Genomic DNA, 72,089 nt, shown 5'->3' on the forward strand with positions numbered 1-72,089 from the left:
CGGGTGGTGGCCGTGGGTGGTGATGATGATGGGTGATGATGATGGGTGGTGGTGGTTGATGATGGTGGGTGGTGATGATGGTTATAGATGACGATGGGTGGTGATTATGATGGGTGCTGATGGCTGTTGATGATGATGGTTGATGGGTGATGATGTGTGTTGATGATGGTCGGTGGTGGTGGTGTTGATAGGTGGTTGATGACGATCGGTGGTGATGATTGTGATAGATGGTGATAATGATGGTTGGTGATGATGGTGGGTGTTCATGCTGATAATTGGTGTTAATGATGTAAGGTGGTGATCACGATGGGTGGTGATTATGATGGGTGATGATGCTGATTTGTGGTGAGGATAATGATGGGTGATGGTGATGTTGGGTGGTTGGTGGCAATGATGATGATGGTGGTCCGTGATAATGGGTGGTGGTGATGATTAGTCATGGTGATGATCATGGTTTATGGGTGGTGGTTATGATAGGTAAAAGTGATGATGGGTGGTGCTGATGATTGGTCATGGTGATAATGATGGTTGATTGGTGGTGGTTTTGATAGTTGGAAGTGATGAAGGGTGGTAGTGATGAAGGGTGGTGATCATGATGGGTGGTGATGATGGGTGATGATGATGATTGGTGGTGATTGGTGGTGATTGGAGATTGGTGGTGATTGGAGATTTGTGGTGATTGGAGATTGGTGGTGATTAGTGGTGATTGGTGATTGTTGTGATTGGTGGTGATTGGTGATGATTGGTGATTGGTGGTGATTTGTGATAGGTGGTGATTGGTGATTGGTGGTGAAAGGTGATTGGAGATTGGTGGTTATGGATGGTGTTTGGTGGTGATTGATGGTGATTGGTGATTCATGGTGATTGGTGGTGATTGATGGTGATTGGTGATTCATGATGACTGGTGGTGATTGGTGATTGTTTTTGATTGGTGATTCGTGGTGAATGTTTGTTATTGGTGTTTGGAGATTGGTGTTGTTTGGTGGTGATTGGTGATTAACAGTGATTGGTGGTGATTGGTGTTTGGCGGTTGGTGGTTATTGGTTGTGATTGGTGATTAACGGTGATTGGTAATTTGTGGTATTTAGCGATTAGTGGTGATTGGTGGTTCTTGGGTGGCGGTTGTGGTTGCTTGGGGGTGGTGGTGGGTGGTGGTGGTTGGAGGGTGGTGGTGGGTGGGTGGTTGTGGGTGAGTGGTTGTGGGTGGTGGTGGTGGTTGGTGGTGGTGGTTGGTGATATTGGGTGATTGATCATGATGGGTGGTGGTGATGATGGGTCTGTGGTGGTGGTGATGATAGGTGATGGGTGGTTGTGATGAAGGATGCTGGTCATGATGGGTGGTGATGTGTGACGATGATGTTGGGTGGCGATGATGATGGATGATGATGATGGATGATGATTATGTGATGATGAGGGGAGGTGGTGGTTGTGGTTGGTGGTGGTTGTAGTTGCTGGTGGTTGTGGTTGGATGAGTTGGTCGTTGGTTGTGGATGGTGGTGGTTGGTGGTGATTGGTTGTGGGTGGTGGGTGGCGGTGGGTGGTGGTGGGGATGGGTGGTGGTGGGTGGTGGTGGGTGGTGGTGGTTGGTGGGTGGGGATGGGTGGTGGTGGGTGGTGGTGGTTGGTGGGTGGTGGTGGTGGTAGTGTTTGGTGGGTGGTGGTGGTTGGTGGTAGGTGGTAGTTGGTGGGTGTTTGTGGGTAGTGGTGGTTATGGTGGTTGGTGGGTGGTGGTTTGTGGGTGGTGGTTTGTGGGTGGTGTTGGTGGATGGTAGTAGTTGGTGGGTGGTGGTGGTGGGTGGTGGTGGTTGGTGGTAGGTGGTAGTTGGTGGGTGTTTGTGGGTAGTGGTGGTTATGGTGGTTGGTGGGTGGTGGTTTGTGGGTGGTGGTTTGTGGGTGGTGGTTGGTGGATGGTAGTGGTTGGTGGGTGGTGGTGGTGGTTGGTGGGTGATGGAGGTGGTTGGAGGGTGGTGGTGGTGGTGGTTTGTGGGTGGTGGTTGGTGGATGGTAGTGGTTGGTGGGTGGTTGTGGTGGTTGGTGGGTGGTGGAGGTGGTAGTGGGTGGTGGTGGGTGGTTGGTGGATGTGGGTGGTTGGTGGTTTGGTGGTGGTGGGCGGTGGGTGGTTGGTGGAGATCGGTGGTGGGTGATGGTGGGTGATGGGTGATGGTGGGTGGTGGGTGGTGGGTGGTGATGCATGGTGGTGCGTGGTGCTAGGTGGTGGTGGATGGTGGTGGGTAGTGGTGGGTGGTGGGTGGTCGTGGGTGGTGGTTAGTGGTGGTGGGTGGCGGGTGGTGGTGGAGGTGCGTGGTTGGTAGTGGGTTGTCGTGGCTCGTGGTTGGTGGTGGGTGGTGGTGGGTGGTGGCTAGTGGTTGGTGGGTAGTGGGTGGTGGTGGTGGTTGGTGGTGAGTGGTGGATGGTGGAGGTGAGTGGTGGTGGGTGGTGGTGGGTGGTGGTGGGTGGTTGGTGATGATGATTTATAATTGGTGCTGTTGATGATAATGATGATTGGTGCTGGTGATGATGATTGCTGCTGGTGATGATGATGATTGGTGCTGGTGCTGGTCATAACGCTGATTCGTGCTGGTGATAATGATGATGATTGGTGCTGGTGATGACGACTGATGATTGGTGATGACAATGATGATTATTGGTGATGCTGGTGATGATGATTGGTGCTGGTGATGATGATTGGTAATGAAGATGATGATTGTTGCTGGTGATGATGATTGGTGCTGGTGATGAGCATGATGATGAGTGCTGGTGCTGGTTATGATGATGATGATGATTCGTGCTGGTGAAGATTATCATGATTGGTGCTGGTGATGATGATTATTTGTGCTGGTCATGATGATGATGGTTCGTGCTGGTCATGGTGATGATGATGATTGGTCCTGGTGCTGGGGATGATGATGATGATTGGTGCTGGCCATGATGATGATTATTGGTGCTGGTTATGATGATAATGGTTCGTGCTGGTGCTGGTGATGATTATTGGTGCTGGTGATGATGATTGGTGCTGATGATGATTATTATTATTGGTGCTGGTGATAATGAAAGGTTGGGTTCATAATTGCCCGGTAGAATGAGTATATAATGGCCAGGTAGGGTGGGGTCACTCACCAACTCATCCACTCATCTTGTGTGTGGTGATCCACCAACCCCCGCCTAGATTTCAGGCACCTTCCCAAAACCGCAATTCAATCACTCACGCACCCACTCCTTTACTCACCCACCCCCTCATTCACTCACCCACGCACTCATTCACTCGCCCATGCACTCATCAACGTACACACCCACTCATTCACTCACCCATACACTCATCAACTTACAGACCCACTCATTCACTCGCCCACGAACTCATTCACTCACTCACCCACTCATTAACTCACCCACCCACTCATTCACTCACCCACCCACTCACTCATTCACTCACCCATACACTCATCAACTTATCCACCTACTATTTCACTCACCCACTACTCATCCACTCACTCACCAACTCGTTGACTCACCCATTAATCATTAACTCACCCACCCACTCATTCACCCCCCCCCCCCCCACTCATTCGCTCACCCACCCACCCACACATTCACTCACCCAACTATTCATTCACTCACCTACCCACTCATTCACTAACTCAACCACTCACCCACCCACTCATTCACTCACCCACCCACTCACTTATTCACCAACCCATCCACTCATTCACACAACTGCCCTTCTGTTCACTAACCCACCCTATCCACTCATTCACTCACCCACCCATTCACTCACCCACCCTTTCACTCACACACCCATCTACTCATTCACCATCACATCTACTCATTAACTCAACCACCCACCCATTCACTCACCCAACCACTCATCCACTCACTCATTCACCCACCCACTCATTCCTCGACATCAGGAGGAAACAAGGAGGTGGAAAGGTGCTGATGCAGGCCGTTTTAAAAGTCTTTGACGACCGCTTTTGTTGCAATCGAAACGTCGTAGTTTTTTGTTATTTTTTGCTACTTTCTCTGAACCTATCTACGTGGTGACTTTACCGAAAGACCCAAGAATACAAATACAACTTATTGGGTAGTCAGAATTCATCAGCACCAACCTGTATGTTGAACCTCTTTCGCACCGTACGTAGCCAACCGTGCAAATCTGTAGGTCTCTCTGGGTGTCTATAATGAGTGACCCATTGTTACTTAAAACAATTTTGGCAATGAAGTGATACGTGATATAATTGAATAGATTTTAAGCACTACAATTTTGAAAAAAAAAATATTGAATAAATTAAAAATAAAGAATAAAAGTAAGTACATGGTAATAAAAGCAACAGTTAAAATGTGTTGGATTTAGTAATAGCATGCCAAATGATGAGTTATTTAGCCTGAAAAATAGTGCAAATACAAATAGATTTTACAAGGAAAAGTGATTTATATTTACTAAATGTCTGAGCAATGGTAATTTAGATTTACTAAATATTTGGAGGAATCTGATTAATATTTATTAATGATCTGGCTGAAATTGATTTACATGTACTAATTGCCTGGGTGAAATTGATATAAGCTTACTAAATATCTGGTTCAATGATTTGGATTTACTAAATAAAATACTTATATTGAATGTCTGTTGCCATAACATTTATATTTCTAATCCACCCAATAGCATGCCTTCATGGTGCCACAATTCACTTACGTTAAGTCAACCGAGCACCATCAAAAAGATAAGAACTATGAAAAGGAACAGCAGATTGACATGTATTTGTGCAATTTTGTCTCAACATGTTTATCCAACATATTACAAGTACAAAAGAAAGAGGGGCTATGAAAAAACAAAGACAGAAACCATGTATCTGTACAATAGGGATACAATACCTGAAGTCTATTAATAATTTGTGGGCATTACAGGCACAGATTCCTTTTTTGGATGTGATTCAAGGTTTTAGTCTTGTTAGTGCATTTAAATTACGACAATTAAAAAAAAATATGTAAAGATACTTTCATAATATTTCTTTCTTATGTGCGCAAATTGAAATCCTAAGGGCCAATATGTTTATAAAACAGCTAAAAGAGATTAAAACATCACGTGAATTGATCCACAATCCAGGTGGACCTATCTTTTTTAACATGCACAATTACAAGCATGGCTTCCTAACAAGTAAACTAGCACAGCCTTCAGATGTTCCATGCATCTTACATCTATTCCTTTCGAAACGTCGTGAGAATTTTTATTGTTTTATATATATTTATTATTTTATTGTTTCCCTTCAACGTGACTTTACCGAAAGAGCTAAGAATATGAATTACTGCAGTCACGAAAGCTTTAAATGAAAATTTTACCGCCTCTACGGGGAGAGTTTCCACGTCACTTTAAGATCCTTCAACAAACTCCGGGATAAGAAGGCTCAGCTGATCGAGTCTCTCACCTTTCTGAAGAGATGCCGCGACTCTGGGGTAATTCCAATCGCATTTACACTGACCTCTGCTGCTGTAACTTCTTCTAATGCGAAACGAATTCTTTTCAAAACTAGCTTAGCTCTTATCTCAGAGAAAATCAGACTTATACGCACCGAACTAGATCAGTTAGACAAGACACTCTACAAATCACACTTATCATTGACGGCAACAATGTCCAGGTGACCGTCCCTCCCGCCTCTACATGGTGTGTGCGTGCATTCGTGCGAGGGGGGCGCCGCGTCGGCGCCGTCACTCCCAAGTGGCGGCGTCACGGCGGTGGGCACGGCCCCGACGGAGCGGCTCCGCTGCGGCAGCACCACAACTGTGTAGAGGCTAAACAGCGGACGTCTGCGAGAGCACCGGCCTCGGGAGAGTGGCGGGAAATCCGAGGCACCGGTGGCGGCGTCACGGCGGTGGGTATGGCCCCGACGGAGTGGCTCAGCTGTGGCAGCACCACACAGCCCCCCGAGGTGTCAGTCCTCGTCCCGGGTTGACTGGAGCACCTCGCCTGGGTTGCCCCTACAAGGTAGCGCCGCGGGGTCCGCGGGACTCGTCCGGCTCTCGTGGCTGGCCTTGGCGGTGGTGGCTCCACCTCTCGGGGTTCCGGCGGCGGTCTCCTCCTCCACTCCAGTGGTTCTCACCGGTCCTGGGTACGTGCGAGCTGGAAGACAAACTCGGTAGCGGTAGGGTGCAGGGGCCATCGTACCCGTCTCTCCTGGCTCGGGTCGGGACCCCCTGGGGCCCGGGGCTCCGTGGGGCCCATACACTGTGCAAGGCCCCCGGGTATGGGGGGGGGGGGGGGTGTGGGGACCCCGGGGTATCGGGGTCCTCGAACGGCGGGGTTCTCCCTCGCTGGGGCCGCCCTCCATGGTTTTATTCGCCGGACATTGACCACCATCTCCCGGCCTCTCTCCCCCCCTTGAATCAGTACCGTCCAGGGGGAGATCTGTCGCCCCACGGTCCAGGGTCCCCGCCAGTAGGTGGTTAGCTTCCCCATCTGTCCGGCCCCGACGCGAGGGGTGTGCAGCCACACCTTGGAGCCCGCCGAGTAGAAGGGGGCTCCATCCGGGGTCGGGCGCCCTGCTCCTGCCGCTGGTGTGCGGCCTCGCCTTGCAGGTAGGCCCGGACCCTAGCTCCGCATAGGGTCGAACTCACTACCCTGGTCAGTAATGACTCGTTCGGGGATCCCGTGCTTAAGTACGTAGTGTTCCACGAATGTTCGGGCCACTATGAGGGTTGTCTTATCGGGGATGGCCACCGCTATGGGATAGCGTGTGAAGTACAACACCGCTACAAGAATATATCGGTTGCCCCGGTGGGATCGCGGGAATGGCCCCTGCAGGTCGATCCCAACCAGCTGATTCGTCCGACTGACGCGGAACGGTCTCAGGGGGACCTGGTATCGCGCTGGTTTGGGCCCGCATTACTGACACGCGCGGCAGCCCTGCACCCAGGCGGCCACGTCTTGTGCTAACTTGGGCCAGAGATATTGGCGATGCAGGGTCTCCCCGTCGTGGCCCCCGAGCAGGTGGTCATGCACTAGTCTTAGCAGCTGGGGTCGCACCTGGGCGGGAACACAGATGCACCCAGGCTGGCCGGCTTCGGTGAGCTCCCGTACCACCCCGTTCTGCATGCACAACCGGGCGTACAAACCACGCCAGGGTCCTGGTAGGGTGTCCCTCTTCTCCCGTAGGGCCGCTTCCACCGCCGCCAGATCTGGATCCTCGCAGCTGGGTCCGTCTCAGCTACTCGTCGTCCAGGCCTGGGAAGGCGCAGCCGATGTTCTCCTGGATCCGATTGGGTGGGGTTAAGCGACCCGTTGGGCCCCGGGGCGTGGGCTCCGCGTCCGCCGGGTGGTCCCCCGGTTCCCTGGTTCCCCCTGCCGGGGTTTCTGTGGCACATATTGCACTCTCCCCCGCGAGGGGGGGTTTTAGTTTCGGCGCGCCCTCGGTGGTCCGCTGTTTGCTGGCAGCGTCCCCCCCGTGAAGCACGGGCAGACTTCCTCCGCCCTTGTCTCGGCGCACACCGCGGGTCGCCTCGACAAGGCGTCCGCGTTTGCATGTGTACGCCCAGCTCTGTACTCGATTTGCAATTTGTACTCATGCAACTCCGCTAACCATCGGGCCATCTGCCCCCGTGGTTCCTTGAACGTAAGGAGGAAATGCAGGGCATGATGGTCGGTGCGCACCCGACATTTCCTGCCATACATATACGGTCGGAACTGTTTACACGCGAAGATCACGGCATACAGTTCTTGACGGGTCACGCAATAATTCAGCTCGGCCCCACTCAGGGTCCGACTGGCATATGCGATGACCCGCTCCGTCCCACCCTGCACCTGCGACAGCACCGCGCTCAGCCCACTGCTGCAGGCATCGGTGTCTAAAATAAAATTAGTGGTGAAATTGGGGAAAGCTAGAGTGGGGGTTTGGGCGAGGTGGTCTTTGAGGGTGGTGAAGGCCGTCTGGCAGGCCTCCGTCCACTGATAGGGGTTCTTAGGGGAGGTGAGTTGGGTGAGGGGGCATGCAATCTCGCTGAATCCCTTTACAGATCGACGATAATAGGTGGCGAGCCCCAAGAATGATCTCCGTCAGGTTCCTTGGCCGTGGCCATTCCACTACGGCGCGTACCTTCTCCGGATCGGTGCACACCCCGCCTCGTTGACTCGGTGTCCGAGGTATGCCACCTCGCACTGCGCAATGTAGCACTTACGCAGCTTGAGCTTGAGATGGGCTGCTCGCAATCGCTGGAACACCTCTCGCAGCCTGGACCAGTGTTCCGACAGATCTACTGAACACTGTCACCTCGTCCAGGTAAATCAGGCACTGTTCCCACTGCAAGCCCGGCATCACCAACTCCATCAATCGCTGGAACGTTGCGGGCGCGTTAGTGAGTCCGAACGGAAGCACTCGAAACTCGAACAGTCCAATTGGGGTGGTGAATGCGGTTTTTGGCCGATCCTCCTCTGCCATCTCCACCTGCCGGTACCCGGACCCCAGATCGCGGGTGGAAAAATACTGTGCTATTGCGAGGCTGTCAGAGGTGTCGTCGATGCACGGTATGGGGAAGGCGTCGCCGAGGGTGACTGCGTTCAACTTTCGGTAATCAACACAGAATCGGGTCGACCCATACTTTTTCGTCACTAGCACTACCGGGGAAGACCAGGGGCTCGCCGAGGGCTGGATTATGTTATCACGTAGCATATCCGCGACTGCCTCTTTGATCTGGGTCCGATCAGGCGCGCCCACTCGGTATGCGGGGAGTTTGATGGGTCGGGCTGCACCTGTGTTAATTTGGTGCTTAACAAGGTCTGTCCGGCCCATATCTGAATCGTGCTCACTAAACACGTTGGCGTGCTCCTGCAACAATCCGCACAGTTGATCGGCCTCCCCCTTAGGTAAATCTGCCCAAGGCACATGTAACGCATCATGCAAGGGAACGATCTCGGCTCGGGGGGTCGGGCCGACTCGCCAGGCCAGATCCTGGTTGTCCTCGGGGCAGCCAGGGTCTTCCGCCCAGAGTGCAAACACCGAGTCGTTAGAATGGCGCGCGTGCAGGGGGTGTATGGTGGCTACCGTGGTGCGTCGTCGTAGAATTTCCGGGGTACTGTGTGGGTTAAACACCCGCATAAACAGTCGGCCCTCATCTGCGTTTACCAGTGTGGCTGACCCCACAACTCCGTACCGGTCCGCCAGCTCCGGGTGAGGAGTTAGCATTACCTCGCCCGATGGTCGGTGTGTGGGGTCGGCGGAGGGTGTTGCTACGGGCACCAGCATCTCGGCAAGCGGGCCGATGGTGACGGCCGACACCAGGGTGGCGGCCATGGGTGTGAAGTGAGGGCGATTCCGTTCTTGTCCCAGGAGCGGGATCCTCTCCCCGCTGTCCTCCACGGTGGCGCATCGCTGGCCTGGCTAGTCGTTGAGCCCCAGTTTCTCCAGGAGGTCCGTACCCGCAATACACTCATGGCACAACACACTCGAGACATAGAATTCCTGTGTACACACCTGGTGTCCGAGACGGACCTCGAGGGAGATCCTTCCCAGCAACCCCATCCCGGCTCTGCTCGCTGTGTGCCTGCAGGCGGCTCACGTCAACCCCGAGCACGCTGCAGTGTGTGGCGCTCACGAGTGAAGCCACTGCCCCCGTGTCGAGTAGGATCCAGGTGCGCTGCCCGTTCACCTGTCCTACCAGTGATGTGGCCCCCGTGATCGCCGCCACCAGCTCCCATAGCCAGTCACCTGTCCTCACCGCGTCCTTGGGTGTTGTGGTCGGAATCTGTGCGGGGGTCACTCGCTCACCATTATTACTATCGTTGTTTTGTTTTGGGACCTCGTCGATTGCACCCTTAGGTGGTCCACTCTCTAGGGGGCGTTGGCGTTTAACCCTGGCGCCTGTCTAGTGCGGGCGATTTGAGGACAGTCTCTCACGAGGTGCCCGCGGCGGTCGCACAGGTAACACGCTCGGGGAAGGGCGGTGGCCCCGTAGGAGCTTCCCCGCACGCTCCCTCTTTCCCCTCCCGTACGCCGCTGCCCAGACTCTGCCTCTAGTCGGGCCACCCTCCCGGCTAGCCCCCCTACCGTGGAGCGCATTTCCCCCATTTCCGACTGAATGGTCTCCACTGTGGACTGTAGTTTGGTGATATGGCCACCAACTTGGGTCACCTGGCCGACTATATCACCCATGCCGGTCTGTAGCCCTGCTACCCATCCCGGGGTTGTCTCGCGGGCTACCGGGGGCTCCCTTTCCCGACCCCTTACCGTCGTGGCGAGCTCCTGTTCCTCCTCTTCCTACTCTAACGACAGGCTTGCGATGGTGCGCTCTCTTCCCAGCCCCCGGAGCTGCGCGCGTTCGCTGGAAATTCCTTCACATTTACGCGCGCGCTCGACAAGGGCGTTAAAGGGGAGACGTGTATAGCTCATGTCTGGCTGCCACCACGACGTGCGAGTCAAGTATCGCTGGATCTTCTCAGCGGCAAGCTCCTCAATCATCTCTGTCGTGTATCCCAGGTGTGCGATATTTGTTAGCTCGCGCACATCCTCGGCATAATCACGCAGGTCCTCGCCGGGTTGGCGGTAGCGTGCCTCTAAGGCTGCTTTTGCCTACTCCTCATCACGCGTACCGAAACGCAGATCAAGTCGGCGCATCAGTTCCTCTAGCTGTGTCTGCGCGCTTGTGGGTAGGGCTTCCACAAAATTGGCTGCCCGCCCATCCAGGTTCATAATAAGTTGGCGTAACGCCTGCGCGTCCGTCCACCCATTAATCTCTTTAGCCCCTATGACGTTGCGGGCGAATGCCTTCCACCAAGGAGCCCCCCGGCTGGTAAATATATGCCATATTTTTGCGTGGGGTAACGCGGGGGTTCGTACCGCTTCTGACGCCAAACTGTGGGGGCTGCCGTCCCCCGCCATCACTGAATTGTCGGGGCCGTTGCCCCCTGACTCCCCCATTACATTTGTACTACTACCACCTGGCAGTTCTGTAGGGTTCGGGTTAGCGACCTCCAACTCCTCGCCCCCCGGGGCCCCTGACTTTGTTACCGACCGCGTTGGCATGGCTCAATTAGTGGGCTTGTACGCTTTACTCTTGCGGCGCGCTACGCGGGTTCAGTGGCGGCGTGCTGCGGTGAGCGCGCTCGCGAAGCAAGACTCTGTCCCGTACGTAAAAAAATGGGTACGGCGCACTGATGCGTGACTCACGTACGTAAACAAATGGGTACGGTGCGCCGACGCGTGATTTCAGTACGTAAACAAATGGGTACGGTATGCTGACGCATGACTCCCTCACACACACGCTCTACGCGCCTAGGCAATAACAAACCCAACACCGCTACCTGCCCAGCCCCATACACCAATCACACGCGAGGGAGTTGGGTTCGGGGGTGAGAGGGCAGGGGTGTCTGCCGTGCGCGCGCCGCTTATTGGAGGGAGTCACTCCGCTCTGATTTAAAAGGGCCGTTTAAACAGCCGCGCGTGTACGCGCACACCAGGCGCTTAGCTCTCTGCTTCGCTAGAAACAACCGCGCATGCACGCGACCGCAAGACACTCCCGTAAATAGTCGCCCAGGTATGCGAACGCTAAGCACTCCCGTAAACAGTCGCACAGGTACGCAAGCGCTAAGCACTCCCATAAACAATCGCCCAGGTACGTGAACGCTAAGCGCTCCCGTAAACAGCCGCACGGGCACGCGAATGCTAAGCACTCCCGTAAACAGTCGCCCAGGTACGCGAACGATAAGCACTCCGGTAAACAGTCGCCCAGGTACGCAAACGCTAAGCACTCCCGTAAACAGTCGCCCAGGTACGCGAACGCTAAGCACTCCCGTAAACAGTCGCCCAGGCACGCGAACGCTAAGCACTCCCGTAAACAGTCGCCCAGGTACGCGAACGCTAAGCACTCCCGTAAACAGTCGCCCAGGTACGCGAACGCTAAGCACTCCGGTAAACAGTCGCCCAGGTACGCAAACGCTAAGCACTCCCGTAAACAGTCGCCCAGGTACGCAAACGCTAAGCACTCCGGTAAACAGTCGCCCAGGTACGCAAACGCTAAGCACTCCCGTAAACAGTCGCCCAGGTACGCAAATGCTAAGCACTCCGGTAAACAGCCGCACGGGCACGCGAACGCTAAGCACTCCCGTAAACAGTCGCCCAGGTACGCAAACGCTAAGCACTCCGGTAAACAGCCGCACGGGCACGCGAATGCTAAGCACTCCGCCTTCCTCTTCACACTCACAAAGACCACACGACACAGTTTATCCCCCTACTAGCTATTTTATTCACCGCGAGTAACCCGCTAAACTACTCGTGATTGTGTGGGTCAGCAGACTTTAGCTTATCCCTCGGGGATCCTGGGCTGAACTTATCCTGCCTGCCTCTCCGCTTTCTTCCCTCTGATCAATTAGCCCGCACTCACCTTAGTCCCAATCTGATGCTGCAGAAGCTGTGGAACGGTGATGTTCCCGCACCCCGTGCCCCCCTGTCCAATCAGAGGTCTGGATTTTCCCGCCCTCGGATCACCGCTCTGGTGACGTCACCGCAGTGGTTTATTGGACGTCCGCTTTCCGTTCTTCCCGCTATCCGCCCACTGACTCGTGTTTGTGTGTGTGTGGTTCCACTCGCGGTGGCTAAACAGCCCCTGCCATGACCATGCCATTACAATCCCAGGTCACAGCACCGCGGTGCTCTTCAGCCTCGGGGGTAGGTCGCCCAATTTCCCGGCTGCAGGAAACCATGAAGCTTGATCTCATTAGGGGCTTCTGGATAAAAACCTGTTGGCCAGGTGACCTTCCCTCCCGGCTCTACGTGGGGTGTGTGTGCATTCGTGTGATGGGCGCGCCACGTCGGCGCCGTCACTCCCCGGTGGCTGCGTCACGGCGGTGGGCACGGCCCCGATGGAGCGGCTCCGCTGCCGCGGCACCACAACCTCTGGGTCACTGAGCCGCTTCCAAACACCCCCCATGTCAAATACATAAGCAGGAACCTGTATCGTGAGCAGCAGCATTATTTGAATACTCTGCCAAAACAATTTGAATTGTGGAGTGGTGGCACAATTCCGCAATAGCTTTATCATATCTCTGGTGATAGGAAGAATTTCTACAAGACCGAGTTCTAGAGAACCCCTTTACGCGATGTTTTGGTCTACTCTTCCACACTGGGCGGATGTTTCAGTAGAGGAAGGAGTACCCACAATTTAACGCACCGCATCCACGGCCCCTCTCCTAAGTGGGCGTCCCCAGCCCGAATGCTCGCAGGAAGCCCTCCCAGCCTCCCTGCTCGACGAACCAGGCCCCGCACACGTTCACCAACAAGGCGGCCACCACGTCCGTCACGGCCGACTTCTCCGCGTCGCTCAGACGTACGCAGTCCACCAGCCTCTTCACGAGGGAGGAGCGAGCAGAGCACCACCAGGACCACCACGCGGCCCCAGCTCGCAGAGCCATCGCGGATGACTTCCCAGGCCACGTCCACGAGCAGCCGGCGGTGCCCTCGGTGCTCCACCCACTCCGTGTGAGGAACAGGTCCCCCAGGCAGTTGACCACCTCCTGCACCAGCTGTGCTGGCTAAACCTTCTGCAGCTGCTGGACCTGCAGCTGCTCCTGCACCTGCAGCTACTCCGTCTGTGTCGCTAGGTGAGCCATGTAGCCGATGATCAGATCCGCTGTCAAGACGGTCAGCAGCTGCAGCACCTCCTTTTCCTCCCCCTCATCTTCTTCCTCCTCCTGCCCGTGTCTCATTCCTCCTCCCCGTGTCCCACTCCCTCCCCCTGTCTCCCTCCACCTCCCTGTGTCTCCCTCCTACTGTAATGTTTTGCTTTTGCAAAACACGTACTAATTTGTCAGTTACTCCCGAGATATATGGTATTTTAATTGTTTTAACAATCTTATCGATTTCAGCATTGTTGCTTTGCCATCGTGATTTGGCATTCAATGCTCTGTTAATTTGAGCATTATTGTAGCCATTCTGTCGTAGTGCTTCTTTAACGTGTTTAATCTCTCTCACGAGACTTTCACCATCTGACACTGCTTTAGCCTGATATATCAGCGTCTTGATAAGAGAGGATGTCTGAGCTGGGTGATGATGTGATTCTGCATTCAAATAGCATCAGTGTGTGCATTCGCTTTCTGTAAACGCTGTGTGCTATTTTACCATTTAGGCCATGTCCAAGCAAAATATCTAGGAACGGGAATGTGTTATTCACCTCCATTTCCATGGTGAACTGGATGGCCGGGTTTTGTGCATTGAGATGATTTAGAAAATCATTAAGTGTATCTTTACCATGTGGCCAGGCAACCAAAGTGTCATCCACATATCTAAACCAAAAACATGGTTTCAATGTGCTCGAGACAAGTGCTCTTGTTTCAGAGTTTTCCATGTGCATATTTGCTATAGCCGGAGATAAAGGAGAGCCCATTGCTGCTCCTTCCTTTTGTTTAAAGAAATCACCTCCAAAAGAAGTAAGTGTTATTTAAACAATGATGAGCCAGTTTCAGAATATATTTTGGTAAACCTGTATTCTTTACTAGTGTATCAAGTAATTTAAGTGACTCGTTCACTGGAACCTTAGTGAATAGAGAAATCACATCAAAACTCACCAGAATATCATTAGGGTAAAGTTTAATATCTTTATTCACATTCACAAGATGTTCTGAATTTCTTATGTATGAAGATGTCCTCCAGATGTAGGGATGTAATTGTTTAGTTATATGTTTTGCTAATTTATATGTGGCAGAGCGAATTGTACTGACTATGGGTCGTAATGGGATGCCGATTTCATGAATCTTTGGTAGCCCATACAGTCTAGATGGTTTTGAGGCCCTTGGAATTATTCGGTATTGCTCATTCTTAGGGATTAATGAATTTGCAATTATTGCAGTAGTCTGACGTTCTAAAGTATTAATAGGATCTCGTTTAATTTTAATGTGGGTACTTTTCTCTAGTAAATCTTTAAATTTATTATCATAATTGGCTCGTGGCATCACCACAGTAGTGCGGCCTTCATCAGCTGCCAGGATTTTAAAATCTTTATTTAAATGAATCTCTCTTAAGGCTTTTGCTTCGTTCGAGCTAATATTTATTTTTGGTACTTTGCTATTTTCAATTATTTTGGCAACCTCGTGTCTAGTCATCTCTGCCTCATTATGTGGAAGGAGTCTAACTGCTGATTCTACCTCAGCAATTATCTCATCCACTGGAATTGTGCGTGGGGTAACGGCAAAGTTAAGGCCTTTAGAAAGGACAGAGATCATGTCACTGGTTAAAACAGTGTTAGTCAAGTTCATTACGGGTTTGTTTTTAAATTGTTCGTTTTTAGTGGGTATTTGTTTATTATGAAGTCTAGATAATTTATTCATTTGGCTAGTTTTGGTTAGATTAAACACATTATCAGCCGATTGTTGTGTTATGGTCTCGATTATATTCCAATAATGCATTGATCTACTTGTTTATATCTAAGTGCAACTGCCTTAGAGATTCTGAAATGTAAGATAATTCACTCCTGTTGTGCTGTATTCTCTCTATTAATAATCATTTGCTAGCTTTGTGTAGTATTTGGTTAGCTTTAGCAGACTTTGTGATGTGTTATTTTAACTGCGTTTGGTATTACCTTCGAATCTCTGCACCTTTTGAGGAACGCCAGTGAAGATATCAATTCCATCCGCTTGATGCGGAGCTTCTCCAACTTTCTGGTTTTAAGAAAAGTATCCTCCCCATAGAGGTTAGTCAGTTTAACACGTAGGCTTTCGCGACCAATATTATTCATAATAAACGTGTTTGGGTTAGATCGCGTTATTAATAAATGTGTCGTAACCCTCCACCACCCGACACGGCCAATCAGTAAAAAAGTGTCATGTTGACAAAAGACAAAATAGTTCACTACTTTAGCCCACTGGTGTGTTGAAGAGTGAATCCACAACATTTACAATTTTTTAGTATGACGTTTCGCTGGTAATTACATCCAGCATCATCGGGCAATTCGCCAGAATGGTGAAGCCCTCACTCACTCGCGGTCTTAAATAGAGCAGCAGGGTGACATCATTTAACTCATTCAGGTGCAGTGATTTGAGGCGGAGTGGGGGGTATTTTAATGATATAATAGATTAGTAATCAGTCAAATGTTATGATCAGTAATAAGTTGTAGATTAGTAATTAGGTGTAATGTGTATTATTGTAATTATATACTACGTTAGTAATCAGTTAATTAGTATGTTTCCCCACAACGAGGGTATACAGCTGCTCTGACATGGGACGACCCTGTCGTACACCTCTTCTGAAGCTGACAGGGGCAGTGAGCGTACCGTTGACTTTGATTAGACACTGGACTTCAGTGTAGAGCAGGCGGTTCAGTCCCAGGAAGCTGGTCCCAAAACCAAACGCCCTCGGTGGTCCCATTAGGTACCCGTGGTCAAACGCCTTCTCTTGGTCGAGGGAGAGAAGCGCGAGTGGGAGCCCCCTTTCTCTCGAAGAGGGTGCTGAGGTCTCTGACGAGGAAGACGCCATCATGAATTGTTCTCACTGGGACCGTGTGGGCCTGGTCACTGCCCACCACCTGAGCCAATACAGTCTTCATCTTGGAGAATAGCGCTTTGGCCAGAATTCTTCTCTCCTTATAAACGTCTATGCCTGCCCAAGATGAAATCTGGAGAGACCTACCGCGCAGTCAGGGCCGCAGTCGCGACAGCAGCTCCCTGCGTCCCGGGAGCCGGTGCGGGTTGCCGGACCGCGTCACCGGCGCCGTTCGGAGCGCCGCGGGCGCTGTGTCGGGCGGAGTGGCGCAGCGCGTGCCCGTGGTGCCGTCGCCGGGCATTGCGCGCAAGCAGCATCACGTGTCGTGCAGTCAGGGCGGCATGGGTCGGTGGGTGGGTGTGTGGGTCGGTTTGGGTGGGTGGGTCGGTTTGGGTCGGTGGGTGGGTTTGGGTCAGTGGGTGGATGGGTGGGTCGGTGTGGGTGGGTGGGTCGGTTTGGGTCGGTGGGTGGGTTGGTCGGTGGGTCGGTTGGTGGGTGGGTGGATGGGTGGGTCAGTCGGTGGGTGGGTCGGTGGGTGGGTCGGTGGTTCAGTCGGTTGGTGGGTGGGTGTTTGGGTGAGTCGGTCGGTCGGTCGGTGGGTGGGTCGGTGGGTGGGTGGGTCGGTCGATGGGTGGGTGGCCACTCACATTGATTGACAAACATAGAAGCTGCAACCAATATCGGTGACTCTCATGTGGCCGGCCTGAGAGAGCATCACGTTGTCCTGGACGCACACGGGGAGGCAAGGGGAGGTCACGCTCAGAGGCTGCCCTGTGAGCAGTCAGCCAGCAGTGGATCGACCCACGAACAACGACAATTACAAAGGTCCCCTCGTGTAGCCGCTAGCAGGCTGTAGGGCCAAGTGCTGTTAGAAGTAGCTAGTAGCAGCACTGCCTATGCAAGCTGACAATGTGGCACACACAGAGGGAGTGGGTGGCCAGTACCACGGCCGGCCGCCTTTGTCTCCCCCATTGGGCGATGTTTACTACACACCACCGCTACAACAGGAGCGAGCGCGAGTGCGTCGTGGGGAGCGTGCGCGCCCCCAGAGTGCCCTCCGCTATCACCGGCTTTGATGACCGCGTGGACGATGCCGCGGGACTTGGTCTGGGCCAGGAAGCGGACGATTCCACTGGTGTATGACCTCAACGCGGCGTCGTTGATGCGCCAGATCACCGCTCGCTTGCTCAAGTCGTAGAGGCAATCCCGGCGGCGGCAGCAGCAGCAACGACGACGATAGCGATGATGACGGTAATGAAGATGATGATGACGATGATGATAATGATGACAATGACGATGGTGATAATCACGATGACGATGGTGATGATGACGATAGTGATAATGACGATAATGATGACGATAATAACAATGGTGATGATGCGTACTTCAACAGCTGCAGCACGAGGCAGTTGTGTCCGCGGAAGTGGAACGAGTGCAGGACGCGGATGACGCCGTGCAGCTCAGCACTGCCCTCCCCCTGCAGCTCCGTGATCACCTTCAGCTCCATCCTCTGCATCTCCATCTTGGTAGGGCTGCGTGCACACAGCAAGTCTGTGGGTCTCTGTGGGTCTCTGTGGGTTTCTACGTGTGTCTATGGATCTCTATGGGTGTTTGGGGGTCATAGTAGTTTTACGGAGGTTATTATTATTTTTTACTATTTTACTCATTATTTTGTAACCATGTATTTACTTCCATTATCTATTATTTTCTTCATTTATAATTATTACGACTGCGGCCGCTTTGTTAAGACCACCACCACCCACACCATTTCCAACCACACCAAAACACCACCACCCACCCACACCACCATCCCCATCACCCCTGCAACAACCCACTTGATGGGCAGTGCCAGCATCTTCACAGCCACCAGGAATCCCATCTTGTGGTCCACACACCGCAGCACTACTCCCTGCCCTTCCTCGCCAAATTATTCTCTCGCACCTCGAAGTGGTATTGGAGCTGCTCCTGGGGAATATAAAATGGAGCAGATGAGGCAGCAGCGCCGCCACAAGCCAGTCAGTCACAATCACGATGTGAATGTTTAACGCTTAGTGGTAGGAGCAGCAGTGGTAGTAGTGGTTAGTAGTAGCAGTAGTGTGTGTGTGTCTGTATGTGCGAGTCTCACAGGGATATAGTTGTGGGTCTCTGTGGGTGTCTCTGTGTCTGTGCGTCTCACTGGGATGTAGCTGTGGGTCTCTATTGGTGCCTCTTTGAGTCTCAATGGGTATCTGTAGATCTCTATGGGTGTCTCTGTGAGTCTCACAGGGATGTAGTTGTGGGTCGTTATGGGTGTATCTATGGGTGTCTCAATGGGTGTCTCAATGAGTGTGTCTATGAGTGTCTGTCTTTGTGAGCCTCACAGGGATATATTTGTGTTCTTGGTTGTCGTAGCCATCGTTGTTGATGCAACCGCGGGATTTGCCCTCGTCCATAGAGACAAAACAAACTTGACAGACGTCGGCCAGCTCCTCCTGTCGCTCGGTCAGGCGAGGCAGGAAGAGTGCCAGGATCACTGCACACCTGACAACAACTATGGGTTTTTTTTCTTTACCGACAGAACCAGATTGTTTCTTACACACCAATAAGCCCAGTAAATTGGCACAGTAGGGGGCACAGGTGGTGCATCAGCCACTCGTCTCAGTCGGTCGACCCGTGGCACCTGTTGGGTCTGCCCCGTGACCTCCTGCCAGCGGGAGTTCGACACTTCACTTGGCTTAAAAGTGCACATAGCCTGGCACAAGCGTCGTTATGATGTCGCCGCCACTTAGTGGCGAATGGCGGTTGTTGTGTGTGTGTGTATATTCAATCAGGCCAAGAATGTGTGCACCACAGAGTGAATCTCACTGCGGTACAGTGGACAGGCCATGCCGCGCCGCTGCAACTCGAAGATGCAGCGGCGGCACGTGGCAAGGTGGCCGCCGTCGCCGTGAACCAACGTGCAGCTACGCGGCTCACACTGGCACACCACGCACCCACCCACAACACCACCACTACCCACACCACAACCACCACCCACAACACCACCACCACCCACAACACCACGCACCCACCCACAAGACCACCACCATCAGCCACACCAACACCACCCACACCACCAACACCACCAACCACACTTCCAGCACCACCACCCATGCCACCACCACCTATACCAACACCCGCACCAAAACCACCCACACCACCAGCACCACCCACAACAACACCACCACCCACAACACCACCACCACCCACACCACCACCCACACCAACGCCACCCGCACCACCAACACCACCAACCACACTACCAGCAGCACTACCCAGGCCACAACCACCCATGCCACCACTACCTACATCACCACCACCCACACCACCACCACCAACCACACCACCACCACCACCCACACCACGCACCCACCCACAACACCACCACCCACACCATCACCACCACCCACACCACCACCGCTACCGGCTGGAGTGTAAGAAGGAGAGGCAGTGGTGGAGGTGGTGTTGACGCTGGCACCTGCTCGCCTGTTGTCGGCTGTCACTACGGAGAATATCTTCATGAGCAGCGCTAATACTGAGTGTCTGAGATCTCTGAGTGAGAATCCCTCCACACCAAACACCTCCCCCAGGGGGTCCCCCGCCACACCTCACCAGGTACTGCCTCTCTTCATCGTAAAGTCGCCTCCGCTTGATGTACTGTTCCACGTAGTGGAACACCTGTACCACCGTGAATGTGTCGCCCTAGGCACCGACCGACTGCAGCAGTGGAAGCATCCGAGGCACCGGCTTCAGGAGTGTTCCTCCGAGCTTGTCAGAGACATGGACAATTCCATGCACTGTATGTGTTCTGTATTTGTACGTGGATAGTAACGACAGTGGATGTACATTCACTCCGAGTCTTTACTGTGTCGTTAAACAGCATGGGGTACACAATGACGTGAAACTTCACATCTACCCTACCTCCGTGCTCCATGCCGAAAAGCCACTGCAGTGGTAATAAAACTGCAACGTATTTTATTCATCAACCTGCATTTTCTTATTTTTCCCAAATTTTAACCCGGGTTGGGCTGTCGCCATCCTGCCCTGGAACCAATTATTCATTCGTGTCTCTAGCAGACCATTGCAAGCCTTGTGTTAGAGAATGGCTCACTGAAGCTGATATCACAGAGCTACTTCTGAGTACCCTTCAAGTGCCCTCTGGTCCACAGTAAAGAGCAGCACCCTCCCACCTGTCCTTTAAGTAGGAGTAACGTTGGTCATAACAATGTTCTTTTCGTTGAAATTTATCCAAATTAAGTGCAGAACCACATTGCAGCAATGTGATGGTTTATTTTGTGCTGTCAATGACGACAAGGCTGAGATCATTTACTCGCTAGACTTGAGAACCCGTTTTAATCACTTGCGGGTGCCTGTATTCAAACCCAAGTACTCCGTGGTGCCAGTTCCGTGCTATGACCTCTTGGCCACTGGGCCGCCTCTAAACACCCCCCATGTCAAATACATAAGCAGCAACCTGTACCGTGAGCAGCAGCATTCTTTGAATACTCTGCCAAAATATTTTTTATCGTGGAGTGCTGACACAATTCCTCTCCTCAGTGGGCGTCCCCAGCCCAAATGCTCGCAGGAAGCGCCCCCAGCCTCCCTGCTCGACGAGCCAGTTCCCGCACGCGTTCACCAGCAGGGCGGCCACCGCGCCCGTCACGGCCGACGTCTCCTCCGCGTTGCTCAGACGTACGCATTCCACCAGCCTCTTCGCGAGGGAGGAGCGAGCAGACCACCACCAGGACCACCACGCGGCCCCAGCTCGCGGAGCCATCGCGGAGGACCTCCCAGGCCACGTCCACGAGCAGCCGGCGGGGCCCTCGGTGCTCTACCCGCTCCTCCGTGTAGCTCACCAAGTCCAGAACGGAGTCTCTGAACCGCGCGAGGGACAGGTCTCCCAGGCAGTTGACCACCTCCTGCACCAGCTGCGTTGGCTGAACCTCCTGCAGCTGCTGAACCTTCTGCACCTTCTGCAGCTGCTCCTGCACCTGCAGCCACTCCGTCTGTGTCGCTAGGTGAGCCATGAAGCCGGCGACCAGATTCGCTGGCAAGACGGTCAGCAGCTGCAGCGCCTCCTTCTCTTCCTCCCCCTCGTCTTCCTCCTCCACCTCATCATCTTCCTCCTCCCCCTCCTTAGACTCCTTCTCCTCTGTCTCCCTCTAACTCCCTGTGTGACCCTCCTCCCCCGGTCTCCTTCCTCGTCCCCGTGCGTCCCTCCTCCTTCCCCCGTCTCCCTCTTCCCTGTGTCTCCCTCTTTTTTCTTTTTGCTGATGAAGTTTTTTTTTTATTTCCACAAGGTGTAAACGCCGTATCCCTTATTTTGTAATTGTAATTCTGGGCCAAAGAGGTCCCACAAACGTAAACGTTTTGTATTTAAAATATAACACAACAACAATGAATGGCTTAGTGGGTAAAGTAAGACGCACGCCAAAACGGGTGAGTTAAATAAATCCAATCTCTCCTACCGGATTATAGGACGCAAACCAAACTTTGTTGTAACAAGAACATAAAAAAACTGATTCTCTTAATCAGGTGAATACGGTAAAGGGGCTGAGTCTGTGGTTGCCGGTGTGGTGAGTCTGTGGGTCTCTGTGTGGTGCCGATGTCTATGGGTCTCTGTGGTGATGGCAATGTCGGGTGGTGGCGGGTTTAACCACACAACATTTATATATTCACGCGATCTAACCCAAACAAAACCTGTACTACGGAGTCAACAACAACGACGTGAGGGCTCTCCGACGCGCGTCTCGGTTGGGGTGAGGGTGCTTTCTGTTGTATATGTAGGTTATGAAAATTTGATGTAAATAATAAAAATTAAATGAAATTTGCATAATAATCCGACATTATGCTAATTGATGTAAGTGCATAGACTATGCTAATTCGAGAGATAATCGTATTAATTTATGCTAGTGTATGTGTGATTATGCTACTGCGAGCCGTTATGATAATTAGGCCCCGCCTCGTTGACGAGGGTCGTTTATCAATCGGGATAATGCAATTAATCGTATGCAGTTATGCAGGTACTGTGAGCATGTCACATTAAACTCGGCTGTGTTGTTTAACTTCGTATTATCGATCAGTATAATACAATTATTCTCGCTTTAACATTTACTGAGTATGTGGTAGTGTGTTCAGCCAGGTCTCCAAGTTCAGATCTCAGCACAGAATACAGTTCTTATGCATAAATTTCAGGAAAGAACACACAACACTTCCGTGTTAATCAATTTTAATGACGATAGTGATAATGACGATAATGATGACGATGGTGATAATGATGACGATGGTGATAATGATGACGATAATAACAATGGTGATGATGCGTACTTCAACAGCTCCAGCACGAGACAGTTGTGTCCGCGGAAGTGGAACGAGTGCAGGACGCGGATGACGCCGTGCAGCTCAGCACTGCCCTCCCCCTGCAGCTCCGTGATCACCTTCAGCTCCATCCTCTGCATCTCCATCTTGGTAGGGCTGCGTGCACACAGAAATTCTTTGGGTCAGTTTAACACGTAGGCTTTCGCGACCAATATCATTCATAATAAAGGTTTTTGGGTTAGATCGCGTTTATTTATAAATGTGTCGCAACCCTCCACCACCCGACACGGCCAATCAGCAAAAAAGTGTCACGTTGACAAAAGACAAAATAGTTCACTACTTTAGCCCACTGGTGTGTTGAAGAGTGAATCCACATTTACAGTTTGAGTACGACGTTTCGCTGGTAAATACATCCAGCATCATCAATTGCTTGATGATGGTAAATACATCCAGCATCATCAATTGCTTGATGATGCTGGATGTATTTACCAGCGAAACGTCGTACTCAAACTGTAAATGTGGATTGACTCTTCAACACACCGGTGGGCTGAAGTAGTGAATTGTTTGTCTTTTGTCAACGTGACACTTTTTTGCTGATTGGCCGTGTCGGGTGGTGGAGGGTTGCGACACATTTATAAATAAACGCGATCTAACCCAAACACCTTTATTATGAATTATTTGGGTCTCTGTGGGTCTCTATGAGTGTCTAAGGGTGTCTATGGATCTCTATGGTTGTCTCTAGTTTATAGTAGTCTTAAGAGGGTTATTATTTTAGTGAGATAGTTTCAGTTTATATTTAGAGAGTTTTACGGAGGTTATTATCATTGCTGTTTACTATTATACTCATTATTTTGTAACCATGTTGTATTTACTACCATTTATGATCTATTATTATTTTATTCATGTATAATTATTACGACTGCTCCCACTGTGTTAAGACCACCACCACCCACACCATTTCCAACCACGCCACATCACCACTACCCACCCACCCCCCCACCAACCCCATCACCCCTGCCCCAACCCACTTTCCGTGCAGTACCAGCATCTTGACAGCCACCAGGAATCCCATCTTGTGGTCCACGCACTGCAGCACCACACCCTGCCCTCTCTAGCCAATCTTCTCTTGCACCTCGAAGCCCTATTGGTGCTGATCCTGGGGTATCTAAAAAGCAGCCGAAGTAGCAGCAGCGCCGCCACAGCCAGTCAGAGTCACAATCACGATGGGAATATTTAACGCTTAGTGGTAGGAGCAGCAGTGGTCGTAGTGGTTAGTAGTTAGTAGTAGCAGTAGTGCCTGTGTGTCTGTGTGCCTTTGTGTGTGTGCCTGTGTTTGTGTGTCTGTCTGTGCGAGTCTCACAGGGATATAGTTGTGGGTCTCTGTGGGTATCTCTGTGTCTGTGCATCTCACTGATATATAGCTGTGGGTCTCGATTGGTGCCTCTGTGAGTCTCTATGAGTGTCTCTGTGGATCTCTATGGGTGTCTGAATGGGCTCTGTGGGTGTCTCTGTGAGCCTCACAGGGATGTAGTTGTGGGTCGTTATGGGTGTTATCTATGGGTCTCTATAGGTGTCTCAATGGGTGTATCTATGGATGTCTGGGTCTCTGTGAGCCTCACAGGGATGTATTTGTTTTCTTGGTCGTCGTAGCCATCGTTGTAGATGCCACCGCGGGATTTGCCCTCGTCCATAGAGAAAAACCAAACTTGACAGACGTCGGCCAGCTCCTCCTCCTGGCGCTCGGTCAGGCGAGGCTCGAAGAGAGCCAGGATCGCTGCAGACGTGACAACAACAACTTAAATCATTAACTATGTTTTTTTTCTTTACCGAAACAACCAAAGAGTGTTTTTACACACACCAAAGAGCCCAGCAAGTTGGCGGTTGTTGTGTGTCTGTGTGTGTGTCTGTGTGTGTGTTCTGTAGCGGTTAGCGCGCTGCGCTATGAACCTGGCGACCCGGGTTTGATTCCCGCTCACGGCCAACACCAGTGACGATTTTCTGAACCGGTCCCGGGCTTCCCCTAGGTCGACTCAGCCTCAAATGAGTACCTGGTGCGGTGTGTAAACATTGCCACTGGGGAGACAAAGGCGGTCGGGCGTGGTGCTGGCCACCCACCCCCTCGTGTACCGTTCCGGCCTTCATAGGTGCTCGCTAACAGCACTTGCCCCTACAGTCTGTTAAGGCTATATGGGGGATCTTTATCTTTGTGTTCTGTCAGACCAGAAATGTGTGCACCACAGAGTGAATCTCCCTGCGGCACAGGGGACAGGCCATGCCGCGCCGCTGCAACTCGAAGACGCAGTGGCGGCATGTGGCAAGGTTTTCGCTGTCGCCGTGAACCAACGTGCAGCTACGTGGCTCACACCGGCACACCACGCACCCACCCACAACACCACCACCACCCACAACACCACCCACAACACCACCAGCACCACCACCCATGCCACCACTACCTACACCACCACCAACCACACCACCCACACCATCACCATCCACCACCGCTACCGGCTGGAGTGTAAGAAGGAGAGGCAGTGGTGGAGGTGGTGTTGACGCTGGCACCGGCTCGCCTGTTGTCGGCCGTCACTACGGAGAATAACTTAATGAGCAGCGCTGCCACCGAGTGTCTGAGATCTCTGAGTGAGAATCCCTCCAGACAAAACACCTCCTCCAGGGGGTCCCTGCCACACCTCACCAGGTACTGCCTCTCTTCATCGTAAAGTCGCCTCCGCTTGATGTACTGTTCCACGTAGTGGAACACCTGTACCACCCTGAATGTGTCGCCCTAGGCACCGACCGAATGCAGCAGAGGAATCATCCGAGGCACCGGCTTCAGGAGAATGTTCCTGCGAGCTTGTCAGAGACATGGACAATTCCATGCACTGTATGTGTTCTGTATTTGTACGTGGATAGTAACGAGAGTGGATGTGCATTCACTCCGAGTCTTTACTGTGTCGTTAAACAGCATGGGGTACACAATGACGTGAAACTTTACATCTACCCTACCTCTGTGCTCCATGCCGAAAAGCCACTGCAGTGGTAATAAAACTGCAACGCATTTTATTCATCAACCTGCATTTTCTTATTTTTCCCAAATTTTAACCTGGGTTGGGCTGTCGCCATCCTGCCCTGGAACCAATTATTAATTCGTGTCTCTAGCAGACCATTGCAGGCCTTGTGTTAGAGAATGGCTCACTGAAGCTGATATCACATAGCTACTTCTAATTACCCTTCAAACGCCCTCTGGTCCACAGTAAAGAGCAGCACCCTCCCACCTGTCCTTTAAGTAGGAGTAACGTTGGTCATAACAACGTTCTTTTCGATGAAATTTATCCAAATTAAGTGCAGAACCACATTTCAGCCATGTAATGGTTTATTTTGTGCTGTCAATGACGACTGGGCTGAGATCATTAGCTCGCTAGAATTGAGAACCTGCTTTGATCACAGGCGGTGTGGATTCAAACCCAAGTACTCCGTGGTGCCTGGTCAGTGCTATGACCTCTGGGTCACTTAGCCGCCTCCAAACACCCCCCATGTCAAATACATAAGCAGCAACCTGTATCGTGGGCAGCAGCATTCTTTGAATACTCTGTCAAAAAATGTTTATTGTGGAGTGGTGGCACAATTCCGCAATTGCTTTCTCATACCTCTGGTGACAGGAAGAATTTCTACAAGACGGAGTTCTAGAGAACCCCTTTACTCGATGTTTTGGTCTACTCTTCCACACTGGGCAGATGAAGAGGAAGGAGTACCTACACTTTAACACACCGCATCCGCAGCCCCTCTCCTAAGTGGGCGTCCCCAGCCCGAATGCTCGCAGGAAGCCCTCCTAGCCTCCCTGCTCGACGAGCCAGGCCCCGCACGCGTTCACCAGCAGGGCGTCCACCGCGTCCATCACGGCCGCTGTCTTCTCCGCGTCGCGCAGACGTATGCAGTCGACCAGCCTCTTTGCGAGGGAGGAGCGAGCAGAGCACCACCAGGACCACCACGCGGCTCCGGCTCGCAGAGCCGTCGTGGAGGACTTCCCAGGCCACGTCCACGAGCAGCCGGCGGGGCCCTCGGTGCTCCACCCGCTCCTCCGCGTGGCTCACCAGAACGGAGTTTCTGAACCGCGCGAGGAACAGGTCTGCCAGGCAGTTGACCACCTCCTGCGCCAGCTGTGCTGGCTGAACCTTCTGCAGCTGCTGGAGCTGCAGATGCTCCTGCACCTGCAGCTACTCCTGCACCTACATCTACTCCGTCTGTGTCGCCATGTGAGCCATGTAGCCGGCGATCAGATTCGCTATCAAGACGCTCAACAGCTGCAGCACCTCCTTCTTTTCCTCACCTTCCTCCTCCCCCTCGTTTTCCTCCTCCCCCTCCTCCTCCCCCTCCTCCTCCACTTTCAAAACAAAGAGTGAGGACATAATATCAATAACCCGGGAATTTTATAGTGACCTCTTCTTTCCTGATAAAACGTCTATGCCTGCCCAGAATTTCCTAAAGAGCTCGGTGAAAGTACTGTCCTCCAGCAGGGCGTTGTTGAAGTGCCAGTAGGCCTCACCACTTGGTGTTCCACGCAGCCTGAGGTCCAGCAGGATCAGGCTGTGGTCTGTTAGTGATGCAGCCCCTGATGTCAGCAGTCAGAATGCTCGAGACAAGACTTCTGGAGATGTAGAAACGGTCGATCCTGGACTGTGTAGCTGGTTCATTGCCCCGTGTCCGCGTGAAGGTGAAGCTTCGCCGCCTAGGGTGGTGAAGCCGCCACACGTCCACCAGATCGGAGGCGTTCAGAAGGGCTTGGAGCTCTCCCCGGAGATTGGCGTTGCAGTGCCCCTTCCCTGTGTGGTCGAGAGCATCCAGCGTGCAGTTGTAGTCACCTCCCATGACCACAAACTCGTCCCCTGGAATGCCACCGAGGTGGTTCCGCAGAAGTTGCAGGAACCCGGGTCTCTCACTGTCAGTGGTGGGAGCGTACACGTTGACGAGGTGGATGGCGGTGTTGCCGACCTGCGCCCGGACGTCCAGGACCCTCCCCTTGATCACCTCCACCTGGCTGACGGTGTCAGGAGTGAAGTTTGGTGACAGCACGGTTGCTACTCCTGAGGAGGTGTTGCTGAAGTGGCTGAAAAAAGGCTCCCATTTTCCACTCCGTCCTCCAGGCAACCTCATCGTCCATGGCGAGATGGGTCTCCTGCACGAACAGCACAGAGACATTATGCTGCTTTGCAAGGGACGCTGCGTAGTATCTTCTCAGCGCCTCTCGGCACCCATTCATGTTCAGGGAGGCGATGCGCAGTGTCATTGTGAGCGAGTGGCCCGCCTGTTCCAATCAGTCACCTTGCTGAGAAGGCTCCTTACCCTGGACCTCTCCAGGTCTCTCGATTGTTGTCCTTCCTGCTGGAGCTCCCCTAGGATGCGTCTGAGGGAGACTTCTATGGCGTCTGGCTCGCCATCCTGACAAGGCCTCCATCACCTTGTTTGGTTTCCTGTGGGTCTCTTCGAAGAATCTCCACAGGTCTTCCTGGCAGAAGATGGTGCCCGCGAAGATGACCTCTTTGAGACCTGGCTGGTTTCGCTACCCACACGGAGGTCATAATCCGAGTCCCCCTTCTTGCTTCCATGCCCTGCATGTGGGGGCCAAGAGTCGGGTGCCCATGGTTGGCTCCATGTGGCCTCTGTTGTATATGTGGGTGTGTGAAAATTGATGAAAAATAATTAAAATTAAATGAAATTCGAAATTTGCATAATTAATCCGAAATTATGCTAATTTGTGTACTTATGCGTGTAACTATGCTAATTAGAGAGGTAATCGTATTAATTTATACGAGTGGGTGTGGCTGTGTTAATGATAGCCTTTATGATAATCAGGCCCCGCCTTGTTGACGAGGTTAGGTTATCAATCAGGATAACGCAATCAATCGTGTGCCGTTACGCTAGTGTCAATTCGGCCTCGTTGTCTAACGTCGTATTATTGATCAGCATAATACAATGATTCTCGCTTTAACACTCCCCGAGTGTTCATATTTTAGGTCCCATGTTCACATCGTTCGCATTAGTTTAATGAGTGTGGATTGGTGTGTTTATAGTTTAGGTTCCCGAGTTCATATCTCGTCGCAGGATACAGATCTTATGCAAAAACTTCAGGAAAGAATCACACGACCACTTCTGTATTAATCAATTTATTTTCTAATTAAACCTTAACTATAATATGTATGTGACTCTCAATCTCGGAACTTCAAAACGGTATCCACAAGGTATCAAGACAGTATCATCAACGACTGTACGATTTCACTTTGATAACACATGGACCCCGCATAAAGCGATTGCTGTTAGTGAGAGAGAGAGTCAGAACATGCAAATGCTATGTTACACAAAAGCTTATACATTATAATATGAACGATCATTATGCTTGAAATAGTCAGCACATTATCACAGGCGACTGATTAACATGCAACGGTATTCATATAAAAAAGACAATCAAACAGTTATTATTTCCAAAGGCATGAATGTAACAACAGATCCACCGGACAGACTATAAGATTATCGAAATGGCTTAGTGTGAGGGTATGCGGCGGAATGTGTTATCTCACGGGAGATGAATTAATTAATTCGTGAATAAGAATGTATGATCAGAAAATCGGTTTAGCACGATTCCTCCCCGGGAGCGTAGCTCCGTGGCGAAGGTGCCAAGGGTTAATTCGTATTGATAGATCGGTTGGTAACTTATGCGATTAGAAGTACAGTCCAAAACAAAATATTAAAGAGGGAAATTATGAATATACTTATAAATGACGGACTGTTATCACACGATCGATGCTTCCACAGCCAGATGGTTCACGGACTTGAGTGTTCGCTTCTGGTTAAGGACCTGTGTATGTTTGAGTGATATGAATTGTTTTGAATAGTCAGTGTTTGGAATTAATTATTTGCGTTGCCATATGCTGAAGTTGGCATCGCTTGTAGGAGAAGTAGCCTCGCTCCCTTTAGAGCGGTGAGGTGTGTGGGAGTGCATCATACGAATCGCCGCCCTCCTCCACGCAGCAGCCAGCCTCTGTCCACGGGGGAGAGTTGCTTGATCGCTCTCAGTTCTGCTCAGTGGACACCTCTCTCCACTGCTGGATGAGCTGCGCGATCACGCTCGTGCTGGTTCGCTGACAGCAGTTTCTCTCCGCTGCTGGATGAGCTGCATCGACACGCTCCCTCTCTCTGGGTGGAGAACTCGAACGTGCTCGTTGCTGGTTTGCTGAAAGCAGGTTTTTCTCCGCTGCTGGATGACTCAAGTCGCACGTGCTCTTGCTCTGGTTTGCAGAAGCTCTTGCTTGGTGCGTCGGTCGCTCTGCAGCTGGACTCAATGTAGAATAATCTTTCAGCAATACTCTGTCTTTCAGCTCTTGGAAATCACACTAGGTGACGCCTCACTACCCTGCGAGTCTTGCCAACGTCAGTGGGTAGCGACGGGGCCACTTTGGCCTCTGCTCGCCGCCCCCTGCTCTGCAGCTCGCCGGCTGGCGACCTGTTGCTCTCGTTCCCGATTGGAACTGCTCCTGAGCCGGCCCACTGGTCGAACTCCCCGCGTTCCGACCTCCTCCGATTCGAACTCCCCGAGTTCCGACCCCCCTGGTAGAACTCCCCGAGTTCCGACCCCTCCGAGTCGAACTGTCTCCCGAGAGTCGACCCCCCGGTCGAACTCTGGTGAGCCGACCCCCCCCCCCCCAAGTCGAACTGAGGTTTCAATGCTCAGGATCCTCTTTTTATGCCCAAAAATCCCTTCACTCGGATCCTGCCCACAAGGCGAGGTTTCTTTCGATTTTTGCTGTGTAAGGATTTGTCCGTATGTATCTGCGTCCGTGTGTGTGTGTCCGTACATGTGTCAGTGTGTGTCCTTGTGTAGATCACCCACGGTATATTCCGTTGTCATACTCCTACCATAAAACCCACAAGTAAAACAATCAAATGTTATAAATTGTCTCGAAGGCGCCTTTCTGTCTGGGTGCACAACCTGGAGGGAGGGGTGATATTCCCTCCGACTTTCACCGACGCACAAAGAAATGGTTAAAAAGTTTTAAGTTAACATTTCATTTCATCAGAGTTCCATAGTTATGATTCTGTATTAATCCAAGGTCTGAGTCAGCTTCTCGTTGTGGTGTTTGACTCGTGTTTCCCCAAGCGTATACACACTCCTACCCCGCGCTGCAGGGATACAAAGACGGCCGGGATTTCCCTTTCTCTCCGACCCTGGGTTTAACATCGCCCTTTGCTTACGTTGCAGTTTTGCTGTGCGCTTGCATTTCTTTTCCTCTCTACTCTTACTTTAACCCTGCTTATTATTTGCGTATGGGTGGAGGCTAGAGCATTTATGTTGACTTAGGAAAACCTGATTGTTATAGGCTTCGGGTCAAGTCGTATAGACATTATTAAAATATGGAAATACATTTCATATTAAATTAATAGATGGGTGATGGTTACATTGACGTAGCTTGTGGCAGGGTTCAATTGAAGTGGGTGTGAAGATCAATAACTTTAGCCTACCCTGTCGTTAAATTCCGACTTTAAGTTGCTTTAATAGTAATGCAGCACCAATTAGCTTTTTTGACTTAACTAGATCTAGGCTAACGCAACCTCCCAGTGACCCTGGCTTTGTGTTTACGTCAGCCCCTTTGCAATCCGCTGCGCTCTGCTCTCTATCTGCTCCCTCTGACCCTGGGAGGGCTCTGAACGTCAAAATCGTGTTAGTGGGTCAAGGTAAATATGACCCCCACATGCCATGCTGAGGCCTGGTTTGGTGTTTTTATTCATTATTAAAATTAAAAGAAACAATAGAAATATGTATCTATATGTATTGAAAAATTACTTGTTAATATTAAGATGGAAAAGGGGCCTAGATACAACACCTCCCCCAGGGGCCGTGGCAGGTGGAATGCTACCACACGCCTCTTCCACAGTAGCAGAGCACTCTGCGAGGCTTGCAGTGTGTCCTTATTCTGTCTTTTTAATTCTGGGCCAAAGAGGTCCCATAAACGTAAACGTGTTGTATTTAAAATATAACACAAACATAACAACAATGATGAATGGCTTAGTGGGTAAAGTAAGACGCACCCCAAAACGGGTGAGCTTAATAAATCCGATCTCTCCTATTACCGGATTATAGGATGCAAACCAAACTTTGTTGTATCAGTGTGGTGAGTCTGTGGGTCTTTGTGTGGTGACGATCTCTCTGGGTCTCTGTGTGATGATGGCCGTGTCGGGTGGTGGCGGGTTTAACAACACAACATTATGAGATTCACGAGATCTAACCCAAACAAGACCTGTACTACGGAGTCAACAACAACGACATGAGGGCTCTCCGACGCGCGTCGCGGTTGGGGTGAGGGTGAGGTCGCGCCGTCTCCTCCGTACGGATTGTTTCTTCTTTTCCCAACTGCGACGTTCTCGCTCTCTCCTCTCTTTTTGTCTCCACCGTCGCCAATCGTCGGAGCTCGGCATCCGCGGCCGCTCTCCTAGGTGGGCGACCCCAGCCCGAATTCTCGCCTGAAGCCCTCCCAGCCTCCCTGCTCAACGAGCCAGGCCCCGCACGCGTTCACCAGCAGGGCGGCCACCGCGTCCGTCACGGCCACCGTCTCCTCCGCGTTGCTCAGACGTACGCAGTCCACCAGCCTCTTCGCGAGGGAGGAGCGAGCAGAGCACCACCAGGACCACCACGCGGCCCCAGCTCGCGGAGCCATCGCGGAGGACCTCCCAGGCCACGTCCACGAGCAGCCGGAGGAGCCCTCGGTGCACCACCCGCTCCTCCGTGTGGCTCACCAAGTCCAGAACGGAGTCTCTGAACCGCGCGAGGGACAGGTCTGCCAGGCAGTTGACCACCTCCTGCACCAGCTGTGCTGGCTGAACCTCCTGCAGCTGCTGAACCTTCTGCACCTTCTGCAGCTGCTCCTGCAACTGCAGCCACTCCGTCTGTGTCGCTAGGTGAGCCATGAAACCGGCGATCAGATTCGCTGTCAAGAAGGTCAGCAGCTGCAGCACCTCCTTCTCTTCCTCCCCCTCATTTCCCTCCTCCTCCTCCTCCCCCTGTCTCCCTCCACCTCCCCGTGTTTCCCTCCTTCCCCCGTCTCCCTCCTCCCTGTGTCTCCCTCCTCCTTTTCCTTTTTTGCTGATGAAGTTTTTCTATTTCCACGAGGTGGTAACACCATATCCCTTATTCTGTAATTGTAATTCTGGGCCAAAGAGGTCCCACAAATGTAAACATTTTGTATTTAAAATATAACACAAACATAACAACAATGAATAGCTTAGTGGGTAAAGTAAGACGCACCCCAAAACGGGTGAGTTAAATCAATCCGATCTATCCTACTACCGGATTATAGGACGCAAACCATACTTTGTTGTAACAAGAACATAAAAAAACTGAGTCTCTTAATCAGGTGAATACGGTAAAGGGGCTGAGTCTGTAGTTGACAGTGTGGTGAGTCTGTGGGTCTCTGTGTGGTGAGTCTGTGGTTGACAGTGTGGTGAGTCTGTGGGTCTCTGTGTGGTGACGATGTCTATGGGTCTCTGTGTGGTGATGGCCGTGTCGGGTGGTGGCGAGGTATAACAACACAACATTTATATATTCACGCGATCTAACCCAAACAAAACCTGTACTACGGAGTCAACAACAACGACATGAGGGCTCTCCGACACGCGTCACGGTTGGGGTGAGTTTGCGGTCTGTTGTATATGTAGGTTATGAAAATTTGATGAAAATAATACAAATTAAATCAAATTTGAAATTTGCATAATTATCCGAAAAAATGTTAATTTGCTGTAATTTATGCGCATAAACTATGCGAATGCGAGAGATAATCGTATTAATTTATGCTAGTGTATGTGTGATTATGCTACTGCGAGCCGTTATGATAATTAGGCCCCGCCTCGTTGACGAGGGTCGGTTTTCAATCGGGATAATGCAATTAATCATATGCAGTTATGCAGGTACTTGAGCATGTCAGATTAAACTCGGCTGTGTTGTTTAACTTTGTACTATCGATCAGTATAATACAATTATTCCCGCTTTAACATTTACTGAGTATGTGGTAGTGTGTTCAGCCAGGTCTCCAAGTTCAGATCTCAGCACAGAATACAGTTCTTATGCATAAATGTCACGAAAGAACACAACACTTCTGTGTTAATCAATTTTAATGACGATAGTGATAATGACGATAATGATGACGATGGTGATAATGATGATAATGATGACGATAATAACAATGGTGATGATGCGTACTTCAACAGCTCCAGCACGAGGCAGTTGTGTCCGCGGAAGTGGAACGAGTGCAGGACGCGGATGACGCCGTGCAGCTCAGCACTGCCCTCCCCCTGCAGCTCCGTGATCACCTTCAACTCCATCCTCTGCATCTCCATCTTGGTAGGGCTGTGTGCACACAGCAAGTCTGTGGGTCTCTGTGGGTCTCTAGTTCATAGTAGTTTTACGACGGTTAATTTTTTAGTGAGATAGTTTCAGTTTATAGTTAGAGATAGTTTTGCAGAGGTTATTATCATTGTTGTTTACTATTATACTCATTATTTTGTAACCATGTTGTATTTACTTGCATTTATTATCTATTATTGTATTCATTTATAATTATGACCATGGCCGCTGTGTTAAGACCACCAGCACCCACGCACACCACCACCACCACCAACCCCATCACCCCTGCCCCAACCTACTGGATGGGCAGTGCCAGCATCTTGACAGCCACCAGGAATCCCATCTTGTGGTCCACGCACCGCAGCACCACTCCCTGCCCTCCCTCGCCAATCTTCTCTCGCACCTCGAAGCGGCATTGGAGCTGCTCCTGGGGTATCTAAGAAGCAGCAGCAGCAGCGCCGCCACAAGCCAGTCAGTCACAATCACGATGGGAATGTTTTACGCTTAGTGATAGCAGCAGTGGTAGTACTGAGTAGTAGTTAGTAGCAGTAGTGTCTGTGTGCGCCTGTGTGCCTGTTTGTGTGCGCATCTGCGTGTGTGTGTGTCTGTCTGTGCGAGTTTCACAGGGATATTTCTGCTTGCAAGCTTTGACTTTAACATAGCCATTTCTGTGACCAGACACAAGCTAATCACTCAGCAATTTCAATGCTAAATTATCCTGTTTGATTTGTACTAGGTGCCTCTGTGGATGTGTAGGCTTTGACTTTAACATAGCCATTTCTGTGACCAGTCACAAGCTAATCACTCAGCTCTTTCAATGCTAAATTTTATGCTAATTCGTTTGTCAAGGCGCTCTGTTTCTTCTCACACAGCTTAAAGGTCGCGGTCTGAGCTTGGCTGTGTTCACTCCAGCGCTTTCCTCCAGACAGTCTCGTCCCTTCACCTGATGAAGGCCGCTTGTGTTGTGGCCGAAACGTCGTGAGAATTTTATTGTGTTATTTTATTTGATCAATGTATTATTTTATTCTCATTCTACGCTACTTTACCGAAAGAACCAAAGAAGATGAATCCTTGCAGCCAAGATAGCTTTAAATCGAAATTTAACAGAATGGTATTGAACCTTTTTCTTTACAGGGTGGCCCTGGGGCTTGCCACGTGGCAGGTGTCGTCCATTGTCCATACCAGACCCCTCCAGCTCTCTCACCCTGGGTCAGCTGCCCCTTCCATGTCCTGGAAACCATGGCAAGGTCATCCTATGAGGACTGCCTGGATGAAAACCAGCATGGAAGGGGCCCAGGGTGGGACCGGCTATGCTTTTGGGCTAGTCCCGTTTGTGTGTGGTGTGCGTGGTGTCTTCGTAGCAATCGTTCTCCACTGTAGTCCTGGCATCTGCTGCTCAGCTTCATTCCACAGCTGTGGTTCCAGTGGCGCGGTCTCTCCGGGGACCCATGTGGTGTGTGTGTGGGTGTGACATGTATCACGGGGTGGGTGGATAGTATCGTGATAGTGGTCATGGTAGGCACCGATCCACGACCTCCATCACCCCTACTGAGTGGTGGACATGCCACCACAAAGCAGCATGCGGCGGAGGAGTGAGGTGACCGCTCTCGCCTCACGAGCGAGGCCCTCTCGCTTCCTCTTCATTCCCTGCATCACCACCTCCATCTCCTCCTTTGTCTCATCCTCCTCCACCTCCTCTTAATCCTCCACCACCATCTTCTCCCCCTCTTCTGTTTTCTCCATTCTCTCTTCATGCTCCTCAACCTCCGAGGTGGCGTCGGTGGCATCGGTGGTGGCAGCGGAGGTGCTGGAGGTGATGGCCGTGGTGGCGGTGGCAATGGTGGTGATGGTGGCAGCGGAGGTGGCGGTGGCGGCAGCGGTAATGGCGGTGGCGCCAGCGGTGGTGGGGCGGAGGTGGCAGCGTTGGTGGTGGTGATGGTAGTAGTCCTGGCGAGGCACCGCTCTTCCTCCATGAGGCGCTTCTCCTCCTCGACGCTCTTCACGTTGGCGAGACACTTCTCCTCCACCAGACGCTTCTCTTCCGTGAAGCACTTCACTTTAACGAGGCGCTTCTTGAGGAAATAGTCTCTGAAGCAGTTCTCCTCTGTGCGGCGCTTCACCCTGGCAAGGCGCTGCACCTCAAAGAGGTGCTCCTCTACCATGTGGCGTTTCTCTGTCGCATGGTCCTTCTCCTCCTGGAGATGCTTCACCCCGCTGAGATCCTTCAACTCCCCAATTATCCTCTGTTCAAGCAAAGATAATCACATGAATATACAGACATGCAAGCAGAAATTCATTTAAGTTTTTCAGATTCATTTATTTGGTATAACCCTGTGAGCTATGTTGCTCTTGACTCGGGTGCAACCGCAACAAACAAAAACATGATCAAGGAATATCTTAAAGCGACTACACGCAACAGAAAAATCCAGGAAAAGACAGCAAAGTCTTCCAGAAAAGCACCGTATATCAACACTGTGTGCAAAAATCCCGGTGGGATGCAAGTCGAATAATAACAATCATAAGACAATTTAGATTAAAGTTATCAGGCTAACTCTGTACTACAAAAAACAAACATGGCTAAACCAAAACGTTTTCAAAATCACCAAAATAAAGCTATAAAAACAATGTAACAGTGATCATAGGAACTGTGATTCAAATGTAACAATTAACGATATATACATAACATGTACGACCAAACTTTGCAGCCATAGCTGGCTGTATGAGTCACTCCATAACAGCAGGATTATGAGTCGCAGTATGTAAAAAAATATTCAATACACCTTTAAAGATCAGCACACTATTCAAGTGTACATCTATGGTACAATTTATTGAAAATAAGTTTTGGGAACAGAAACTTATTTCTTTTAAACAACAGACAAATATTAACAAGCACTGTTTATTACATTAACTTTGTTTAACTTTTTTGGTCCCAGTTGAGACATTCAGAACTATGACAAAACAAATAATTGTGCTCTGATCTAATGTGCAATCTGTGGCATATGAATTTGTTAAGGTGATGTTGTCCGGTCCTGTACATATCAAGTACAGTGAGGGAAAAAAATATTTGATCCCCTGCTGATTTTGTACATTTGCCCACTGACAAAGAAATGAACAGAATATAATTTTAATGGTAGGTTTATTTGAACAGTGAGAGGCAGAATAACAACAAAAACATCCAGAAAAACATGTCAAAAATGTTATAATTTGATTTCCATTATCCTCCTAGCGAGGCCACGCTAGGAGGATAAAAGGGGACCCCGGGCAAAGGTTTGGGGCTGTTGCTTGGAGTGGAATCTCGTCGGACTGCTGGAGTCATCGTCACCATCTGCATTTTCTCGGCGGTGTCAGACAGGCAGTCTGTTAGCTCTCTTGACTGAAAGTGTAGTGACCCCTTGTACCCTGTGAAGGCTATAATAAATAGAGTACCTCCTGCTCCTCGTGTCTCTGCGTGTATCGCTAGACGTGGATCATAACGACAGTAGATGTACACTCACTCTGAGTTTTTACTCAATGACGTTAAACTTCACATCTACCCTACCTCCATGCTACATGCCGACAACCCACTGCTTTGGTAACCAAACTGCAACGTATTTTATTAGTAAACCTGCATTTTCTAATTTTACCCAAATCTTAACCTCGGTTGGATGTTGCCATCCTGCCGTGGAAACAACGAATCATTCGTGTCTCGAGCAGAAGATTGCAAGCCTTGTGTTAGAGAATGGCCCACTGAAGCTGTAATCACGGAGCTACTTCTGAGTACATTTCAAGTGCCCTCTCATCCACGTAATAAAGAGCAGGATCCTCCCTCCTGTAACGTTGGTCGTAACAATGTTCTTACTTCTTTGTGCTGTCAAGGACAACCGGGCTCACCTTGGTCTGTCTCACTGTCACACTCACCTCTATTCGTACACTCACTCATCTGGGTCTGTCTCACTGTCATACTCACCTCATCCACACGCACTGACGTAGGTCTGTCTCACTGTCACACTCACATCACTAGTCACACTCACCCACCTGGGTCTGTCTCACTGTTACACTCACCTCTCTACCACACTCACCTGGGTTTGTCTTACTTTAACACCACATTCCACAGACACTTACATTGGTCTGTCTCAATGTCACACTCACCTCTACCCACACACACTCACCAGAGTCTGTTTCACTCTCTCACTCATTTGTCTTCCTACACTCACTCACTTGGGTCTGTCTTACTGTCACACTCACCACTCTACCCACACTAACCTGGGTCTCACTGTCTCACCTCTCTTCAAAAACACTGAATTCCTGCTGAACAACACGCGGTTCAACCCACAAGCACTTGGGAGAGCTACAGGGCTCACATGCCATGTCCTTCACAGTCCTGTAATTCGTTTTATTATTATTGCCATAATTGAGTTTGGCAAAAGCCTGTGCGAGACTTTGAACAATGTACACACAGGACCGTCCATAAGGGTGCTAGGCCAGGGGAAAATCCCAGCATGTGAGCGTCCGACGCGTTCAAATTCCACCGCAAGGATTACATCTGACACCCCCGTGACATTGAAGCGCAGGGCCCCCCCAATGCCCGCGGACCTGGGCGGTCGCTCCGATTCTCCGTATCCAAGGGGCGATTCTATGTGCACAATGCAGACCTTCTTGTAAAAACATGGTTTTACGAGGGCCTCCTCACGCAAATTAAGTAGAGAACCACATTACTGCCATGTGATGGTTTATGTTTCGCAGTCATTGACGACCAGGCTGAGATCATGAACTCGCTAGACTTGACAACCCACTTTGATCACAGGCGGGTGCCTGGATTCAGACCCAGTTACTCCGTGGTCCCACTTCAGTGCTCTGACCTCTCGGTCACTGGGCCGCCTCTAAACACCCCCCATGTTAAATACATAAGTAGCAACCTGTATCGTGAGCAGCAGCATTCTTTGAATACTCTGCCAAAACAATTTGAATTGTGGAGTGTTGACCCAATTTCGCAATTGCTTTATCATACCTCTGGTTGCAGGAATAATTTCTACAAGACCGAGTTCTAGAGAGCCCCTTTACACGATGTTTTGTTCTACTCTTCCACACTGAGCAGATATTTTAGAAGATGGAGTACCCACACTTTAACACACCACATGCACCTTGCTGCTCGATTGTGGCTTACCCATTTCTACTGATTGGTGGACAGAGGCAGGGGGGGTTAAGAAACTCAAACGTTTGTTTCAACTGCTGTTACAGAAGGGGAACAGATGGGCAGTGGAGCAGGGAGGTAGAGGGGCAGTGGAGTAGAAGGGCAGTGGAGCATTGGAGTAGTTGAGCAGTAGGGCAATTGAGCAGATGGGCAGTGGGACAGCGGAGCAGAAGAGCAGTGGGCCAAATGGGTAGTAGGGCAGTGGAGTAGTGGAGCAAAGGGACAGTTGGGCAGAGGGGCAATGGATCAATTGAGCAGTGGGACAGTGGGACAGTGGGGCAGTGGAGCAGTGGATCAGTGGGGCAGTGGAGTAGAGTGGCAGTGTTGTGAAGGAGGCGAATCACCTGAATATCTTTTCCCACCGACATTTGTATGTGCTCTAAAGAAGGACCATCTCTCAAAACGGCGATCATTCTATATTTGTCCTTGTACCTCCACACACAGCTGGAAAACCGCACACCTGAGCCAAGGCACATTTAACCAACTCAGGCAGCACTTGCAAGCAATTCAAATATATTTTTTGTCATCATGGGTTTATTTAAAAGAGTTTATAGTACCAATAAGAACAATGGTATTTAACCGTATTATTTGCAGGGTGGCCCTGGGGCTTGCCATGTGGCAGGTGTCGTCCATTGTCCGATCCAGACCCCTCCAGCTCTCTCACCCTGGCTTTTCTGCCCCTTCCATGTCCTGGAAACCATAGCAAGGTCATCCCATGAGGACTGCCTGGATAAAAACCAGCATGGAAGGGGCCCAGAGTGGGGCCGGCTATGCTTTTGGGCTAGTCCCGTGTGTGTGTGGTGTGCGTGGTGTCTTGGTAGCAATCGTTCTCCACTTCAACAGCTGTGGTCCCAGTGGCAACGTTTCTCTGGGGAACCGTGTGGTAAGTGTGTTTCATGTATCACGGGGTGGGTGGGTGTGGCATGTATCACAGGGTGGGTGGGTAGTATGGTGATAGTGGTCATGGTTGGCACCAATCCACGACCACCACCATCACCCCTACTGAGTGGTTGACATGCTACCACAAAGCAGCACGCGGCGGAGGAGTGAGGTGATCGCTCTTGCAACGCGAGCGAGGCCCCCTCGCTTCCTCTTCTTTCCCTGCATCACCACCTCCACCACCTGCACCTCTTCCATCTCCTGCTCCTTTGTCTCGTCCTCCATTTCATCTTCATCCTCCACCACCATCGTATCCCCCTTCTCTGTTTTCTCAATTCTCTCCTCATCCTCCTCAACCTCCTCGTCCTCGGAGGTGGCAGAAGTGGTGGCAGTGGTGTCGGTGGTGGTGGTGTTGGCTGAGGTGGCAGTGCTGGTGGTGTCAGTGGCGGTGGTGGTGGTGGTGGCGGTAGTGGTGGTGTTGGTTGCGTTGGTAGCGGCAGAGGTGGTGGTTGCCATGGTGGTGGCAGTGGTGGTGGCGTTAGCGGCAGGGCGGTCGGTGGTGATGATGGCGGTGGACGTGGTGGAGTTGGTGGAGGTGGTTGCGGTAGCGTCAAAGGTGTCGGTGGTGGCGGTGGCAGCAGTGGTGGTGGCGCTGGCAGTGGAGTAAGTTGTGGTGGTGGCAGAGGTGGTGGTTGCCGCGGTGGTGGCGGTGACGGTGACGGTGGCGGTGGTGGCAGTCGTGTCAGTGGTGGCAGTGATGGCGGGGGTGGCAGCGGTGGTGGTGGTTGCAGCGTTGCTGGCAGTGGTGGTGATGGCAGCGGTCCTGACGGGGCACTGCTCCTCCTCAAGTTACTTCTCCTCATCCTCCTCCAGACGCTTCTCCTCAAGATGCTTCATCTCACGAAGTCGCTTCTCCTCCGCGAAGCACTGCACTATAACGAGTCGCTTCTTGAGGAGATGGTCTCTGAAGCAATGCTCCTCTGTGCGGCACTTTTCCCTGGCCAGGCGCTGCACCTCAAAGAGGCGCTCCTCTACCAGGAGGCGTTTCAGCGTCCCAAGGTCCTTCTCCTGAAGACGCTTCACCCCGCTGAAGTCTTTTAACTCCCCAATTATCCTCTGTTCAAGCAAAGATCACCACATTAATATTCAGACATGCACATGCAAACAAAAATTAATACCCACATGCATGCAAACATAAACGTGCACATAAACCCAACACAAATGCATACTCACACATCTTTGTACAGATGCAGACATCCACGTTCACTCATTCAAACTCGCTTTTTACACTCGCATGAATATACACAGTCAAGAAAATTTCAAATCAAGATTGAATATATAAAATCACCTGATAACATAACACCTTATCCATCAATACTTTTATCACATTGTACGTGTAGCCCTAACCCTTAATAATCCCAACCCCTACATAATCAAAATACATGTTACATCCTCATATATCCTCACACACCCCATACATGCACTTAAGTCTGTGATCGACTGGGAATATTTCATAGCAATTGTTGGCAACAATCATCACTGGCAATAGTTTCCACAGAATGTTACATTATAAAGATCTCGTAGCCCATAATCTCGACAAATTTCACGCAGTGCCCATAGTGGGCAACTGGAATGGCTACTTCCAATCAACTGAACTAGCAGACGTAATTAATGTGACTGATTTATATCATTTCGTCCTCAATGGTAATAAATGACCAATGCATGAGTGGGATGGTGGAGAGATTGGCTGATGGTGTCTGGAGCTGGTTTTGATATACAGAGAGGTGAAGCAGAGGAATGTTCCAGAGAGATGGTGTCTTGTGATGTTATAGATTCATGATAAGGCTATATGATGGTCTATTTAATTGGTGGTGGTGTGGTGAGAAAGGTAATGTGGAGAGATGGTGTGCCAGTTTTGTAGATAATGTGTATTTGACCCCCACAGACCCCATACACACCTTTGGGGAGCGATGCTTGTAACCTTGGCCTGGGAAAAGGTCCACTTTATCCATAATGTCACCCCAGGTGGTCGACTGGCGCGACGATTCCCGGCCTGCGAAGAGCAGACAGGTAATTCAAAGGACGAGTAATGAATTAGAGAACGAAGAACATGGAGTTTCACAGAACGAATTTTAAGATCCCTGTAATTAGCTCTTTCCACACAACAGGAGCTGCTATTGAGAAATATTCATCACATGGCAGTAAAACTTTACAAGTCGTGTTTTTGTGGGCATGCTGAGACCATTAATTCCATAAGCTTGAGACCCCAGTTTAAACAAAAATGGCTGAAATTCAGATATAAACCCATCGTTTCTGGAACACTCGATCATTACGTCTTCCCATCACAACCAAGCCATGTCTTCTCAAAGTAATTGATAAAGGAGCCTCCTTCTCTGTATATAAGCCACGTGATGCAGGTATCTGGGACTTACCCTCATAGTCATCCACAATCTCAGCCCACTTGATATGGCTATCCATGTTGTTGGGAAAGAGTAGATTCTGCGTGAAGTTGGATGGCCTGTGGAGTTTGGAACAACGCTAAGATTTAGCAACAATTTGAATCACTCATCCTCTAAAATATTACATATTTGGCCACTCACTGTACCAATCCCATCACTTCCATGCCTGTTGCTTTCAAGCCAACGCCCGCACTTGTTTGCCACTCATACGTGCTTCTGATCACTCACTCATCGATCCACACAAACATGTTTATTCCACCAGCCTATTACATTAAACATAATCGCCAAACTTAATGATATTTAATCCACACATGCATGTTAATGTACAGCCCATTTGCATTAATCGAATTCTTGATAAACACCCCCCCCCCCCCTATGCCTTGTAGGTCATGAGGGTCATATGACCTTACTTAAATTATTTGTTATAAACCGAGCATGACGTCGTGGGTCACGTGATGTCAGAGACACCACCCATGTGGCTGTGACATCACAGATTAGAGACAACTATGGCAGCAGCTGGGGTCTGAACAAGAAGGCAGACTCCTCCCCAATGTTGAATAACATTCAATAGATAAAATGTAGGGCACAATTGTGCCAGCAATCAGAAAACAATAATTGTAGACATGTTATTCATACTCTGAGATTTAAACAAGTTAGTTATTAATTTTAAAATGCTGACTCGCTTATGTCTAAACAGTGACAGTAAAAGCAACATATCAGGGCATGCCAAGTAACCTATCTAGCAGTCCTAATTTGATTGCAGAAAATAAAAATACCAACATATCAACAATAATGAGGCTTTAATTTGCGGTCAAAATGTAAAATAAAGATAAACAACACTCATCGTCAACAGGGACGCTCACCTCGTTGAGGATTCGCTCTCCAACGTCGTCTGCAGCTGCTCCCTCGTGCGCATTCCTCTCGACTGGCGGTGGAGGCGTGGCTATGACGTACAAGAAATGACGTCACTTCCGCGAGGCTCCGCCCCCACGCGCACAGCTGCCGCACCACGTGGTGCAGTGCGGGTGGTGGCCGTGGGTGGTGATGATGATGGGTGATGATGATGGGTGGTGGTGGTTGATGATGGTGGGTGGTGATGATGGTTATAGATGACGATGGGTGGTGATTATGATGGGTGCTGATGGCTGTTGATGATGATGGTTGATGGGTGATGATGTGTGTTGATGATGGTCGGTGGTGATGATTGTGATAGATGGTGATAATGATGGTTGGTGATGATGGTGGGTGTTCATGCTGATAATTGGTGTTAATGATGTAAGGTGGTGATCACGATGGGTGGTGATTATGATGGGTGATGATGCTGATTTGTGGTGAGGATAATGATGGGTGATGGTGATGTTGGGTGGTTGGTGGCAATGATGATGATGGTGGTCCGTGATAATGGGTGGTGGTGATGATTAGTCATGGTGATGATCATGGTTTATGGGTGGTGGTTATGATAGGTAAAAGTGATGATGGGTGGTGCTGATGATTGGTCATGGTGATAATGATGGTTGATTGGTGGTGGTTTTGATAGTTGGAAGTGATGAAGGGTGGTAGTGATGAAGGGTGGTGATCATGATGGGTGGTGATGATGGGTGATGATGATGATTGGTGGTGATTGGTGGTCATTGGAGATTGGTGGTGATTGGAGATTGGTGGTGATTGGAGATTGGTGGTGATTAGTGGTGATTGGTGATTGTTGTGATTGGTGGTGATTGGTGATGATTGGTGATTGGTGGTGATTTGTGATTGGTGGTGATTGGTGATTGGTGGTGAAAGGTGATTGGAGATTGGTGGTTATGGATGGTGTTTGGTGGTGATTGATGGTGATTGGTGATTCATGGTGATTGGTGGTGATTGATGGTGATTGGTGATTCATGATGAGTGGTGGTGATTGTTTTTGATTGGTGATTCGTGGTGAATGTTTGTTATTGGTGTTTGGAGATTGGTGTTGTTTGGTGGTGATTGGTGATTAACAGTGATTGGTGGTGATTGGTGTTTGGCGGTTGGTGGTTATTGGTTGTGATTGGTGATTAACGGTGATTGGTAATTTGTGGTATTTAGCGATTAGTGGTGATTGGTGGTTCTTGGGTGGCGGTTGTGGTTGCTTGGGGGTGGTGGTGGGTGGTGGTGGTTGGAGGGTGGTGGTGGGTGGGTGGTTGTGGGTGAGTGGTTGTGGGTGGTGGTGGTGGTTGGTGGTGGTGGTTGGTGATATTGGGTGATTGATCATGATGGGTGGTGGTGATGATGGGTCTGTGGTGGTGGTGATGATAGGTGATGGGTGGTTGTGATGAAGGATGCTGGTCATGATGGGTGGTGATGTGTGACGATGATGTTGGGTGGCGATGATGATGGATGATGATGATGGATGATGATTATGTGATGATGAGGGGAGGTGGTGGTTGTGGTTGGTGGTGGTTGTAGTTGCTGGTGGTTGTGGTTGGATGAGTTGGTCGTTGGTTGTGGATGGTGGTGGTTGGTGGTGATTGGTTGTGGGTGGTGGGTGGGGGTGGGTGGTGGTGGGGATGGGTGGTGGTGGGTGGTGGTGGGTGGTGGTGGTTGGTGGGTGGGGATGGGTGGTGGTGGGTGGTGGTGGTTGGTGGGTGGTGGTGGTGGTAGTGTTTGGTGGGTGGTGGTGGTTGGTGGTAGGTGGTAGTTGGTGGGTGTTTGTGGGTAGTGGTGGTTATGGTGGTTGGTGGGTGGTGGTTTGTGGGTGGTGGTTTGTGGGTGGTGTTGGTGGATGGTAGTGGTTGGTGGGTGGTGGTGGTGGGTGGTGGTGGTTGGTGGTAGGTGGTAGTTGGTGGGTGTTTGTGGGTAGTGGTGGTTATGGTGGTTGGTGGGTGGTGGTTTGTGGGTGGTGGTTTGTGGGTGGTGGTTGGTGGATGGTAGTGGTTGGTGGGTGGTGGTGGTGGTTGGTGGGTGATGGAGGTGGTTGGAGGGTGGTGGTGGTGGTTTGTGGGTGGTGGTCGGTGGATGGTAGTGGTTGGTGGGTGGTTGCGGTGGTTGGTGGGTGGTGGAGGTGGTAGTGGGTGGTGGTGGGTGGTTGGTGGATGTGGTTGGTTGGTGGTTTGGTGGTGGTGGGCGGTGATGCGTGGTGGTGGGTGGTGCTGGGTGGTGCGTGGTGCTAGGTGGTGGTGGATGGTGGTGGGTAGTGGTGGGTGGTGGGTGGTCGTGGGTGGTGGTTAGTGGTGGTGGGTGGTGGGTGGCGGGTGGTGGTGGAGGTGCGTGGTTGGTAGTGGGTTGTCGTGGCTCGTGGTTGGTGGTGGGTGGTGGTGGGTGGTGGCTAGTGGTTGGTGGGTAGTGGGTGGTGGTGGTGGTTGGTGGTGAGTGGTGGATGGTGGAGGTGAGTGGTGGTGGGTGGTGTTGGGTGGTGGTGGGTGGTTGGTGATGATGATTTATAATTGGTAAGTACATGGTAATAAAAGCAACAGTTAAAATGTGTTGGATTTAGTAATAGCATGCCAAATGATGAGTTATTTAGCCTGAAAAATAGTGCAAATACAAACAGATTTTACAAGGAATAGTGATTTATATTTACTAAATGTCTGAGCAATGGTAATTTAGATTTACTAAATATTTGGAGGAATCTGATTAATATTTATTAATGATCTGGCTGAAATTGATTTACATGTACTAATTGCCTGGGTGAAATTGATATAAGTTTACTAAATATCTGGTTCAATGATTTGGATTTACTAAATAAAATACTTATATTGAATGTCTGTTGCCATAACATTTATATTTCTAATCCACCCAATAGCATGCCTTCATGGTGCCACAATTCACTTACGTTAAGTCAACCGAGCACCATCAAAAAGATAAGAACTATGAAAAGGAACAGCAGATTGACATGTATTTGTGCAATTTTGTCTCAACATGTTTATCCAACATATTACAAGTACAAAAGAAAGAGGGGCTATGAAAAAACAAAGACAGAAACCATGTATCTGTACAATAGAGATACAATACCTGAAGTCTATTAATAATTTGTGGGCATTACAGGCACAGATTCCTTTTTTGGATGTGATTCAAGGTTTTAGTCTTGTTAGTGCATTTAAATTACGACAATTAAAAAAAAATATGTAAAGATACTTTCATAATATTTCTTTCTTATGTGCGCAAATTGAAATCCTAAGGGCCAATATGTTTATAAAACAGCTAAAAGAGATTAAAACATCACGTGAATTGATCCACAATCCAGGTGGACCTATCTTTTTTAACATGCACAATTACAAGCATGGCTTCCTAACAAGTAAACTAGCACAGCCTTCAGATGTTCCATGCATCTTACATCTATTCCTTTCGAAACGTCGTGAGAATTTTTATTGTTTTATATATATTTATTATTTTATTGTTTCCCTTCAACGTGACTTTACCGAAAGAGCTAAGAATATGAATTACTGCAGTCACGAAAGCTTTAAATGAAAATTTTACCGCCTCTACGGGGAGAGTTTCCACGTCACTTTAAGATCCTTCAACAAACTCCGGGATAAGAAGGCTCAGCTGATCGAGTCTCTCACCTTTTTGAAGAGATGCCGCGACTCTGGGGTAATTCCAATCGCATTTACACTGACCTCTGCTGCTGTAACTTCTTCTAATGCGAAACGAATTCTTTTCAAAACTAGCTTAGCTCTTATCTCAGAGAAAATCACACTTATACGCACCGAACTAGATCAGTTAGACAAGACACTCTACAAATCACACTTATCATTGACGGCAACAATGTCCAGGTGACCGTCCCTCCCGCCTCTACATGGTGTGTGTGTGCATTCGTGCGAGGGGGGCGCCGCGTCGGCGCCGTCACTCCCAAGTGGCGGCGTCACGGCGGTGGGCACGGCCCCGACGGAGAGGCTCCGCTGCGGCAGCACCACAACTGTGTAGAGGCTAAACAGCGGACGTCTGCGAGAGCACCGGCCTCGGGAGAGTGGCGGGAAATCCGAGGCACCGGTGGCGGCGTCACGGCGGTGGGTATGGCCCCGACGGAGTGGCTCAGCTGTGGCAGCACCACACAGCCCCCCGAGGTGTCAGTCCTCGTCCCGGGTTGACTGGAGCACCTCGCCTGGGTTGCCCCTACAAGGTAGCGCCGCGGGGTCCGCGGGACTCGTCCGGCTCTCGTGGCTGGCCTTGGCGGTGGTGGCTCCACCTCTCGGGGTTCCGGCGGCGGTCTCCTCCTCCACTCCAGTGGTTCTCACCGGTCCTGGGTACGTGCGAGCTGGAAGACAAACTCGGTAGCGGTAGGGTGCAGGGGCCATCGTACCCGTCTCTCCTGGCTCGGGTCGGGACCCCCTGGGGCCCGGGGCTCCGTGGGGCCCATACACTGTGCAAGGCCCCCGAGTATGGGGGGGGGGGGTGTGGGGACCCCGGGGTATCGGGGTCCTCGAACGGTGGGGTTCTCCCTCGCTGGGGCCGCCCTCCATGGTTTTATTCGCCGGACATTGACCACCATCTCCCGGCCTCTCTCCCCCCCTTGAATCAGTACCGTCCAGGGGGAGATCTGTCGCCCCACGGTCCAGGGTCCCCGCCAGTAGGTGGTTAGCTTCCCCATCTGTCCGGCCCCGACGCGAGGGGTGTGCAGCCACACCTTGGAGCCCGCCGAGTAGAAGGGGGCTCCATCCGGGGTCGGGCGCCCTGCTCCTGCCGCTGGTGTGCGGCCTCGCCTTGCAGGTAGGCCCGGACCCTAGCTCCGCATAGGGTCGAACTCACTACCCTGGTCAGTAATGACTCATTCGGGGATCCCGTGCTTAAGTACGTAGTGTTCCACGAATGTTCGGGCCACTATGAGGGTTGTCTTATCGGGGATGGCCACCGCTATGGGATAGCGTGTGAAGTACAACACCGCTACAAGAATATATCGGTTGCCCCGGTGGGATCGCGGGAATGGCCCCTGCAGGTCGATCCCAACCAGCTGATTCGTCTGACTGACGCGGAACGGTCTCAGGGGGACCTGGTATCGCGCTGGTTTGGGCCCGCATTACTGACACGCGCGGCAGCTCTGCACCCAGGCGGCCACGTCTTGTGCTAACTTGGGCCAGAGATATTGGCGATGCAGGGTCTCCCCGTCGTGGCCCCCGAGCAGGTGGTCATGCACTAGTCTTAGCAGCAGGGGTCGCACCTGGGCGGGAACACAGATGCACCCAGGCTGGCCGGCTTCGGTGAGCTCCCGTACCACCCCGTTCTGCATGCACAACCGGGCGTACAAACCACGCCAGGGTCCTGGTAGGGTGTCCCTCTTCTCCCGTAGGGCCGCTTCCACCGCCGCCAGATCTGGATCCTCGCAGCTGGGTCCGTCTCAGCTACTCGTCGTCCAGGCCTGGGAAGGCGCAGCCGATGTTCTCCTGGATCCGATTGGGTGGGGTTAAGCGACCCGTTGGGCCCCGGGGCGTGGGCTCCGCGTCCGCCGGGTGGTCCCCCGGTTCCCTGGTTCCCCCTGCCGGGGTTTCTGTGGCACATATTGCACTCTCCCCCGCGAGGGGGGGTTTTAGTTTCGGCGCGCCCTCGGTGGTCCGCTGTTTGCTGGCAGCGTCCCCCCCGTGAAGCACGGGCAGACTTCCTCCGCCCTTGTCTCGGCGCACACCGCGGGTCGCCTCGACAAGGCGTCCGCGTTTGCATGTGTACGCCCAGCTCTGTACTCGATTTGCAATTTGTACTCATGCAACTCCGCTAACCATCGGGCCATCTGCCCCCGTGGTTCCTTGAACGTAAGGAGGAAATGCAGGGCATGATGGTCGGTGCGCACCCGACATTTCCTGCCATACATATACGGTCGGAACTGTTTACACGCGAAGATCACGGCATACAGTTCTTGACGGGTCACGCAATAATTCAGCTCGGCCCCACTCAGGGTCCGACTGGCATATGCGATGACCCGCTCCGTCCCACCCTGCACCTGCGACAGCACCGCGCTCAGCCCACTGCTGCAGGCATCGGTGTCTAAAATAAAATTAGTGGTGAAATTGGGGAAAGCTAGAGTGGGGGTGTGGGCGAGGTGGTCTTTGAGGGTGGTGAAGGCCGTCTGGCAGGCCTCCGTCCACTGATAGGGGTTCTTAGGGGAGGTGAGTTGGGTGAGGGGGCATGCAATCTCGCTGAATCCCTTTACAGATCGACGATAATAGGTGGCGAGCCCCAAGAATGATCTCCGTCAGGTTCCTTGGCCGTGGCCATTCCACTACGGCGTGTACCTTCTCCGGATCGGTGCACACCCCGCCTCGCTGACTCTGTGTCCGAGGTATGCCACCTCACACTGCGCAATGTAGCACTTACGCGGCTTGAGCTTGAGATGGGCTGCTCGCAATCGCTGGAACACCTCTCGCAGCCTGGACCAGTGTTCCGACAGATCTACTGAACACTGTCACCTCGTCCAGGTAAATCAGGCACTGTTCCCACTGCAAGCCCCGCATCACCAACTCCATCAATCGCTGGAACGTTGCGGGCGCGTTAGTGAGTCCGAACGGAAGCACTCGAAACTCGAACAGTCCAATTGGGGTGGTGAATGCGGTTTTTGGCCGATCCTCCTCTGCCATCTCCACCTGCCAGTACCCGGACCCCAGATCGAGGGTGGAAAAATACTGTGCTATTGCGAGGCTGTCAGAGGTGTCGTCGATGCACGGTATGGGGAAGGCGTCGCCGAGGGTGACTGCGTTCAACTTTCGGTAATCAACACAGAATCGGGTCGACCCATCCTTTTTCGTCACTAGCACTACCGGGGAAGACCAGGGGCTCGCCGAGGGCTGGATTATGTTATCACGTAGCATATCCGCGACTGCCTCTTTGATCTGGGTCCGATCTGGCGCGCCCACTCGGTATGCGGGGAGTTTGATGGGTCGGGCTGCACCTGTGTTAATTTGGTGCTTAACAAGGTCTGTTCGGCCCATATCTGAATCGTGCTCACTAAACACGTTGGCGTGCTCCTGCAACAATCCGCACAGTTGATCGGCCTCCCCCTTAGGTAAATCTGCCCAAGGCACATGTAACGCATCATGCAAGGGAACGATCTCGGCTCGGGGGGTCGGGCCGACTCGCCAGGCCAGATCCTGGTTGTCCTCGGGGCAGCCAGGGTCTTCCGCCCAGAGTGCAAACACCGAGTCGTTAGAATGGCGCGCGTGCAGGGGGTGTATGGTGGCTACCGTGGTGCGTCGTCGTAGAATTTCCGGGGTACTGTGTGGGTTAAACACCCGCATAAACAGTCGGCCCTCATCTGCGTTTACCAGTGTGGCTGACCCCACAACTCCGTACCGGTCCGCCAGCTCCGGGTGAGGAGTTAGCATTACCTCGCCCGATGGTCGGTGTGTGGGGTCGGCGGAGGGTGTTGCTACGGGCACCAGCATCTCGGCAAGCGGGCCGATGGTGACGGCCGACACCAGGGTGGCGGCCATGGGTGTGAAGTGAGGGCGATTCCGTTCTTGTCCCAGGAGCGGGATCCTCTCCCCGCTGTCCTCCACGGTGGCGCATCGCTGGCCTGGCTAGTCGTTGAGCCCCAGTTTCTCCAGGAGGTCCGTACCCGCAATACACTCATGGCACAACACACTCGAGACGTAGAATTCCTGTGTACACACCTGGTGTCCGAGACGGACCTCGAGGGAGATCCTTCCCAGCAACCCCATCCCGGCTCTGCTCGCTGTGTGCCTGCAGGCGGCTCACGTCAACCCCGAGCACGCTGCAGTGTGTGGCGCTCACGAGTGAAGCCACTGCCCCCGTGTCGAGTAGGATCCAGGTGCGCTGCCCGTTCACCTGTCCTACCAGTGATGTGGCCCCCGTGATCGCCGCCACCAGCTCCCATAGCCAGTCACCTGTCCTCACCGCGTCCTTGGGTGTTGTGGTCGGAATCTGTGCGGGGGTCACTCGCTCACCATTATTACTATCGTTGTTTTGTTTTGGGACCTCGTCGATTGCACCCTTAGGTGGTCCACTCTCTAGGGGGCGTTGGCGTTTAACCCTGGCGCCTGTCTAGTGCGGGCGATTTGAGGACAGTCTCTCACGAGGTGCCCGCGGCGGTCGCACAGGTAACACGCTCGGGGAAGGGCGGTGGCCCCGTAGGAGCTTCCCCGCACGCTCCCTCTTTCCCCTCCCGTACGCCGCTGCCCAGACTCTGCCTCTAGTCGGGCCACCCTCCCGGCTAGCCCCCCTACCGTGGAGCGCATTTCCCCCATTTCCGACTGAATGGTCTCCACTGTGGACTGTAGTTTGGTGATATGGCCACCAACTTGGGTCACCTGGCCGACTATATCACCCATGCCGGTCTGTAGCCCTGCTACCCATCCCGGGGTTGTCTCGCGGGCTACCGGGGGCTCCCTTTCCCGACCCCTTACCGTCGTGGCGAGCTCCTGTTCCTCCTCTTCCTACTCTAACGACAGGCTTGCGATGGTGCGCTCTCTTCCCAGCCCCCGGAGCTGCGCGCGTTCGCTGGAAATTCCTTCACATTTACGCGCGCGCTCGACAAGGGCGTTAAAGGGGAGACGTGTATAGCTCATGTCTGGCTGCCACCACGACGTGCGAGTCAAGTATCGCTGGATCTTCTCAGCGGCAAGCTCCTCAATCATCTCTGTCGTGTATCCCAGGTGTGCGATCTTTGTTAGCTCGCGCACATCCTCGGCATAATCACGCAGGTCCTCGCCGGGTTGGCGGTAGCGTGCCTCTAAGGCTGCTTTTGCCTACTCCTCATCACGCGTACCGAAACGCAGATCAAGTCGGCGCATCAGTTCCTCTAGCTGTGTCTGCGCGCTTGTGGGTAGGGCTTCCACAAAATTGGCTGCCCGCCCATCCAGGTTCATAATAAGTTGGCGTAACGCCTGCGCGTCCGTCCACCCATTAATCTCTTTAGCCCCTATGACGTTGCGGGCGAATGCCTTCCACCAAGGAGCCCCCCGGCTGGTAAATATATGCCATATTTTTTGCGTGGGGTAACGCGGGGGTTCGTACCGCTTCTGACGCCAAACTGTGGGGGCTGCCGTCCCCCGCCATCACTGAATTGTCGGGGCCGTTGCCCCCTGACTCCCCCATTACATTTCTACTACTACCACCTGGCAGTTCTGTAGGGTTCGGGTTAGCGACCTCCAACTCCTCGCCCCCCGGGGCCCCTGACTTTGTTACCGACCGCGTTGGCATGGCTCAATTAGTGGGCTTGTACGCTTTACTCTTGCGGCGCGCTACGCGGGTTCAGTGGCGGCGTGCTGCGGTGAGCGCGCTCGCGAAGCAAGACTCTGTCCCGTACGTAAAAAAATGGGTACGGCGCACTGATGCGTGACTCACGTACGTAAACAAATGGGTACGGTGCGCCGACGCGAGATTTCAGTACGTAAACAAATGGGTACGGTATGCTGACGCATGACTCCCTCACACACACGCTCTACGCGCCTAGGCAATAACAAACCCAACACCGCTACCTGCCCAGCCCCATACACCAATCACACGCGAGGGAGTTGGGTTCGGGGGTGAGAGGGCAGGGGTGTCTGCCGTGCGCGCGCCGCTTATTGGAGGGAGTCACTCCGCTCTGATTTAAAAGGGCCGTTTAAACAGCCGCGCGTGTACGCGCACACCAGGCGCTTAGCTCTCTGCTTCGCTAGAAACAACCGCGCATGCACGCGACCGCAAGACACTCCCGTAAATAGTCGCCCAGGTACGTGAACGCTAAGCGCTCCCGTAAACAGCCGCACGGGCACGCGAACGCTAAGCACTCCCGTAAATAGTCGCCCAGGTATGCGAACGCTAAGCACTCCCGTAAACAGTCGCACAGGTACGCGAACGCTAAGCACTCCCGTAAACAGTCGCACAGGTACGCAAGCGCTAAGCACTCCCGTAAACAATCGCCCAGGTACGTGAACGCTAAGCACTCCCGTAAACAGTCGCCCAGGTACGCGAACGATAAGCACTCCCGTAAACAGTCGCCCAGGCACGCGAACGCTAAGCACTCCGGTAAACAGTCGCCCAGGTACGCGAACGCTAAGCACTCCCGTAAACAGTCGCCCAGGTACGCGAACGCTAAGCACTCCGGTAAACAGTCGCCCAGGTACGCAAACGCTAAGCACTCCCGTAAACAGTCGCCCAGGTACGCAAACGCTAAGCACTCCGGTAAACAGCCGCACGGGCACGCGAATGCTAAGCACTCCGCCTTCCTCTTCACACTCACAAAGACCACACGACACAGTTTATCCCCCTACTAGCTATTTTATTCACCGCGAGTAACCCGCTAAACTACTCGTGATTGTGTGGGTCAGCAGACTTTAGCTTATCCCTCGGGGATCCTGGGCTGAACTTATCCTGCCTGCCTCTCCGCTTTCTTCCCTCTGATCAATTAGCCCGCACTCACCTTAGTCCCAATCTGATGCTGCAGAAGCTGTGGAACGGTGATGTTCCCGCACCCCGTGCCCCCCTGTCCAATCAGAGGTCTGGATTTTCCCGCCCTCGGATCACCGCTCTGGTGACGTCACCGCAGTGGTTTATTGGACGTCCGCTTTCCGTTCTTCCCGCTATCCGCCCACTGACTCGTGTTTGTGTGGTTCCACTCGCGGTGGCTAAACAGCCCCTGCCATGACCATGCCATTACAATCCCAGGTCACAGCACCGCGGTGCTCTTCAGCCTCGGGGGTAGGTCGCCCAATTTCCCGGCTGCAGGAAACCATGAAGCTTGATCTCATTAGGGGCTTCTGGATAAAAACCTGTTGGCCAGGTGACCTTCCCTCCCGGCTCTACGTGGGGTGTGTGTGCATTCGTGTGATGGGCGCGCCACGTCGGCGCCGTCACTCCCCGGTGGCTGCGTCACGGCGGTGGGCACGGCCCCGATGGAGCGGCTCCGCTGCCGCGGCACCACAACCTCTGGGTCACTGAGCCGCTTCCAAACACCCCCCATGTCAAATACATAAGCAGGAACCTGTATCGTGAGCAGCAGCATTATTTGAATACTCTGCCAAAACAATTTGAATTGTGGAGTGGTGGCACAATTCCGCAATAGCTTTATCATATCTCTGGTGATAGGAAGAATTTCTACAAGACCGAGTTCTAGAGAACCCCTTTACGCGATGTTTTGGTCTACTCTTCCACACTGGGCGGATGTTTCAGTAGAGGAAGGAGTACCCACAATTTAACGCACCGCATCCACGGCCCCTCTCCTAAGTGGGCGTCCCCAGCCCGAATGCTCGCAGGAAGCCCTCCCAGCCTCCCTGCTCGACGAACCAGGCCCCGCACACGTTCACCAACAAGGCGGCCACCACGTCCGTCACGGCCGACTTCTCCGCGTCGCTCAGACGTACGCAGTCCACCAGCCTCTTCGCGAGGGAGGAGCGAGCAGAGCACCACCAGGACCACCACGCGGCCCCAGCTCGCAGAGCCATCGCGGATGACTTCCCAGGCCACGTCCACGAGCAGCCGGCGGTGCCCTCGGTGCTCCACCCACTCCGTGTGAGGAACAGGTCCCCCAGGCAGTTGACCACCTCCTGCACCAGCTGTGCTGGCTAAACCTTCTGCAGCTGCTGGACCTGCAGCTGCTCCTGCACCTGCAGCTACTCCGTCTGTGTCACCAGGTGAGCCATGTAGCCGACGATCAGATCCGCTGTCAAGACGGTCAGCAGCTGCAGCACCTCCTTTTCCTCCCCCTCATCTTCTTCCTCCTCCTGCCCGTGTCTCATTCCTCCTCCCCGTGTCCCACTCCCTCCCCCTGTCTCCCTCCACCTCCCTGTGTCTCCCTCCTACTGTAATGTTTTGCTTTTGCAAAACACGTACTAATTTGTCAGTTACTCCCGAGATATATGGTATTTTAATTGTTTTAACAATCTTATCGATTTCAGCATTGTTGCTTTGCCATCGTGATTTGGCATTCAATGCTCTGTTAATTTGAGCATTATTGTAGCCATTCTGTCGTAGTGCTTCTTTAACGTGTTTAATCTCTCTCACGAGACTTTCACCATCTGACACTGCTTTAGCCTGATATATCAGCGTCTTGATAAGAGAGGATGTCTGAGCTGGGTGATGATGTGATTCTGCATTCAAATAGCATCAGTGTGTGCGTTCGCTTTCTGTAAACGCTGTGTGCTATTTTACCATTTAGGCCATGTCCAAGCAAAATATCTAGGAACGGGAATGTGTTATTCACCTCCATTTCCATGGTGAACTGGATGGCCGGGTTTTGTGCATTGAGATGATTTAGAAAATCATTAAGTGTATCTTTACCATGTGGCCAGGCAACCAAAGTGTCATCCACATATCTAAACCAAAAACATGGTTTCAATGTGCTCGAGACAAGTGCTCTTGTTTCAGAGTTTTCCATGTGCATATTTGCTATAGCCGGAGATAAAGGAGAGCCCATTGCTGCTCCTTCCTTTTGTTTAAAGAAATCACCTCCAAAAGAAGTAAGTGTTATTTAAACAATGATGAGCCAGTTTCAGAATATATTTTGGTAAACCTGTATTCTTTACTAGTGTATCAAGTAATTTAAGTGACTCGTTCACTGGAACCTTAGTGAATAGAGAAATCACATCAAAACTCACCAGAATATCATTAGGGTAAAGTTTAATATCTTTATTCACATTCACAAGATGTTCTGAATTTATTATGTATGAAGATGTCCTCCCGATGTAGGGATGTAATTGTTTAGTTATATGTTTTGCTAATTTATATGTGGCAGAGCGAATTGTACTGACTATGGGTCGTAATGGGATGCCGATTTCATGAATCTTTGGTAGCCCATACAGTCTAGATGGTTTTGAGGCCCTTGGAATTATTCGGTATTGCTCATTCTTAGGGATTAATGAATTTGCAATTATTGCAGTAGTCTGACGTTCTAAAGTATTAATAGGATCTCGTTTAATTTTAATGTGGGTACTTTTCTCTAGTAAATCTTTAATTTTATTATCATAATTGGCTCGTGGCATCACCACAGTAGTGCGGCCTTCATCAGCTGCCAGGATTTTAAAATCTTTATTTAAATTAATCTCTCTTAAGGCTTTTGCTTCGTTCGAGCTAATATTTATTTTTGGTACTTTGCTATTTTCAATTATTTTGGCAACCTCGTGTCTAGTCATCTCTGCCTCATTATGTGGAAGGAGTCTAACTGCTGATTCTACCTCAGCAATTATCTCATCCACTGGAATTGTGCGTGGGGTAACGGCAAAGTTAAGGCCTTTAGAAAGGACAGAGATCATGTCACTGGTTAAAACAGTGTTAGTCAAGTTCATTACGGGTTTGTTTTTAAATTGTTCGTTTTTAGTGGGTATTTGTTTATTATGAAGTCTAGATAATTTATTCATTTGGCTAGTTTTGGTTAGATTAAACACATTATCAGCCGATTGTTGTGTTATGGTCTCGATTATATTCCAATAATGCATTGATCTACTTGCTTATATCTAAGTGCAACTGCCTTAGAGATTCTGAAATGTAAGATAATTCACTCCTGTTGTGCTGTATTCTCTCTATTAATAATCATTTGCTAGCTTTGTGTAGTATTTGGTTAGCTTTAGCAGACTTTGTGATGTGTTATTTTAACTGCGTTTGGTATTAACTTCGAATCTCTGCACCTTTTGAGGAACGCCAGTGAAGATATCAATTCCATCCGCTAGATGCGGAGCTTCACCAACTTTCTGGTTTTAAGAAAAGTATCCTCCCCATAGAGGTTAGTCAGTTTAACACGTAGGCTTTCGCGACCAATATTATTCATAATAAACGTGTGGGTCAAGGTAAATATGACCCCCACATGCCATGCTGATGCCTGGTTTGGTGTTTTTATTCATTATTAAAATTAAAAGAAACAATAGAAATATGTATCTATATGTATTGAAAAATTACTTGTTAATATTAAGATGGAAAAGGGGCCTAGATACAACATTCCGCCCTTTTAAAAATGATCGGTGGTCAATTGGCCACGGGTCATTTTTAAAACAAAGAATCTATGCACTTTTCCATCATGAATCATCAATATTACTCAAGTAATTTTTCCTTACAACGCGCGCACGTCACAACTTATGATTACATTTGAAATAAGAAAAGAAATACTAAAAGGAAGGTAAAACAAGGGGAAATTGTTTTACTGGCTACATGTTATAGGAGATGTCGTTATTCAATGTACCCACGTTCAATACTGTCCGCAATCGAAATACATTTTCGGGTTTGACCAGTGGGAAATTCAACAAAAATCCCACCTGTCTGGTCTCGGAGTCCCCATGTATGGGTGTGGCTGTACCCATTTTAAAGGCAATTTGTACCTGTGTTGTACTGATTGTTTCCAGGGATGCTAATGGTATCACATTTTTTTTTAGTGTTGGAGTTACCAGATATGAAGGAAATTGTCCTTGGAGAAGATCACTGATGCTGCCGCTGGTGCAATGCAACAAGTCTTTGGATCAACTATTGAATTTGCTGTCGAGTATTCTCTTCTTCGTACAGATCTCGGATTGCGAAACCCAATTCTTGGATTGTTAAGTTAACCATGGCGGAGTGCAGGTTAACGAGAACCACGGTGTCTCTCTGACTTTCTCATGTTACCTCTCTGCCACCTTGTACCAAGTCATTGATAACCTGACTGACTCTTTTAGTCACGAGTGTATCATATCTCTCATGGCCAGGTATCTTAGAGTTACCGATGACCCTTCCATGCAACATCATCACATCATCGTCCCGGCTCATCGTCGTGATGGCTTTGGCCTAATGAACATGGCTCACTGGTTCGTATCGGTAATTTATTTTATCACTCCCTTTCCATGTGAGATTGTGTGGCGTGAAGTTATGCTGTGCGTAACCAGGATCAACATACACCACGAGTTTCCGTGCTCGACTGTTGGGGTCATTTGTATTCTCCGCAGCCCTGTGCACATCTGCTGCCTCTGGGAGTCGATTTGACTCTGGGCCACGATTCCCTTCTGCGCTACGATTCGATTCTGGGTCACGATTCGATTCCGTGCTTTTGAGTATGCTGTGTTTCAACACAATTCCCGATCCGTCACGGATATTCTTCTCCTCCACTTCAACACTGATCTCCATCCCTCCTTAGTGTGCCCGAGCACAATTTAACATCCAAAGGCTGATGTCTGCATTCATCTGCCTCTTCCACAGTACACTCACGCACTTCCGCGACACAAGGGATGGCATTTATATTTACCAGACAATCAGGTTTTCCTTCCCCTCCCTGCGGTTGGTTATCATCTCCTGTAGGATCACACTTTAATGCAGTTATGTTTCCCTGCTCGATAGGCGTGTCAATTACGGGAGCAACACTTGCGCTCTCCACCACATTATCAGAACTGGTGCCCGACGCAGTTATTTTTTCCCAATCATTGGGACCCTCCTGGTTTACCTTGTCAACAGCATCCTGCTTAATTTTTTTAACGGGTCCACTGAAAGCTCCCTCTCAACCAATGTGATTGATTCATCACGTGCCCGTGTCATTTTTTGTGTCTCAGCCAAGCTCACGCCCGTCTCCCTATTCCTCATTCCCTCTGCTCTCTCTGCTGGTAAAACTGGTGGGGGAATCGATCGGAAGTGGGCCGATTGTGTTTGATCCCTCGTGTGTCGTGGCATTGGGACCCGGCATGATTCTGCTCTTGGTCTACACACACCGCGATCCTCGCAAATATGCGTCCCTGCACGCTGCGATCGCTCCCAGCCTGCGGGCCATTGCCTCGCTGGTGGTGCTGTGTTTCTGCTCACGTGATTTTTATTTCCCTCTGAAACGCTGGTTACATCATCCCTCTCCCTGGGTGTCGTAGAACTATTGTCTTTAGCTCTGTACAGCCAAGCTCTGTGCGCCTTATCCTCTATATGGTGTAAGGAGGCTGTTTCTGGATTCAATACCATTCCCACAATTTCTGTAATCTCTGGACTCAAAGACCCGAAAAACATAACTTTGAACCTTTTGTCACCTTCGTGATACTGATCCACATCACCCGCGTAGTACGCTCTTTTAAACCGTAGGAGGTAATCTCGCGGATCCTCGTCTGCGCACTGGGTCATGGATTTTGCAGCATTAAATCCCTCAGACCATGTTAAATATTCTCCAAACTTCCGGCTCACTGCCAGGCTCAGCTTTTTGAAATCGTTCCGAACCTTGTATGAAAGCGACTTTACCCATGGTATAGACTGCTCGTGCAAGCTTCGTCTCAGTAAACTGGCTTTCTCATTCGTTTTCCTCAAACCCCTGATCACTGCTTCTGCTTCTACCGTTGCGATGTGAGCGTGTATGTCTCTGTTCCTATCGTGTGGATCGAAGTAGGGAATTCTGACGAGAGCCTTGTCCATCAATTTCAGAGTTTTACTACTGAATGAGTATTCGGACAGTTGATCATCGTCAGAGGCGTCTGTTCCTGAGGAGTGCTCACTCGAGCTGTCACCATCACGGTGGCGCTGCTTAACAAAACTTTTGTAGTGCCTCTTGCCCCTGTAACGTGAGTCAACTTTGCTCGGTGACTCCTGCTTATCCCATGGCTCATGCTTGTGTGATGTGCGTCTTTCTGGAAAGTAATCTCTGCCATAGGTTCCACGTCGGTCGTGCTTGCGTGGAATGCGTCTACCAAATGAGCTGTCTCTGTCATGTCGCTCGTCTTGCCCCAGCTCCGCCCTTTTTTGCTCGATCAGTACAGAATATCCTGCTGACTTAGTTTTAATATTTTTTCCCTCTCTACCCTCGAAGTTGTCAGTCCCATGTTTTCCTGTTTTCATCCGTATCTCTCCCTCCCCTCTCTCGAGTCGCGGGGGGGAATCTCTGTCAAAACCACTTTGATTGGTAGCCACACCTCCTGTGTGACCTGTCTCTGGTTTACGTCCGCGTGGCTCGGAGTGTAGTAAACTGTTACTCCGGTATGTGTTATGTGTATCAACATCTGGGGGTTTCGCTGGTGCAGTTAGTGCTGACTCTTTCTCTCTCACGAGGGTGTGCAGACGCTCTACCTCCTCTATTAGGGACAGTTTCTCCTTTCTTTCCCTTTCAAATTTTACCTCATTCCCTAATCTTTCTCTGTCTGTCTGTGTGAGGAGATATGAGTCTAACCTTACTATTTCTGCAATTTTTACATCACGTTCGGCTTTGTTACATGTCATCACGTCCTTAAGTAGTTTCCTCCTATGTGCCTTAACATCTTATATATGTCTCCGCTCCCATACGTCTCTCTGCTCTGTCTGCTCTCTAGCAGTCCGTCCAGTACGTTTTAACACAAATTCACGATATTGTTTTTCCATAGATTCCATCTCCTCCTAGGAGGTCCCCTCTATATCGGTGTTATGCGTTGGGGTGTCAAACTCAGAATGTTGCGGGTCATGCCGTTCTCTATTATGTAGTGTAGTTAATAGACTTAAGAGTGTATCTTATTTCTAACATCTCATGTGCGGCGTGAGTTACTCTGAAATTCCACTTCAGAGCACATATAAAAACATTTGTATTACAGGATGTTGGTTCAACTCGAGCAAATAATCTTACCCTCACTGTCTTTGTTATCCACTGCTACTCTGGTATTTTCCTTCAGAGTGCGTTTTTTTGTTTGTTTTACCCGTTTACAGTCACAGGGCAATGTTAGTTCACAATACCTTGATTAATACAACAGTGATTCGTTCCTTAATTTAAGCATAAACTGTCTGCGAGAGATCCCGGACGAGCCCCCAATTTGTTGTATATGTGGATCCGTGAAAATTGATGAAAAATAATTAAAATTAAATGAAATTCGAAATTTGCATAATTAATCCGAAATAATGCTAATTTGTGTACTTATGCGTGTAACTATGCTAATTAGAGAGGTAATCGTATTGATTTATACGAGTGGGTGTGGTTGTGTTAATGATAGCCTTTAAGATGATCAGGCCCCGCCTCGTTGACGAGGTGGGGTTATCAATCAGGATAACGCAATCAATCGTGTGCAGTTACGCTAGTGTCAATTCGGCCTCGTTGTCTAACTTCGTATTATTGATCAGCATAATACAATGATTCTCGCTTTAACACTCCCCGAGTGTTCATATTTTAGGTCCCATGTTCATATCGTTCGCTTTAGTTTAATGAGTGTGGATTGGTGTGTTTATAGTTTAGGTTCCGGAGTTCATATCTCGTCGCAGGATACAGATCTTATGCAAAAATTTCAGGAAAGAATCACACGACCACTTCTGTATTAATCAATTTATTTTCTAATTTAACCTTAACTATAATATGTATGTGAACTCTCAATCTCGGAACTTCAACACGGTATCCACACGGTATCAAGACAGTATCATCAACGACTGTACGATTTCACTTTGATAACACATGGACCCCGCATAAAGCGATTGCTGTTAGTGAGAGAGAGAGTCAGGACATGCAAATGCTATGCTACACAAAAGCTTATACATTATAATATGAACGATCATTATGCTTGAAATGGTCAGCACATTATCACAGGCGATTGATTAACATGCAACGGTATTCATATAAAAAGTCAATCAAACAGTTATTATTTCCAAAGGCATAAATGTAACAACAGATCCACCGGACAGACTATAAGATTACCGAAATGGCTTAGTGTGAGGGTATGCGGCGGAACGTGTTGTCTCACGGGAGATTAATTAATTAATTCGTGAATAAGATTGTATGAGCAGAAAATCGGTTTAGCACGATTCCTCCCTGGGAGCGTAGCTCCGTGGCGAAGGTGCCAAGGGTTAATTCGTATTGATGGATCGGTTGGTAACTTATGCGATTAGAAGTACAGTCCAAAACAAAATATTAAAGAGGGAAATTATGAATATACTCATAAATGACGGACTGTTATCACACGAATGATGCTTCCACAGCCAGATGGTTCACAGACTTGAGTGTTCGCTTCTGATTAAGGACCTGTGTATGTTTGAGTGATATATTGTTTTGAATAGTGAGTGTTTGGAATTAATTATTTGCGTTGCCATACGCTGAAGTTGGCATCGCTTGTAGGAGAAGTAGCCTCGCTCCCTTTAGAGCGGTGAGGTGTGTGGGAGTGTATCATACGAATCGCCGCCCTCCTCCACGCAGCAGCCAGCCTCTGTCCACGGGGGAGAGTTGCTTGATCGCTCTCAGTTCTGCTCAGTGGACACCTCTCTCCACTGCTGGATAAGCTGCGCTATCACGCTCGTGCTGGTTCGCTAACAGCAGTTTCTCTCCGCTGTTGGATGAGCTGCATCGACACGCTCCCTCTCTCTGGGTGGAGAACTCGAACGTACTCGTTGCTGGTTTGCTGAAAGCAGGTTTCTCTCCGCTGCTGGATGACTCAGGTCGCACGCGCTCGTACTGGTTCTCTGACAGCAGGTTTTTCTCCACTGCTGGATGACTCCAGTCGCACGTACTCTTGCTCTGGTTTGCAGAAGCTCTTGCTTGGTGCGTCGGTCGATCTGCAGCTGGACTCAAAGTCGAATAAACTTTCAGCAATACTCGTTCAGCTCTTTTAAAATCACACTCGGTGGCGCCTCACTACCTTGCGAGTCTTGCCAACGTCAGTGGGTAGCGACGGGGCCACTTTGGCCTCTGTTCGCCGCGCCCTGCTCTGCAGCTCGCCGGCTGGCGACCTGTTGCTCTCGTTCTCAGTTTGAACTGCTGATGAGTCGAGCCGACTGGTCGAACTCCCCCGAGTTCCAACCCCCCTGGTCGAACTCCCCGAGTTCCGACCCCCCTGGTCGAACTCCCTCGAGTTGAACTCCTCCGAGTCGAACTGTCTCCCGAGAGTCGACCCCCCCCGGTCGAACTCTGGTGAGCCGACCCCCTCCTGTCGAACTGTTCCGAGTTGCTCCTCCGAGTCGAACTGTCTCCCGAGAGTCGACCCCCCGGTCGAACTCTGGTGAGCCGACCCCCTCCTGTCGAACTGAGGTTTCAATGCTCAGGATCCTCATTTCATGCCCAAAAATCCCTTCACTCGGATCCTGCCCACAAGGCGGGGCTTCTTTCGATTTTTGCTGTGTCAGGATTCGTCCATATGTATCTGTGTCCGTGTGTGTCCGTACGTCAGAGGGCAGATCAGCTCCACGGTAGGTCCTGGTGTCAAGGACATGGGCTCGCATTCGCTGGTCCGTCACTATGTAGTCCAGCAGATGTTCTTGCTTGGACCCGGCATGCATCCATGATGTTGTGTGGATGCGCCGATGCCGGAACAGCGTGTTGGTAATTACAAGCCCATGGGCTGCACAAAAATCTAGCAGCCTCCTACCGTTGTTATTGAGCTGATCTGGCCCATACCCTCCAATCACTCCAGACCAGGTGCCAGTATCATGACCAACTCGGGCATTGAAGTCACCCAACATGATGACTCTATCCCGAGGGGCCACTTTAGCCAGCACCTGTGACAGGAGGTCATAGAAGGCATCTGACTCATCGGCTTTGCCTGCATCCCTCCACGGGTGTTCATCTTCGGTGGGGGCATAAGTAACCACGACCACCATTCCTCACCTCCGGTTGATGGGAAGGCGAGCCCAAAGTAGCCTGGGGCTTACAGCTTCCCACACCTCACCGCCACGCTCCCACGCCCCCTTCATTCTTTTGTTCAAAAGAAGACCCACACCCTGTTGTTTGGCAGTCTGCTGCCCCGAGTAGAGGACTGTCCACCCCTCATGGTGGCAGGAGCCAGAGCCGGTCCACCGGACCTCCTGAATGCCGCATAGATCCAGGCGGTACCGGTCCAGCTCCCGACAGAGGAGTGGCAGCCTCTCCTCTGCAGTGAGCGTTCGAACATTCCACGTGGCCACCCGTAGTGGCTTTTCGTTGTTTCTGGAGTAGCCCCCAGGGTAGGTATTCAATCTCCTGGCTCCGCCAATTGGGGTTTGGCCAGGAGACGTCATAGACGCCTGGCCCCCCGGGGCCTCCGGCACAAGCTTATTAGTTACATATTTCAGTTTAATTCGTGGTTTCGTGGTAATTAAAGGGCAGAGCTGATCTGCCCTCTGACCATCGACTAGTCATCTGTAAGATGCGCCTGCCATTCTTCCACTCCGGTGGTGGGTGTACACCCAGGACCCCATTCCAACATAAAGTGGCCTGGTCTCAGTTATCTGATGAAAGTTGCAAGCGAGAATTTCATCATCACTTGCGGCTGGGATTGGCATCGTCCCCGACTCCTCCTGATGTCGAGGGTAAATGGGTGAGGTTTAGGACTGTGACTCATGCAGCTGCAATGGCTGCTTTGGGTGCGCGGTCCAGACCTCCCCAGAGACCCTGGCTAACAGAGGAGGTGTTCAGGATGGTTGAGAAAAAGTGACAGGCCCACTGTCATCGGCTACAGAATCCCACGTCAGAGAATGAGGAGGCTTACCGCAGCCTTCGCTCGGAGGTTCGGAGAGCCGTGAGGCGCTGCAAGGATGGGTGGTGGTCGCGGGTTGCTGAGGAGATGGAGTCTGCCTCAGTGGCCCGTGATCACAAATCTCTATTTAACTCCATCAAAAAAGCAACCTGCAGCGCCACACCTATTACCATCATTAGGGGAAAAAACGGTGATCCAATCTCCCACCCCCAGGAACAGGTTCGCAGATTTGCTGAGCATTTCTGTGAGGTCCTGGGGGAGGGAAAATCTCTCAGCCAGGAAAACATCGTGGCACAAAGTGAGGATGACCCTGCTGAGGCTGCGGTGCCTCAAATATTGGAAGAAGTCACCCTCTGTGAGTGGCTGGCTGAGGTGCCATCTGCTGAGGAAGTATTGAGGGCGATCCGGAGTCTGAGACCAGAAAAGGCAGCGGGCAGAGATGATCTCCCAAGCGAAATGCTGAGGGAGGGTGGCGTTTGTGCACAGACTGCCCTATATGACATCATAACAACAGTCTGGACCACTGGACGGGTTCCACAGGATTGGAAGGATGCCCTGGTGGTCCCCCTTTTTAAGAAGGGGGACCGCACAGACTGTAACAACTACAGGGGCATCTCACTCCTCAGTGTGCTGGGAAAGGTCCTGGCAAGGATTATTCAGCATCCCTTGCCAGGCACGCTGAGGAGAGGCTTGCGGAGCCCCAATGCGGTTTCAGGAAAGGGCGGTCCTGCACAGATGCCATATTTTCTGTCTGTCTGCTACAGCAGAGGTGTAGGGAATTCCAACAAGACCTACATCTCTGCTTTATTGACCTGGTCAAGGCCTATGATACCATCAGTAGGCCTGGGCTCTGAGTCGTTCTTCGTGCTTTTGGAGTACCAGACCCTCTGCTCACGATCATTAAGGACCTTCATGATGGTGAGCGGGCCCGGGTAAAACTACGTGGCCGGGAGTCAGAGCCATTCCCTGTACACCTTGGGGTGTGACAGGGATGTCCTCTGGCTCCCACATTATTTAACATCTATTTTGACCACGTAGTTCGTGAAGCCTTCAATAGCTGTACCGGGGGAATCTCCATATGGTACAGATATAATGGGAGGCTAATCGATGCCCGGGTGCGGTCAAGGGATGGCTCCCTATTGCTCAACCACGTTATGTATGCTGATGATTTGGTAATAGCTGCTCAGTCAGAGGAGGAGTTGGAGACGCTGCTGCTGAGACTGGAGCGTGCCACTAAGAGGTGGGGCCTTACCATCAGCCCCACCAAAACTAAGCACCTGCCTGGGTATTTTGTACCATCGGACACTCCAGCCCCACAACTCCCAATCGGTGATGGGGCAGTTGTGGAGAGAGTGGAGAGTTTCCCATACCTGGGCAGTGTGCTTATGACTGGCTCCAGTTTAACAGCAGAGGTCTCACTCCGAATCAGTCGAGCGGCAATATCTTTTCATCGGTTGCGTAACGCTGTGTGGAAGCTACCTGGTCTGTCGCTCCGCACTAAGCTTCAGGTCTTCTCGGCCACGGTCATTCCCTCCCTTCTCTACGCTTGCGAAACGTGGACCCCCCTAATGGAACATCTTCGCCGGTTAGAAACATTTAGGCTGGCCTGCCTATGATCCATCCTGGGTTTAACCAGACTGGATTGTGTGAGGAGCTCACAAATCCTTGAAAGATCTGGGCAGGGTCCCATCGGTGAGCTCCTCTGGCAGGCAAGGCTGCGATGGCTGGGTCATGTAGCCCGCATGCCCAGCCACCGCATGCCAAAACAGCTTTTGTTTGGCCGGATTGAGGGGGCTAAGCGGGCGCGGCACGGGCTAGAGAAGAGATGGAGTGATGTGGTACAGGAGGACGTGGAGCTGAGTGGACTTGCCGATGACTGGTACCAGCAGTGTCAAGATCGGCCTCTGTGGAGGAGGCTCGTGAAGGATGCTACTGGGCAGTTGGAGGCAGTCGCCCTCCAACAACAACGGAGGGCAGAGGAGCGACGCTCACAACAACGAGCGGAGCGCCGGGTGGCTAAAGCACAGCAGGTTGGTACAGTAGGGGGCACAGGTGGTGCATCAGCCAGTCATCTCAGTCAGTCGACCCGTGGCACCTGGGTCTGCCCAGTGACCTCCTGCCAGCGGGCGTTCGACACTTCACGTGGCCTCACGGTGCACATAGCCTGGCGCAAGCGTCGTGGTGACGTCACCGCCACTTAATGGCGAATGGCGGTTGCTGTTGTTGTCCGTACGTGTGTCAGTGTGTGTCCTTGTGCATCACCCACGGTATATTCCGTTGTCATACTCCTACCATAAAACCCACAAGCAAAACAATCAAATGTTAAAAATTGTCTCGAAGGCGCCTCTCTGTCTGGGTGCACAACCTGGAGGGAGGGGCGATATTCCCTCCGACTTTCACCGACGCACAAAGAAAAGGTAAAAAAGTTTTAAGTTAACATTTCATCAGAGTTCCATAGTTATGATTCTGTATTAATCCAAGGTCTGAGTCAGCTTCTCGTTGTGGTGTTTGACTCGTGTTTCCCCAAGCGTATACACACTCCTACCCCGCGCTGCAGGGATACAAAGACGGCCGGGATTTCCCTTTCTCTCCGACCCTGGGTTTAACATCGCCCTTTGCTTACGTTGCAGTTTTGCTGTGCGCTTGCATTTCTTTTCCTCTCTACTCTTACTTTAACCCTGCTTATTATTTGCGTATGGGTGGAGGCTAGAGCATTTATGTTGACTTAGGAAAACCTGATTGTTATAGGCTTCGGGTCAAGTCGTATAGAAATTATTAAAATATGGAAATACATTTCATATTAAATTAATAGACGGGTGATGGTTACATTGACGTAGCTTGGGGCAGGGTTCAATTGAAGTGGGTGTGAAGATCAATAACTTTAGCCTACCCTGTCGTTAAATTCCGACTTTAAGTTACTTTAATAGTATTGCAGAACCAATTCGCTTTTTTGACTTAACTAGATCTAGGCTAACGCAACATCCCAGTGACCCTGGCTTTGTGTTTACGTCAGCCCCTTTGCAATCCGCTGCGCTCTGCTCTCTATCTGCTCCCTCTGACCCTGGGAGGGCTCTGAACGTCAAAATCGTGTTAGTGGGTCAAGGTAAATATGACCTCCACATGCCATGCTGAGGCCTGGTTTGGTGTTTTTATTCATTATTAAAATTAAAAGAAACAATAGAAATATGTATCTATATGTATTGAAAAATTACTTGTTAATATTAAGATGGAAAAGGTGCCTAGATACAACATTCCGCCCTTTTAAAAATGATCGGTGGTCGATTGGCCACGGGTCATTTTTAAAACAAAGAATCTATGCACTTTTCCATCATGAATCATCAATATTACTCAAGTATTTTTTCCTTACAACGCGCGCACGTCACAACTTATGATTACATTTGAAATAAGAAAAGAAATACTAAAAGGAAGGTAAAACAAGGGGAAATTGTTTAACTGGCTACATGTTATAGGAGATGTCGTTATTCCATGTACCCACGTTCAATACTGTCCGCAATCGAAATACATTTTCGGGTTTGACCAGTGGGAAATTCAACAAAAATCCCACCTGTCCGGTCTGGGAGTCCCCATGTATGGGTGTGGCTGTACCCATTTTAAAGTCAATTTGTACCTGTGTTGTACTGATTGTTTCCAGGGATGCTAATGGTATCACATTTTTTTTTAGTGTTGGGGTTACCAGATATGAAGGAAATTGTCCTTGGAGAAGATCACTGATGCTGCCGCTGGTGCAATGCAACAAGTCTTTGGATCAACTATTGAATTTGCTGTCGAGTATTCTCTTCTTCGTACAGATCTCGGATTGCGAAACCCAATTCTTGGATTGTTAAGTTAACCATGGCGGAGTGCAGGTTAACGAGAACCACGGTGTCTCTCTGACTTTCTCATGTTACCTCTCTGCCACCTTGTACCAAGTCATTGATAACCTGACTGACTCTTTTAGTCACGAGTGTATCATATCTCTCATGGCCAGGTATCTTAGAGTTACCGATGACCCTTCCATGCAACATCATCACATCATCGTCCCGGCCCATCGTCGTGATGGCTTTGGCCTAATGAACATGGCTCACTGGTTCGTATCGGTAATTTATTTTATCACTCCCTTTCCATGTGAGATTGTGTGGCGTGAAGTTATGCTGTGCGTAACCAGGATCAACATACACCACGAGTTTCCGTGCTCGACTGTTGGGGTCATTTGCATTCTCCGCAGCCCTGTGCACATCTGCTGCCTCTGGGAGTCGATTTGACTCTGGGCCACGATTCCCTTCTGTGCCACGATTCGATTCCGTTCCAGGATTCGATTCTGGGTCACGATTCGATTCCGTGCTTTTGAGTGTGCTGTGTTTCAACACAATTCCCGATCCGTCACGGATATTCTTCTCCTCCACTTCAACACTCTGAACTCCATCCCTCCTTAGTGTGCCCGAGCACAATTTAACATCCAAAGGCTGATGTCTGCATTCATCTGCCTCTTCCACAGTACACTCACGCACTTCCGCGACACAAGGGGTGGCATTTCTATTTACCAGACAATCAGGTTTTCCTTCCCCTCCCTGCGGTTGGTTATCATCTCCTGTCGGATCACACTTTAATGCAGTTATGTTTCCCTGCTCGATAGGCGTGTCAATTACGGGAGCAACACTTGCGCTCTCCACCACATTATCAGAACTGGTGCCCGACGCATTTATTTTTTCCCAATCATTGGGACCCTCCTGGTTTACCTTGTCAACCGCAGCCTGCTTAATTTTTTTAACGGGTCCGTGATTTCCCTGCAGCTCCACGGACACCACTCTCACTGAAAGCTCCCTCTCAACCAATGTGATTGATTCATCACGTGCCCGTGTCATTTTTTGTGTCTCAGCCAAGCTCACGCCTGTCTCCCTATTCCTCATTCCCTCTGCTCTCTCTGCTGGTAAAACTGGTGGGGGAATCGATCGGAAGTGGGCCGATTGTGTTTGATCCCTCGTGTGTCGTGGCATTGGGACCCGGCATGATTCTGCTCTTGGTCTACACACACCGCGATTCTCGCAAATATGCGTCCCTGCACGCTGCGATCGCTCCCAGCCTGCGGGCCATTGCCTCGCTGGTGGTGCTGTGTTTCTGCTCACGTGATTTTTATTTCCCTCTGAAACGCTGGTTACATCATCCCTCTCCCTGGGTGTCGTAGAACTATTGTCTTTAGCTCTGTACAGCCAAGCTCTGTGCGCCTTATCCTCTATATGGTGTAAGGAGGCTGTTTCTGGATTCAATACCATTCCCACAATTTCTGTAATCTCTGGACTCAAAGACCCGAAAAACATAACTTTGAACCTTTTGTCACCTTCGTGATACTGATCCACATCACCCGCGTAGTACGCTCTTTTAAACCGTAGGAGGTAATCTCGCGGATCCTCGTCTGCGCACTGGGTCATGGATTTTGCAGCATTGAATCCCTCAGACCATGTTAAATATTGTCCAAACTTCCGAATCACTGCGAGGCTCAGCTTTTTGAAATCGTTCCGAACCTTGTATGAAAGCGACTTTACCCATGGTATAGACTGCTCGTGCAAGCTTCGTCTCAGTAAACTGGCTTTCTCATTCGTTTTCCTCAAACCCCTGATCACTGCTTCTGCTTCTACCGTTGCGATGTGAGCGTGTATGTCTCTGTTCCTATCGTGTGGATCAAAGTAGGGAATTCTGACGAGAGCCTTGTCCATCAATTTCAGAGTTTTACTACTGAATGAGTATTCGGACAGTTGATCATCGTCAGAGGCGTCTGTTCCTGAGGAGTGCTCACTCGAGCTGTCACCATCACGGTGGCGCTGCTTAACAAAACTTTTGCAGTGCCTCTTGCCCCTGTAACGTGAGTCAACTTTGCTCGGTGACTCCTGCTTATCCCATGGCTCATGCTTGTGTGATGTGCGTCTTTCTGGAAAGTAATCTCTGCCATAGGTTCCACGTCGGTCGTGCTTGCGTGGAATGCGTCTACCAAATGAGCTGTCTCTGTCATGTCGCTCGTCTTGCCCCAGCTCCGCCCTTTTTTGCTCGATCAGTACAGAATATCCTGCTGACTTAGTTTTAATATTTTTTCCCTCTCTACCCTCGAAGTTGTCAGTCCCATGTTTTCCTGTTTTCATCCGTATCTCTCCCTCCCCTCTCTCGAGTCGCGGGGGGGAATCTCTGTCAAAACCACTTTGATTGGTAGCCACACCTCCTGTGTGACCTGTCTCTGGTTTACGTCCGCGTGGCTCGGAGTGTGGTAAACTGTTACTCCCGTATGTGTTATGTGTATCAACATCTGGGGGTTTCGCTGGTGCATTCAGCGCCGACTCTTTTTCTCTCACGAGGGCGTGCAGACGCTCTACCTCCTCTATTAGGGACAGTTTCTCCTTCCTTTCCCTGTCAAATTTTTCCCCAGTCCATAATCTTTCTCTGTATGTCTGTGTGAGGAGATACGAGTCTAACCTTGCTATTTCTGCAATTTTTACGTCACGTTTGGCTTTGCTACATTTCATCACATCCTTAAGTAGTTTCCTCCTATGTGCCTTAACATCTTCTATATGTCTCCCCTCCCATACGTCTCTCTGCTCTGTCTGCTGTCTAGCAGTCCGTCCAGTACGTTTTAACACAAATTCACGATATTGTTTTTCCATAGATTCTATCTCCTCCTCGGAGGTCCATTCTGTATCAGTGTTATGCGTTGGGATGTCACCCTCAGAACGTTGCGGGTCATGTGCCATCTCTATTACGTAGTGTAGTTAATAGACCTAAGAGTGTATCTTAACTCTAGTCTCTTATGTGTGGCGTGAGTTACTCTGGAATTCCACTTCAGAGTACGTATAAAAACATTCGTATCACAGGATGTGTTGGTTCAACTCGAGCAAATAATCTTACCCCCACTGTCTTTGTTATCCACTGCTACTCTGGTATTTTCCTTCAGAGTGCGTTTTTTTGTTTGTTTACACCGTTTACAGTCACAGGGCAATGTTAGTTCACAATACCTTGATTAATACAACAGTGATTCGTTCCTTAATTTAAGCATAAACTGTCTGCGAGAGATCCCGGATACGAGCCCCCAATTTGTTGTATATGTGGGTGTGTGAAAATTGATGAAAAATAATTAAAATTAAATGAAATTCGAAATTTACATAATTAATCCGAAATTATGCTAATTTGTGTACTTATGCGTGTAACTATGCTAATTAGAGAGGTAATCGTATTAATTTATACGAGT

Source organism: Petromyzon marinus, chromosome 82 (genome assembly GCF_048934315.1).
Source record: "Petromyzon marinus isolate PM22_M1 ecotype Great Lakes invasive population chromosome 82, UKy_Petmar_22M1.pri1.0, whole genome shotgun sequence".
In the NCBI taxonomy this organism is placed as follows: Eukaryota; Metazoa; Chordata; class Hyperoartia; order Petromyzontiformes; family Petromyzontidae; genus Petromyzon; species Petromyzon marinus.